General features: G+C 44.3%; 2 protein-coding genes across 2 annotated transcripts in view; both read right to left on the reverse strand.

The window, feature by feature from the left end:
* Positions 1–4,100: 4,100 nt before the first annotated feature.
* On the reverse strand, positions 4,101–5,918 carry LOC123058272 (uncharacterized). Its single transcript, XM_044481051.1, has 6 exons — positions 5,885–5,918; positions 5,681–5,815; positions 5,262–5,308; positions 4,879–5,046; positions 4,472–4,796; positions 4,101–4,327 (listed from the first exon to the last, which is right to left on the reverse strand). The coding sequence occupies exons 1-6, from the start codon at positions 5,916–5,918 to the stop codon at positions 4,101–4,103; spliced, it is 936 nt and encodes a 311-aa protein (XP_044336986.1).
* Positions 5,919–71,498: 65,580 nt separating this feature from the next.
* LOC123061062 (SUN domain-containing protein 1) overlaps positions 71,499–72,089 on the reverse strand; it is a 3,932-nt gene continuing 3,341 nt past the window's right edge. Inside the window, exon 2 of the mRNA XM_044483973.1 lies at positions 71,499–72,007. Coding sequence (XP_044339908.1) covers positions 71,702–72,007 — 306 coding nt within the window. The 3' untranslated portion in view covers positions 71,499–71,701. The remainder of the gene's footprint in view (positions 72,008–72,089) is intronic.

Here is a 72,089-nt window from a genome sequence, read left to right on the forward strand (position 1 = left end):
AGGACATGAAGGATTTCAATCTATGTCAAGAACAATAAAATCTACGGGCACATAATTCCTATTTGCAACAATAAGAACATCATTAATTCTTCCCATAGGTTTCTTAATAGTGGAATCCGCAAGGTGCAAGTTTAGAGAGCAATCATCAAAATCACGGAAACCTAACAAATCACACAAAGTCTTTGGAATCGTGGAAACACTAGCACCCAAATCACATAAAACATAAAACTCATGATCTTCAATTTTAATTTTAATAGTTGGTTCCCACTCATCATAAAGTTTTCTAGGGATAGAAACTTCCAATTCAAGTTTTTCTTCATAAGATTGCATCAAGGCATCAATGATATGTTCAGTGAACGCTTTATTTTGACTATAAGCATGAGGAGAATTTAGCACGGATTGTAACAAGGAAATACAGTCAATCAAAGAGCAATTTTCATAATTAAATTCCTTGAAATCCAAAATAGTGGGCTTAGCAACATCTAGGGTTTTAATTTCTTCAATCCCACTTTCATCAATTTTAGCATCAAGATCTAAAAGCACCGAATTCTTGGAACGCCTTCTAGGTAAAGGTGGATCGTATTCGGTCCTATCATTATTAAGATTCATATTGCAAAACAAAGATTTAATAGGGGACACATCAATAACTTTTAGATCTTCATCTTTATTTTCATAGGAACTAGAGGAACACGCTCTTATAAAGACGTCTTTCTTAGCACGCATTCTAGCGGTTCTTTCTTTGCACTCATCAATGGAAATTCTCATGGCTTTGAGAGAGTCATTGATATCATGCTTAGGTGGAATAGATCTAAGTTTCAAAGAATCAACATCAAGAGAAATTCTATCAACGTTCCTAGCCAACTCATCAATCTTAAGCAATTTTTCTTGAATCAAAGCATTGAAAGTCTTTTGCAAAGTAATAAATTCTTTAATATTAGATTCAAAATCAGAGGGCATCTTATTATAATTTCCATAAGAATTGTTGTAGGATACAATTATTAGAGGGATTACTAGGATAAGGCCTAGGATTAAAATTTTCTCTATACGCGTTGTTACCAAAATTGTTCCTACCAACGAATATCACATCCATAGATTCATTATTATTCTCAATCAAAGTAGACAAGGGAATATCGTTAGGATCAGAAGAAACGCTTTTACTAGCAAATAATTTCATAAGTTCATCCATCTTTCCACTCAAAACATTAATTTCTTCTATCGCATGCACCTTTTTATTAGTAGATCTTTCAGTATGCCATTGAGAATAATTAACCATAATATTATCTAGGAGTTTAGTAGCTTCTCCTAAAGTGATTTCCATAAAAGTGCCTCCCGCGGCCGAATCTAAAAGATTTCTAGAAGCAAAATTCAATCCGGCATAAAAAATTTGTATAATCATCCACAAATTCAAACCATGAGTAGGGCAATTACGTATCATTAATTTCATCCTCTCCCAAGCTTGTGCAACATGCTCATGATCAAGTTTCTTAAAATTCATAATATCATTTCTAAGGGAGATGATCTTAGTGGGAGGAAAATACTTAGAGATAAAATCATCTTTGCACTTATTCCGTGAATCAATACTATTTTTAGGCAAAGACGAGAACCAAGCTTTAGCACGATCTCTAAGCGAAAAAGGAAATAGCTTCAATTTAACAATATCATTATCCACATCTTTCTTCTTTTGCATATCACATAAATCGATGAAGCTATTTAGATGGGTAGCGGCATCTTCACTAGGAAGGCCGGAAAACGGATCTTTCATGACAAGATTCAACAATGCAGCATTAATTTCACAAGATTTAGCATCGGTAAGAGGAGGAATCGGAGTGCTAATAAAATCATTGTTGTTGGTATTGGTAAAGTCACACAATTTAGTGTTATCTTGAGCCATCGCGACAAGCAAGCAATCCAACACACAAGCAAACAAAGAGCAAGTGGGCAAAAAGAGGCAAACGGAAAAGAGAGGGGGATAGAGAGAGAGAGGGCGAATAAAATGGCAAGGGTGAAGTGGGGGAGAGGGAAACGGCACATAATGTAATGTGGGAGATAAGGATTGTGATGGGTACTTGGTATATTGACTTTTGCATAGACTCCCTGGCAACGGCGCCAGAAATCCTTTTTGCTACCTCTTGAGCACTGCGTTGGTTTTTCCCCAAAGAGGAAGGGATGATGCAGCAAAGTAGCGTAAGTATTTCCCTCTGTTTTTGAGAACCAATGTATCAATCCAGTAGGAGGCTACGTGCGAGTCCCTCGTACCTGCACAAAACAAATAAATCCTCGCAACCAATGCGATAAGGGGTTGCCAATCCCTACACGGACACTTATGGGAGTGAGATCTGATAGATATGATCAGATAATATTTTTGGTATTTTTATGATAAAGATGCAAAGTAAAATAAAAGCAAAGTAAATAACTAAGTATTGGAAGATTAATATGATGAAGATAGACCCGGGGGCCATAGGTTTCACTAGTGGCTTCTCTCAAGAGCATAAGTATTCTACGGTGGGTGAACAAATTACTGTTAAGCAATTGACAGAATTGAGCATAGTTATGAGAATATCTAGGCATGATCATGTGTATAGGCATCACGTCCGAGACAAGTAGACCGACTCCTGCCTGCATCTACTACTATTACTCCACTCATCGACCGATATCTAGCATGCATCTAGAGTATTAAGTTAATGAAAACAGAGTAACGCCTTAAGGAAGATGACATGATGTAGAGGGATAAACTCATGCAATATGATGAAAACCCCATCTTGTTATCCTCGATGGCAACAATAAAATACGTGCCTTGCTGCCCCTACTGTCACTGGGAAAGGACACCGCACGATTGAATCCAAAGCTAAGCACTTCTCCCATTGCAAGAAAGATCAATCTAGTAGGCCAAACCAAACTGATAATTTGAAGAGACTTGCAAAGATAACCAATCATACATAAAAGAATTCAGAGAAGATTCAAATATTGTTCATAGATAGACTTGATCATAAACCCACAATTCATCGGTCTCAACAAACACACCGCAAAAAGAAGATTACATCGAATAGATCTCCACAAGAGAGGGGGAGAACATTGTATTGAGATCCAAAAAGAGAGAAGAAGCCATCTAGCTAATAACTATGGACTCGTAGGTCTGAGGTAAACTACTCACACTTCATCGGAGGGGCTATGGTGATGATGTAGAAGCCCTCCGTGATCGATGCCCCCTCCGGTGGAGCTCTGGAACAGGCCCCAAGATGGAATCTCGTGGATACAGAAAGTTGCGGCGGTGGAATTAGGGTTTTGGCTCCGTATCTGATCGTTTGGGGGTACCTAGGTATATATAGGAGGAAGGAGTACGTCGGTGGAGCAACAGGCGGCCCAAGAGGGTGGAGGGCGCGCTTGGGGGGTAGGCGCGCCCCCCTACCTCGTGGCCTCCTATTTTGTGTCTTGACATAGGGTCCAAGTCTCCTGGATCATGTTCGGTGAGAAAATCACGTTCCCGAAGGTTTCATTCGGTTTGAACTACGTTTGATATTCCTTTTCTTCGAAACCCTGAAATAGGCAAAAAAAAAGCAATTCTGGGTTGGGCCTCCGGTTAATAGGTTAGTCCCAAAAATAATATAAAAGTGGATAATAAAGCCCAATAATGTCCAAAACAGTAGATAATATAGCATGGAGCAATCAAAAATTATAGATACGTTGGAGACGTATCACCGGCCTGATCCCGCAGCTGGGGGAAGGGAACAATGTTCTGCATAGAAGCGGTCGAGATCGGCGAGGCCACAGTCGGTGCGTCCCAATCGGGGGTCACCACGGTATGGGTCGATGCCGCGTCCCAACCGCCCGACGTCTGTTTCGAATATATTAGTGCATGTCAACAAAAAATTTGTTCTATTTCGAAAAAAGCATATAAGCTGTTACTTCTTACCCAAAGGATCTTTATATCCAACATACCCAAAATATCCATTCGACTGTTCGAAATTACTTTCACTGCTGATCTGATGTCAAGGTAATTGTTGCATCGCCACCAAAACCCACCATCTCTTAAGCTAAGGTAGACCGAGCTAACCCCTATATTAGCATATTACTAAGATAAATAGAAGGCACTTGAGAATCATTTAGGACGTGAGCTTGTCAATCTGAATGTGGAGGGACACCAGCTTAGCCCCGGCCAGCAGCTTGGGCGGAACTGTGAAGAAGGCCAGCTCCTGCACGGCGACGTCGCCGGGATCCCTGCTTCTTGTCACCTCCATTTCCACCTTGACGGCGTCGGTCCTGCCTTTGGGCTCCCCCGGCGGGCCGTTCGCCCACAACTTGGCCACGTAGTGCGGCAGTGGGGACGCCCCTGCTATGATGCAGACGACTGACACGGTGATAGGCGCGCCGATGTCGAGCACGCCGCCGACCAAGAAAAACACGCGACCGTCCTCCTCCGCGAACAGCAAGAGCCGTGGCTCCGACAGTGGCACTTGCAGCTAGAGCGCCTTGCCATACTGCATCCTGTGCACGGGCATGGGATGCACGGTGTTGATGTGGTGGGAGAACACCGGCGGCGGGCCTTCGTAGCCGCAGACGGGCACGGGGCATTTGGAGGGCGCGAGCGGACACACGCTCTGGTGATCGGCGAGCTTGTGGTAAGTGACGTAGAGCCCACAGCCTTCATGCGGGCACTCCACCCTCACCAAGGAGAGGACGGCGTCCACCACCATGTTCCGCACGTCGACGCCACCGTCGCGCTCGCACTTCTGGCACTGCCGCTGGTTCCCGGGGCGCTCGACGCGGCAGTCCGCGCAAGCCAGGTGCCCTCCCTTGCACTGCACAAATCAATCGAACAACACATCAATCAAGAAACCTGCACCTTGCTCGATCAGCCGAACGGACGAGGTGTATTCAAACCTCATACACTGGAGGCTTCAAGGGGCAGAGGCACAAGGGGTAGTGGAGCAAGGTGAGGTCCATCGAGACCATAGAGAGCTCAATCGTCGGGTCCTGTTCCGTCTGCATGATCTCGCCCTCCTCGTGCACAACCATCTCTCGCTTTATTAGGACTGGGGCATTACAAAGCTTTACCGTCACATATTCATACTACTTCAAGGTGCATTAAATCAACAGATGCAAGTATCAAAAGGAGAGTCACGGCATGCATGCATGCGTTGTAATTAATGCATCGGTAAACACAAATTTTGAAATATATTGAGTGCAGTGCTTTGATGTGTTGCGTCAACTTGTACAAGACCGAGAAGTTTGATTACTACAAGGCCCTCTCGCCTTAACCGCACCTGTCTTTGGTTGCATGACAGGTGGGCCACCGACCTGTTGGGCCCACCTGTCATGGACGCAAATGCAGGAGCAGTAAGTCAATGAAGCTGTGTCCCTCGCTCGCCCATGAGCGTGGTGGCTGGCAGGACTAGGAGAAGCTTTCGTTCGCTACAAGCTCTCCCTCCCGTACGTGGTGGACATGCAGCAGTTCAATCGATGTCAGATGGCTAGAAGCATACTGTAGTACTCCTCCACTGCAGTAGTACTCCATCATTGGCCCTGTTTGAATCCACAGGTTAGAGTTAGTTTGGGTTAGTTTGGACTCAACTAACCCAAAAATATCCAAACAGGAGGGTTAGTTTGGGTTAGATGCATCTAACTCATCCAAAAAATCTAACCCACCCAAGAGGTGCTTATTTGGGTTAGTTCTTCTCAGGACCACTAAAAAACACCTTTTCTCTTGTTCTTCCCGAGGCAGATCCCTCCTCACTTCCTCGAAGCTTCTTGTCCTTTCCCTCCCTCCCTCTCGCACCGCCCGTGAAGGCGCCTCGCCGTATCCGTGCTCCATCTAACCCTGCTATCTGAACACCTTTTTGGTTAGAGTTAGTTCTGGGTTAGTTCTGGGTTAGAATCTAACTCTAACCTCTAACTGAGTTAGAGTATCCAAACAGGGCCATTGTTCAACTTCCCGAAGAGGCGAAGAGCCAAGCGCAGCCCGGACGCTCGTGTGGCAGTTTCATGTGTAGAGTAGTCTAGGATAGCGTGTACCGTGCCTGCAAGCTTAAGGGCCTGTTTGGTTCCAAATAAGTCACCAACTTGTAAGTCAAAAAGTGAAAAAAGTGACTTATTTTGCCAAACAGACCCAACTTATAAGTCACCCCAACTTATAAGTCACCCCCTTTTGCGTGGGTCCCATCACCTTTACATAAAAAAACAAGGTGAGAAGGTGTGGTCAGGTGACTTATAAGTCAGATGACAACCAAACAGGCGTGACTTATAAGTCACCTAACTTATAAGTCAGGTGACTTATTGGAACCAAACAGGCCCTAAAATCATTGGGGTCGGCTCCATGCTATATTTTTGGTTAAAATAATCTTCTGGCCCTACCTATCATCCTGGCGATTCTAGTTTGCACGCTCATCTGGTCAAGACAGGAATATATATTTTAATTTGTGGTGGGGCAAATGTTAGAGGTTGCAGCAAATGGAGTATTGTACACTGCGGGTCTTTCAGCCAAGTTTAGAGGCAACCATGTGGGGCCACTGCTATGATGTGTCGTGTCAACTTGTACAATGAGGAGAAGCTTGATTTTACTACTACTACACGCCTTCTCCCTCACCCATGCGCGCGGTGGCTCACAGACAAGGACATGCTTTTGCTTATCCCTCCCGCTCGCGGTGGACGGACATGCAGCAGTGGATTCGAACATGCAGTAGTGGATTCGATACTGTAGAAGCAGTAGTAGTAACATCATTGTTCGTCTTCTCAAAGAGACGAAGAGCCAAGTGCAACCAGAATGTGGCAGTTGCGAACCTTGGAGCACGCATATAGCCAGGCTCTTGCATGAGACAAAATTGCTATGTGAGCCCACTATTGTAGTACTACTAGCTAGTATAGCCATGTAAACCAGAAAGGGGTATTTGCCTTTCTATAGATTTCAACAAGTGACTAGACTACACCGAGACGGAGTACATATGGAGCAAAATGAGTGAATCTACACCGTAAATAAATACATAGTTCTCTTGTTTTCCTCTTGGCCTTGGTCGTAGTGTGCTACCTCTTGAGCATTGTGTTGGTTTTCCCTTGAAGAGGAAAGGGTGATGCAGTAAAGTAGCGTAAGTATTTCCCTCAGTTTTTGAGAACCAAGGTATCGATCCAGTAGGAGATCACGCTCGAGTCCCACGCACCTACACAAACAAATAAGAACCTCGCAACCAACGCGATACAGGGGTTGTCGATCCCTTCATGGTCACTTACGAGAGTGAGATATGATAGATATGATAAGATAATATTTTTGGTATTTTTATGATAAAGAGAAATAAAGATGCAAAGTAAAATAAACGGCAATAGAAACAACTAAGTATTGGAAGATTAATATGATGGAAGATAGACCCAGGGGCCATAGATTTCACTAATGGCTTATCTCAAGAGCATAAGTATTACAGCGGGTAAACGAATTATTGTCGAGCAATTGATAGAATTGAGCATAGTTATGAGAATATCTAGGTATGATCATGTATATAGGCATCACATCCGAGACAAGTAGACCAAAACGATTCTGCATCTACTACTATTACTCCACACATCGACCGCTATCCGGCATGCATCTAGAGTATTAAGTTCATAAGAACAGAGTAATGCTTTAAGGAAGATGACATGATGTAGAGGGATAAACTCATGCAATATGATATAAACCCCATATTTTTATCCTCGATGGCAACAATACAATACGTATCGGTTCCCTTTCTGTCACTGGGATCGAACACCGCAAGATTGAACCCAAAGCTAAGCACTTCTCCCATTGCAAGAAAGATCAATCCAGTAGGCCAAACCAAACTGATAATTCGAAGAGACTTGCAAAGATAAACCAATCATACATAAAAGAATTCAGAGGAGAATCAAATATTGTTCATAGATAAACTGGATCATAAACCCACAATTCATCGGATCTCGACAAACACACCACAAAAGAAGATTACATCGAATAGATCTCCAAGAAGATCGATGAGAACTTTGTATTGAGACCCAAAGAGAGAGTAGAAGCCATCTAGCTAATAACTATGGACCCGAAGGTCTGAAGTAAACTACTCACACATCACCGGAGAGGCCATGGAGTTGATGTAGAGGCCCTCCGTGATCGATGCCCCCTCCGGTGGAGCTCCGGAAAAGGCCCCAAGATGGGATCTCTCGGGTATAGAAGGTTGCGGCGGTGGAATTAGGTTTTCGTGGTGCTCCTGGATGTTTGGGGGGGTACGTGGATATATATAGGAGGAAGAAGTACGTCAGTGGAGCAACGAGGGGCCCACGATGGTGGAGGGCGCGCCCAGGGGGTAGGCGTGCCCCCTGCCTCGTGGCTTCCTCCGTTGTTTCTTGACACCCACTCCAAGTCTCCTGGATCACGTTTGTTGAGAAAATCACATTCCGGAAGGTTTCATTCCGTTTGGACTCCATTTGATATTCCTTTTCTTCGAAACCCTTAAATAGGCAAAAAAATAGCAATTTGGGCTGGGCCTCCGGTTAGTAGGTTAGTCCCAAAAATGATATAAAAGTGTAAAATAAAGCCCATTAACATCCAAAATAGATAATATAATAGCATGGAGCAATCAAAAATTATAGATACGTTGGAGACCTATCAAGCATCCCCAAGCTTAATTCCTGCTCGTCCTCGAGTAGGTAAATGATAAAAGAAGAATTTTTGATGTGGAATGCTTTCTAACATATTTCTCAATGTAATTTTTCTTTATTGTGGCAATAATGTTTAGATCCATAAGATTCAAGATAAAAGTTTAATATTGACATAAAAATAATAATACTTCAAGCATACTAACTAAGCAATTATGTCTTCTCAAAATAACATGGCCAAAGAAAGTTATCCCTACAAAATCATATAGTCTGGCTATGCTCTATCTTCACCACACAAAATATTTAAATCATGCAGAACCCCGATGACAAGCCAAGCAATTGTTTCATACTTTGATGTTCTCAAACTTATTCAATCTTCACGCAATACATGAGCGTGAGCCATGGATATAGCACTATATGGTGGAATGGGATGGTGGTTGTGGAGAAGACAAAAAGGAGAAGATAGTCTCACATCAACTAGGCGTATCAACGGGCTATGGAGGTGCCCATCAATAGATATCAATGTGAGTGAGTAGGGATTGCCATGCAACGGATGCACTAGAGCTATAAGTGTATGAAAGCTCAACAAAATAAACTAAGTGGGTGTGCATCCAACTTGCTTGCTCATGAAGACCTAGGGCATTTTGAGGAAGCCCATCATTGGAATATACAAGCCAAGTTCTATAATGAAAATTTCCCACTAGTATATGAAAGTGATATCATAGGAGACTCTCTATCATGAAGATCATGGTGCTACTTTGAAGCACAAGTGTGGAAAAAGGATAGTAGCATTGTCCCTTCTCTCTTTTTCTCTCAATTTTTTTGGACCTTCTCCTTTTTATGGCCTTTCTCTTTTTTTTGTCCGGAGTCTCATTCCGACTTGTGGGGGAATCATAGTCTCCATCATCCTTTCCTCACTTGGGACAATGCTCTAATAATGATGATCATCACACTTTATTTACTTACAACTCAAGAATTACAACTCGATACTTAGAAAAAAATATGACTCTATGTGAATGCCTCCGGCGGTGTACCGGGATGTGCAATGATGCATGAGTGACATGTATGAAAATTATGAACGGTGGCTTTGCCACAAATACGATGTCAACTACATGATCATGCAAGCAATATGACAATGGTGAAGCGTGTCATAATAACAGGACGATGGAAAGATGCATGCAATATATCTCGGAATGGCTATGGAAATGCCATAATAGGTAGGTATGGTGGCTGTTTTGAGGAAGGTATATGGTGGGTTTATGGTACCGGTGAAAGTTGTGCGATACTAGAGAGATTAGCAATGGTGGAAGGGTGAGAGTGCGTATAATCCATGGACTCAACATTAGTCATAAAGAACTCACATACTTATTGCAAAAATCTATTAGTTATCGAAAGAAAGTATTACGCGTATGCTCCTAGGGGGATAGATTGGTAGGAAAATACCATCGTTCGTCCCCGACCGCCACTTATAAGGAAGACAATCAATAAATAAATCATGCTCCGACTTCATCACATAACGGTTCACCATACGTGCATGCTACAGGAATCACAAACTTTAACACAAGTATTTCTCAAATTCACAACTACTCAACTAGCATGACTCTGATATCACCATCTCCATATCTCAAAACAATTATCAAGTATCAAACTTCTCATAGTATTCAATGCACTTGTATGAAAGTTTTTATTATTGCCATGTTGTTCTAGAGGAATCTCAAAATAATATAAGTGAAGCATGAGAGAACAATAGTTTCTATAAAACAAGACCACCGCCGTGCTCTAAAAGGTATAAGTGAAGCACTAGAGCAAAAATTATATGGCTCAAAAGATATAAGTGAAGCACATAGAGTATTCTAATAAATTTCAAATCATGTGAGTCTCTCTCAAAAGGTGTGTACAGCAAGGATGAATTTGGTAAACTAAAAATCAAAGACTCAAATCATACAAGACGCTCCAAGCAAAACACATATCATGTGGTGAATAAAAATATAGCTCTAAGTAAAGTTGCCGATAGACGAAGACGGAAGAGGGGATGCCTTCCGGGGCATCCCCAAGCTTAGGCTTTTTGTAGTCCTTGAATTTTACCTTGGGGTGCCATGGGCATCCCCAATCTTAGGCTCTTGCTACTCCTTGTTCCATAATCCATCAAATTTTTACCCAAAACTTGAAAACTTCACAACACAAAACTCAAAAAGAAAATCTCGAGAGGTCCGTTAGCAAAATAAAACAAAACACCACTTCAAGGTACTGTAATGAACTCATTATTGATTTATATTTGTGTTAAACCTACTGTATTCCAACTTCTCTATGGTTTATAAACTCTTTTACTAGCCATAGATTCATCAAAATAAGCAAACAACACAAGAAAAGCAGAATCTGTCAAAAACAGAACAGTCTGTAGTAATCTGTAGCTAACGCAACTGGTGGAACCCCAAAAATTCTAAAATAAATTTCTGGACGTGAGGAATTTATCTATTAATCATATGCAAAAATAATTAACTAAATAGCACCTTCCAAATAAAAATGGCAGCAATTCTCGTGAGCGCTAAAGTTTCTGTTTTTTACAGCAAGATCAAAAAGACTTTCCCCAAGTCTTCCCAACGGTTCTACTTGGCACAAACACTAATTAAACACAAAAAACACAACCAAAACAGAGGCTAGATAAATTATTTATTACTAAACAGGAGCAAAAAGCAAGGAATAAAAATAAAATTGGGTTGCCTCCCAACAAGCGCTACCGTTTAACGCACCTAGCTAGGCATAAAAGCGAAGATAGATCTAGGTGTTGCTATCTTTGGTAGGTAATTCTTCAATAAGACACCTATAACCCTTAGGAGTTTCTTTCTTTTTATTAATTATCAAACTCCTAGGTACGAAATCACGAAAACCATTTGTAGCAAAAGGTTCCTTAAGGATAGTGAGAAAGTTGGGGTGAACACTTATGGATTTGAGGTCCCCATTTTCCTTACTAGAAGTTTCACCCTTATTTTTAGGAACATACATCAATTTGGCAATTTTAGCATTAGGAGGAGTGTTTTTCAAGGAAGAAAAGGCAGACCCAAGGTTGGTAATAATATCCTCAATTTTATCAATTCTAGTGGAATCTTGATCTATCTTTTCATTAACCATAAGTCCCTTTTCTTTAAAACTTTTAAGAGCAACTCCTACCTTAGATCCGTACTGGGTAATTTGGTTATGGATCTTTCTATCCAAATTTTAAATTAACTATACGGTGGCAACTTTATTTTCAATAATTTCAAGCCATTGCATCACATGTTCCAAAGTTAAAATAGTTCCATTAACCAAAAGAGGTGGTGGGCCAAACAGATCTATCATAGCATTATAAGAATGAAAAGTATGGCTACCCAAGAAATTCCCTCCGGTAATGGTGTCAAGAATATATCTATTCCAAGGAGTGATGCCTACATAAAAATTACGAAGAAGAACATAAGTAGATTGCTTCCTAGTAGATCTATTTTGCGCATTGCAAATTCTGTACCAAGCATCTTTTAGATTTTATCCCTCCCTTTGTTTAAAATTAAGAACTTCATTCTCGGGAGACAAAGGAGTAGATAAAGGACTATCCATAATGACAAAGCAAGCGGCCCAACACACAAGCAAACAAGAAATGGGCAAAGAGGCAAATAGAAAAGGAGAAGGGGAACGGAAAGAGAGGGAGAGAGGAAAAGAGGGCGAATAAAACGGCAAGGGTGAAGTGGGGGAGAGGAAAACGAGAGGCAAATGGCAAATAATGTAATGCGAGGGATAAGAGTTTGTGATGGGTACTTGGTATGTCTTGACTTGTGCTTGACTTGACTTGGCGTGAATCTCCCCGGCAATGGCGCCAGAAATCCTTCTTGCTACCTCTTGAGCACTGCGTTGGTTTTCCCTTGAAGAGGAAAGGGTGATGCAGTAAAGTAGCGTAAGTATTTCCCTCAATTTTTGAGAACCAAGGTATCAATCCAGTAGGAGATCACGCTCGAGTCCCATGCACCTACACAAACAAATAAGAACCTTGCAACCAACGCGATAAAGGGGTTGTCAATACCTTCACGGTCACTTACGAGAGTGAGATCTGATAGATATGATAAGATAATATTTTTGGTATTTTTATGATAAAGAGAAATAAAGATGCAAAGTAAAATAAACGGCAATAGAAACAACTAAGTATTGGAAGATTAAAATGATGGAAGATAGACCCGGGGGCCATAGGTTTCACTAGTGGCTTCTCTCAAGAGCATAAGTATTACGGCGGGTAAACGAATTACTGTCGAACAATTGATATAATTGAACATAGTTATGAGAATATCTAGGTATGATCATGTATATAGGCATCACGTCCGAGACAAGTAGACCAAAACGATTCTGCATCTACTACTATTACTCCACACATCGACCGCTATCCAGCATGCATCTAGAGTATTAAGTTCATAAGAACAGAGTAATGCTTTAAGGAAGATGACATGATGTAGAGGGATAAACTCATGCAATATGGTATAAACCCCATATTTTTATCCTCGATGGCAACAATACAATACGTATCGGTTCCCTTTCTATCACTGGGATCGAACACCGCAAGATTGAACCCAAAGCTAAGCACTTCTCCCATTGCAAGAAAGATCAATCTAGTAGGCCAAACCAAACTGATAATTCAAAGAGACTTCCAAAGATAAACCAATCATACATAAAAGAATTCAGAGGAGAATCAAATATTATTCATAGATAAACTGGATCATAAACCCACAATTCATCAGATCTCGACAAACACACCGCAAAAGAACATTACATCAAATAGATCTCCAAGAAGATCGAGGAGAAATTTGTATTGAGATCCAAAGAGAGAGAGAATAAGCCATCTAGCTAATAACTATGGACCCGAAGGTCTTAAGTAAACTACTCACACATCACCGGAGAGGCCATGGAGTTGATGTAGAGGCCCTCCATGGTCGATGCCCCCTCCGGTGGAGCTCCGAAAAAGGCCCCAAGATGGGATCTCTCAGGTACAGAAGGTTGCGGCAGTGGAATTAGGTTTTTGTGGTGCTCCTGGATGTTTGGGGGTACGTGGATATATATAGGAGGAAGAAGTACGTCGGTGGAGCAACAAGAGGCCTGCGAGGGTGGAGGGCATTCCCCCTGCCTCGTGGCTTCCTCCGTTGTTTATTGACGCCCACTCCAAGTCTCCTGGATCATGTTTGTTGAGAAAATCACATTCCAGAAGGTTTCATTCCATTTGGACTCCGTTTGATATTCCTTTTCTTCGAAACCCTAAAATAGGCAAAAAAACAACAATTTGGGCTGGGCCTCTGATTAGTAGGTTAGTCCCAAAAATGATATAAAAGTGTAAAATAAAGCCCATTAACATCAAAAATAGATAATATAATAGCATGGAGCAATAAAAAATTATAGATACATTGGAGACGTATCATGGTGCACAGTATTGAGTATACTAGTACTACCATCTTGAAATTTACGAAGTCACCATAGGCACCTCGCCGTCGACGGGGATGTCTCCTGACACGCAATAGACGCGAGCGCCAGTCGCCTCGCCACCATAGGTGCTTGAATGCCAAGGAGGGAGAGGGTAGCGGTTCCCGAGACATTGAACGGTCAATGATGCATCCTCAAATTACTCTACATGCAGAGGGAATTAATTGGAGAAGCAGAATAGAGCCAGCATGATGTGAATGCAACAGAGTTTGGATTCTCATATAAAGGCGCCCCACCACTCCAATCCATCTACTCCTTAGTCTCTGCACAACACCGCTCACTCCAATCCAAGACCAAGTGACCAGGAGCCAGAAGCACCTATGGAGGCGATGGTCGCAAGCGGCAGTCGGCTGTGCTAAATCATCCAAGGCGTCGGCCTGCGGCCCCGCACCACGCAGCGTTTCCAGACGGTGCTGGCGACCGCCGGCATCGTAGCCCTCGCCGACACCGGCTCTGCCTCTCGCATGGACGACATGATGGTCAACTCCATCCGCAAGTTCGCCGCCGTCAAGAAGCGTGTAGCGAAAGCTCCTACTAGTCCTGACAGCCACCATGCTCATGCACGAGGGAGGGACACAACTTCATTGACTTACTGCTCCTGCATTTGTGTCTATGACAGGTGGGCCCAACAGGTGGTTGGCCCACCTATCATGCAGCCAAAGGCAGGTGCAGTTAAGGAACCGGAGCTCAGTCCGCAAGGGAGAGGGCGTTGTAGTAATCAAACTTCTCGGTCTTGTACGAGTTGATGCGACACATCAAAGCACTGCACTCGATATAAGTCCTTTTACACATTTCAAATGGACTACTACATATGGATGTATGTAGACATATTTTGGTTCGTATGTAGTCACTTGTTGCAATCTCTAAAAAGACTTATATTTGGAAACGGAGGGAGTACAACGCATGCATGCATGCCATGACTTCCCCTTTGATACTTGCATGTGTTGATTTGATGCACCTTGCCAAATTTTGATTATAAATTTAACTAACCAAATTTTCATGCATGTCACAAAAAATTAGGGCTGTTTGGATTGTGACAATGTTTGTCTTATGTTGCCACATTATTTTTCCCACACTTGCCACACTTGCCTAACTTGAGTTGCTCAAATTGTTAGACACACTTTGGCTTGCCTAAGGGAATCTTGCCACACTTTTTATGTCTATGACATGTGGGGTTCACTGCTAATAAAAAAATTCTTGTCTTAGGTGTGGCTAATAAAAAAGACTTATATTTAGGAACGGAGGGAGTAGAAAATATAAATAATAATGCATGCTGGGGCAACCCATGTTTCCGATAATTTTAGCCGTGGGCTTGTTCATAATTTTTACAAGGGGGTGGTTGTTCATTTAATGGAGGGACTTGTACCAGACTTGAACGATACAAAGTGCGACCTGGCACACCATAACACCACTTGGAACAAGCGGGTAGCTATCTCAAAAAACAATCAACAACTAAAAACGGCGACCTAGCACGTAGTACACAATTTTAAACGATTGTTTTGATGGAGTGAAAAAGGAAAACTACCCCACTACATATATATAGGCCGGAGCCTCTACGCTTGCTTGCTAGGGTTGCTCTATTCACACACTCTCATCCTCTCTAGATCTAAACAAGATAGGGGTGGTAACACTGTCTTTCTCCCTTCAAAAAACACTGTCTTTCTATCCTCACCGCTGGTTACAGATCCGGACGTATCCCCTCCGCCAGTGAAGGGGAGGAGGGGCAGCGTTTAGGCCGTCGTCGACATCGAGGTAGGAGACCCATTGCCGGCCGCATCGTTATCGAGTGCCGGCGCGAGAGGTCCTCCGATCCCTTCGTCCTTGCCCTAGTGTGGGCGGATCCGGCCTCCCGCCGCCCACCTATCCACATCCCGATGACCTTCAGGTATATCTTCCTTTGAAACCGCCTTAGCTCTACTTCCCCAGCTCGCTACATCGCTGCATGTGCATCATTTTCTACCTCTCAGCCCCTCTCGATCGGATGGTCCAACGTCACCTATTTTTTTCTTCTATTGTTAAAGGTAAAGCTACTTCATGGAGTCAAATCTTATACTTGGTTCAAAAAAGAAATAAAGTCGGGGTGGGGGAATTTAGTATGTAGTACATCGGACTTGGTACAAAAGGAAGGAAATGGGGTGAAACTAGTACAGACTGGTCATCCAACCGGTCTCTTGGTCAAAAAGGGAAATATAGGGGTAACGTTGTACACCGTGGTATGACCAGGACTAGATTTGCTATCCACACATAGGATTAGGTGGCTAGAGTGAACAAAAATGGGACCAACCCAGACATGTTTCTTGGATGTTTGTTTCTCGGGGCAACAAACTATGAATCACCACTTTATGCCCCTGTTTAGGTACATGGTGCTGGACTGCTGGTGCACCCATTGTCCCATGCCCTTATACCAAATATTTAGCTGTTCTTAATCTAATGTCGCTGGTAAAAATGAAGCCATGCCACTGTTATAAGACATGACAAGTTTAGCCAAATGTTTTTGCCTGTAATTGTTTGAGACTCTGACTATTTCCTCTGTAGCTTTTTGTGCAAACAGGGATATCCATTTCACCTGGTTGCTGTTGTGACCTTTTGGTGCACTGCACAAAACTCTTCTTAAAATAAGTGACTTTTGTGCTGTTTAACTGGAATGTCAGAATGGAACAGTTGGTTCATTTCGGTGGAACTACACAAAGGGAGATCTGTGTTCCAATCCTCATCATCCATATTGGCACCATAACCTTCCTTTAGGTAAGAATGATATTTAATGCATGTGTTCATCTAAATTTTGCGACTGCCATGAGAAAATAATGCTATTTTTTACTAGTACACTTGTACTCCCTCACTGACAAAACCAATTCTGAAATAGAAGGCCAATCATGTACTTTGTTTCACCAACTGGTGAGGAGACTGAGAAACAGAGCAAGAAGAGGAAGAATAAGAAGAAGAGTAAACAGTGCCAAGGTGATCTTGCTGAAGCCAGAGGCATCGGTCGAGGCCATTCAAGAGCTCCGGCAATGACTACCTTACATGTGAGACGATCCTCCAGGGAGCCCTTCCACTTCTGCTAGCTCACTTAATTAATTAGGGGTACTTAAGTACCATTAATTTATTGCTGCCTAATTTTCCTGTCGGAGTTAAACAAATCTTTAGTAGCACCCTATGTTGAATCATGTACGTGTGTATGTTTGTCTATGAGGTGAATCATGTGGTGGAGCAGGGGGGAATGCTAACTTTACCCATTAAGATAATGAGGGTGCTTCTATTTGTTAGTGTATGTTTCATCAACTAGTCCCACTATTACAGTAATCTCACCCTCTCAATATATGTGCCAACAGGGATGCTCGATTTTGGTGGAACTGCACAAAAACATTGGGTGTTTCATTGCCTCGACAACTTCCTTCCTTTCTTGTTAGTCGCTAATCTCGGCTTGCATTCTTCCTTTGCTGTCACTCGCTTGGCTTATCTCGGCTTCCAAACAAAGGAAATAGTAATTGATATGCTACCTCACACAGGTTGGTACTGGTCTTTATCCTGGTTATTGTTCTTGTCATATGTATTGGTAATTTGGTATTGTGCTACTGTTTGCCGATTTCATAAAGGAGTAACTTGGAGCGTAAACTCGCTGGAAAATCATTACATCGGGTGATTTCAGTAGAACTACACAAAAAGATCAGATGGACAGGTACTTATGCTGCTGCTATGTACTCCAAAGTTCACTCAGACAAGCATCGATGTTGACAAGAAGAAGTTCCTATATTCATTCGAGTATCAACCAGCGTCAACCAATTGTCAAACTTAGGAGAGTGAACGCCAAAAATATTGCTTGGTGCATAGCCCAGAAAAACACAGTCCAGTCTTTGGTCCCAACTTGTGCCTTTTGGTTATCTGCACATATGGTAGCGAACTGTATGGCATGGAGTCTGAGGATTCCAGAAAAGTTGGTTGACGCATATATTCATCTGGCACTTAATCAATCTGCACGCCAGGGATGCTCCATTTCAATTGAACTGCACAAAAAACTTGGGTGGTTCATTTTCTCAACCGCCTCCTTTCTCGTCTACAATGTAGAATTTTGGCGAGATACAAGACCAAGATGAGCCAGTAAACTAGTTGGATGAAAGTAGTGGCCAAGTTGCCCAAACCTCCCTCGGCACGAGGCCACTATTTGAGGATAAACCTACAAGCAAAGTTCAGATTGTCTGTGCTGCCTCTTATGTACTTGAAAGTTTACTCGTAGAAGCATTAATTTTAGCAAGAAGTACCTCCGACTGAACACCATTTACCAGTTTGCAATGTAGAATTTTGGCGAGCTACAGGACCAAGATGATCCAGTAAACTAGTTGGATGAAAGTAGTGGCCAAGTTGCTCAAACCTCCCTCGGCACGAGGCCACTATTTGAGGATAAACCTACAAGCAAAGTTCAGATTGTATGTGCTGCCTCTTTTGTACTCGAAAGTTTACTCGTACAAGCATTAATTTTAGCAAGAAGTACCTCCGATTGAACACCATCTACCAGTTTGTACCCTAGGTAATTAAAGTTCGTCCATGGATCATATTGGCTGTGATCTTAATCATTTGGATGCATAAACATAATGAACATGTGTATATCTGAATCTTTTTGTGAATTATCTATGATATTGTTGTGTGATCTATCAATCATTTGGATCCATAGACATGCTGAACTTGTGTATATATGAATCTTTTGAGTTGTTGATAGTGAATGTTGGCTATGAATATGAACATGTCCTGTGAACCTGAGTTTGATACGAATGTTTACCTTTTCTGTTGTGCTTGTGTGTGAACTTGTTATTATGCCTACTGTGGGGTATGTGACGTGTGGGCATCAACGACACACCTTCTTCCCGAGAAGAATTGCACCTACTTTGTTAGGGTAGCAACGGCGCATCAGCTCTTTTTAATCTTTTTGCTCTGTCTTGCCCCCTCCCCCGCTAAACCCCTGCCGTAATGTTTTCGGCCTCAAAACAAACATAGTACTGCATTGTTTTTGGGGCTTGATGAAAAATCAAGTGCTGGTTTCTGTAGGTTGGCCCGCCCAGAAAATGGGCTGCTAGTCCACCACGGAGTGGGAGGCAAAAAATACAAGTTGTATGGTTCAGAGGCAAGTAAAAAACGCCATCGAGAGCCATCCACTCAAGAAAAAAAAATCTCCTGATGTGCTTCTTCAGTCGTGTCGCCGCCCCCCTCTATAATCCAGTTCGCTCGGGGATCTGGTATCATTTTTTTCTAGCGGGCGAACAAGTATCAACTAGGCCTAGGTTTTGTATTTTAACATGCATAGCCCACGACATATGGGTGACAGTGGTTTCAACTTATTTTTTGAGGTCCATACCGGCCTATGGGCTTTTTCTTAAAGATCGGCAGCCCAATGTATTTTTTAACCACATTATATATATTTATATTATTACTATTATCGTATATTTTATAGAGACTTATATATACATTATGAAAACATCCCACGCATTATTAACTTATAGAAGTAAATGTTTAACAGAAGTTAGCAAGGAAAATCCTGGTTGTTTTTGACTCACAGGCAAGGAAAATCCTTATGATTGCATGCAAAAGCTTGCGAAGATTTTAAGGACCAATGTAATAATAACGCGCTCATTTTTATTTTGAGCAATAACTCGTTAATTTGTTAATTATGTATATAAAAATGTGCCTCTCCAGTTTATTTTTGATATTAATTTATCCTTCTAACATAACATTATATATATAACGAGCCCAGCTAATTCGTGTATTTGAAGGAAGTGCAAATGGGCTGGGATTTCTTAGATAATATAAATGGGCCGCATTGACGCGAAATTATTTGTTCACCCAGCCCAGCAAATGGACTGTACATTCTAGAAAACATGGGTTAAATATATGCCACATTTTTACAGGCTGACATGTGGGCCAATAGGTCGAAGCCTACATAGGGCGTTGTCAACTTGGTCGGCATGCACCTTCAATCTCTCGTCTTCTTCCTCCAGCGTCGCCGGGACCGCCTGGTCCGGCCTTCGGCGGCTAGTGGCTCTACTTAGCACGCAACGCTGTGAAGCGCTACCCCACCGCCGGTGAGGCTATCCCTCCACCCCTCTACACCTCCTGTTATTCTCCACCGACTGCAGCCCCATGCTGCACCAGAACCAGTTATAACCCTTCTCCTCCACTCAATCTGCGACTCCACTATCGCGTCTTCCCATCTCCGAGTCGTTCCCGTCCGGGGCCTCGCCGTCGTCCACCACCTCGCTGCGCTCTGTGCGGCATGGTCAACAAACGAGAGTCATCAGAAGAGGACTGTACATGGAGAGCCTAACGGCTGGGACCCACGAGGTCCATGGTTGTACGCAAGGAAAGTTCCTCCTTATTAAGCTGGAAAAAAATATTTCCTCCACCTAGCAGCTGGGACCCACCGGTTGTATCTTCGCACGGAAGGAAGTGCCTCCTTGTTATGCGAAAAAATTATTCCTCCCATTGACAGCTGGGACCTGTCAGATTTGGTGGCTGACTTGTGGGCCTACTAAGCGGACGTGTACGCAGGGCTTTGTTAACTTAATCAACAAATGATTCTAGCAGCTGGACAGTTGGATGTTAATCCAACAGCTGTGCTCCTTCTTCAACCTCTGTTCTTGCTCCTGTCTCTCGTGGGCGGTACCGCGGCTGTGTTGCCGCGCACCCGAACCGGTCAAATTTCCCACTCCTCTCCATCTGCGACTCCACTGTCCTGTCTTCCCCATCTCCAGGTCGTTCCAGTCTGGGGCCTCGCCCTCGTCCACCGGCCTTCGGTGCGCTCGACACAGTGTGGTCAACGAGGTCAACAACCGAGATCCATCAGAACATGACTGTACGTGAGAGGCTGACAGTGGGGACGCACCACGCCCATGGACGCATGCATGCAACGGAACACGGCATGGTCAACGTGGTCAAGGAACGACTTCCATCGGAAGTGTACTGTACATGGAGAGGCTGACAGCTGGGTCCACAGCCGCAGCAAGGAAGTGCCTCCTTATTACACGGAAAATAATGATTCCTCCACCTAACAGCAGGGACCCACCGGACGGGCCACCGTATTTTGCAAAAAAAAAGTTTCCCCCCTGACTGCTGGGACCCACCGGACGGGTCACCGTATTACACGAAAAAAATGTTCCCCCCGCTGTCAACTCGGACCCACCGGAAGTGCCTTCTTATTACGCACAAAAAAACGAATACTCCCCCTACTAGTTGGGACCCACCTTGGTGGGTGGCTAACTTGTAGGCCTACTAAGTTTACGGGGACGGAGTGCTTTGTCAACTTAGTCAATATGAACAATTCTAGCTCCAGTGACCGTACGATCTCTATCCAACGGTGTAGTGCTTCTTCAACCTCTGGTCTTCTTGCTCCAGCCGCCCAAAGCAGTGCCGGTCGTGCCGCATGATCCTACCTCCCGTGGCCGGCTGTGCTGCCGCGGAGACCTCACCGCCCCTACTATTCCCACCGCTGGCCAGGCCCTGCGACGACGGCAGCCTCACACTACAGCCGAAGTAGTGAACCCTCGTACTCCTCTCCACGCGGGCTTCCACTGGCGCGTCTTCCCCGGCTCCGTGTCATCCCCTTCCTAGGCTTCGCTGTCGTCTACCACCCTGGTGCTCTCGGCGCGGCGTGGTCAACGTGGTCAAGGAACGACTTCCATCGGAAGAGTACTGTACATGGAGAGGCTGACAGTTGGGTCCACGGCCGCAGTAAGGAAGTTCCTCCTTATTGCGCGCAAAATAATTATTCCTCCACCTGACAGTGGGGACCCACCGGACGGGCCACCGTATTTCGTGAAAAAACATTTCCCCCTGACTGCTGGGACCCACAAACTACATCTTCGCACGCAAGGAAATGCATCCGGGCAAAAAACGATTCACCCCTAACTGCGGGGACCCACTAGCTACATCTTCGCACGCAAGGAAGTGCGTCCCGGCAAAAAAACGATTTGCCCCCCTGATTGCTGGGACCCACTAGCTACATCTTCGCACGCAAGGAAGTGCCTGACAGTCGGGACCCACCTGGTCGAAGCGTACGTAGCATTGTCATTCTGGTCGCGAACGTGTACGTACATACTAGTCGATGTAGAGGCGCGCATGTAGCATGTACATGTACGTACAGCATCCAGGGTGCAAGAAAGTAAATATGGCCACGTACGTACATACGGGCGGGGTCTCGAACGCCTACTCGCACGTATGTACGGCCAGGGCTCCTGTACATGGTTGGGTCAAAACGGAGAAACAGCATCATCGTCATGTTCATGGGGAGCCAACCGGCTGGGTCGGAACGGAATGTGTCGTCGTGTTCATCGGGAGGGCTTGGACGAAACAGCCGATGGAAACGAGGCCTGGCGTACCGCAGAACGGAGGAAACAGCCTTGTGTTCGACCGGCCATGTTCGAAATGGGATCCTTCTCATCGGGAGGGGTCTGGCGTACCACAAAACGGAGGAAACGGACCTCCTACGGTCGAAACGGGGGTCCTATTGATCGGGAGGGGTGTGGGGTACTGCAAAACGGAGGAAACGGACTTGTGCTAGAGTGCTACGGTCGAAACGGGGGTCCTGTTCATCGGGAGGGGTGTGGCGTACGGGATACTGTTCATCTCCACCGTCGACCCCCTCCAGCCTCCACGGGGCTACTGTTCATCCACCGTCGACCTCCTCCAGCCTGCACCTGCGACTGTTCATCCACGGGCTCCTGTTCATCCAGCCTCCACCGCGTGCTACTCCATCGACTATTGTTCAACCAGCCCTCTCCACGGGCTCCTGTTCAACCACCCCTCCACGAGATATTGTTCATCCAGCCCTCCACCATCTACTGTTCATCCTAGCCTCCACGGGGTGCTCCTGTTCATCCTGTCCTCCACGGGGTCCTGTTCATCCAGCCCCAACCGGCTCAATCGATCGAGGTCCTATTCATCCAGAGGCAACACCACGGGGTCCTGTTCATCCACCCCCATCGGGAACTATTCATCCAAATCCCCCAGCAACGCTCACTGTTCATCCAGAGGCAGCATCGATCGGTTTCAGTTAGCAGCAGTAGCGAAGGAATCGCTCGATCAGGTTCAGTTAACAGCCATCGATCGATCGCTCGGGTTCAGTAACGCGTAGCATGCAATGCAATCGCTCGGGTTTTAGTTAGAGCCCAACGCCTCGCACCCATGCGCATGCGTGTACGAGAGAAACGCACATCGCTCGGCCCCGACCACCCACCGTAACCGGGAACACCCCGATATTTTCCTCGCCCTCGCTTCTACCACGGTTTTTTTCGTCATCGACGGCCCAAAGAATGTCATGCAGCTGTGTCTCCGGCCCGCCCAGGATGAAAAGCCCATTTTCTGTCATGATTTTTGTCATAGAATTACGACCCCACCACATCTATGATGATACCAAGTTTTGTCATAATTATCGTCATAGAAGTATCATAAGTATGACAGGAAAAAAATCGTTCGACCCAAAATGTCACGGATGTGTCATTTTTTTGTAGTGTGTGTTCTAGGGTGCCCCCTGCCCCCGTATATAAAGGAGGAAGGGGGAGGCCGGCCGGCCCTATAGGGGCGGGCCCCAAGTAGGATTCCTACTAGGAATAGGAATCCTATTCCTAGTAGGTTTCCAACAAGGAAGAGCGGGAGAAAGAAAGGGGGCGCCCCACCCCCCCTTCCCTAGTCCAATTCAGACCCAAGGGGGAGGGGCGCGCGGCCTGCCTGAGGGAGTCCTGGATTAGGGGGTGTCCGGATAGCCGGACTATAACCTTTGGCCAGACTGTTGGACTATAAAGATACAAGATTGAAGACTTCGTCCCGTGTCCGGATGGGACTCTACTTGGCGTGGAAGGCAAGCTAGGCAATACGGATATGGATATCTCCTCCTTTTTAACCGACCTTGTGTAACCCTAGCCCTCTCCGGTGTCTATATAAACCGGAGGGTTTTAGTCCGTAGGACAACAACTACAACATACAATCATACCATAGGCTAGCTTCTAGGGTTTAGCCTCTTTGATCTCGTGGTAGATCTACTCTTGTACTACCCATATTATCAATATTAATCAAGCAGGATGTAGGGTTTTACCTCCATCAAGAGGGCCCGAACCTGGGTAAAACATCGTGTCCCCTGCCTCCTGTTACCATCCAGCCTAGACGCACAGTTCGGGACCCCCTACCCGAGATCCGCCGGTTTTGACACCGACATTGGTGCTTTCATTGAGAGTTCCTCTGTGTCATCACTTTTAGGCCCGATGGATCCTCCAATCATCAACAACGATGCTGTCCAGGGTGAGACCTTTCTCCCCAGACAGATCTTCATGTTCGGCGGCTTTGCACTGCGGGCTAATTCGCTTGGCCATCTGGAGCAGATTGAAAGCTATGCCTCTGGCCATCAGGTCAGATTTGGAAGTTTGAACTACATGGCTGACATCCGCGGAGACTTGATCTTCGACGGATTCGAGCCACAGCCGAGCGCGCCGCACTGTCACGATGGGTATGACCTAGCTCTGCCACCAAACAGTGCCCTGGAGGCCGCACCCGCATCAGCTCCGACCTTTAGCTCGGAGCCAACTGCGCCGATCGAGGATGGGTGGCTAGACACCGCTTCGGGGGTTGCGGTCTCAACGGCGATCGAGCCGAACACCAGCCTCATCCTCTGCAAAGCCCGCGACTCCAAGGTGCCGGACTCTTTTCCGGACTCCGAACCTTCCGCGCCCCTACCAATCGAATCCGATTGGGCGCCGATCATGGAATTCACCGCTGCGGATATCTTTCAGCACTCGCCCTTCGGCGACATTCTGAATTCACTAAGATCTCTCTCTTTGTCAGAAGAGCCCTGGCTGGACTATGGCCAACAGGATTGGGATGCGGATGACAAAGAAATTCGACGCCCACCCACCACCCACTTCGTAGCCACTGTCGATGATTTAACCGACATGCTCGACTTCGACTCCGAAGACATCGACGGTATGGACGACGATGTAGGAGACGAACATGAACCAGCACCTATAGGGCACTAGAAAACCACCTCATCATACGATATATACATGGTGGATACACCCAAAGAAGGCAATGGCGACGAGATAACGGAGGATGACCCCTCCAAGAAGCAACCCAAGCGCCGACGTCAGCGGTGCCGCTCTAAGTCCCGCCAAAGCAAAAGTGGTGATACCAGCACAAGAGATAATAACACTCCGGATAGTGCCGAAGACAACAATAATCCCCTCCAGCAAGATTTAGAGCAGGAGGATGGAGGAGCCAGCCCTCCTAAGAGAGCGGCAGACGGAGAGGAGGAGGATGATAATTACATGCCCCCTCCAAAGACGAGGCAAGCCTCAGCGACGACGAATTCGCTGTGCCAGAGGATCCCGTCGAACAAGAGCACTTCAAGCGCCGGCTTATGGCCACGGCAAATAGCCTGAAGAAAAAGCAGCAGAAGCTTCACGCTGATCAAGATCTAGTAGCTGACAGATGGACCGAAGTCCTCGCTGCCGAGGAATATAAACTCAAGCGCCCCTCCAAGAGTTACCCAAAGTGCAGGTTGCTACCCCGACTGGAGGAAGAAGCATATGATGCGGCTGGTCGGCCACGTCGTGGCCGTGATAGAGAGGCATTCCAGCCAAAAGCTCAGCCCACACCCCGACGCCATTCAAATAAAAAAGCATGGGGAAACACGCCACACCTACGAGACATATTGGAGGATAAAGCAAAACATGCAAGATCGATCTACGGATCACAAGGGCGCGCCACTATGCAAGACGATAAACGTCACGCCGGATACAGTAAAAGTAAATCCGGCCGGGCCAAACACAGCGGGCAAGACCCATTCGAGCTGCGTCGCGATATAGCCCAATACAGAGGCGCCGCACACCCTTTATGCTTCACAGACGAAGTAATGGATCATCAAATCCCAGAAGGTTTCAAACCTGTAAATATTGAATCATACGACGGCACTACAGATCGTGCGGTATGGATCGAGGATTTCCTCCTCTACATCCACATGGCCCGCGGTGATGACTTACACGCCATCAAATACCTCCCACTAAAGCTCAAAGGACCAGCGTGGCATTGGCTTAACAGCTTGCCAGCAGATTCCATTAGCTGTTGGGAAGATCTGGAAGCCGCATTCCTCGACAACTTTCAGGGCACTTACGTGCGACCGCCAGATGCCGATGACTTGAGCCACATAATTCAGCAGCTAGAAGACTCGGCCAGACAATTCTGGACTCGGTTCCTTACAAAGAAAAATCAAATTGTCGACTGTCCGGACGCAGAGGCCTTAGCGGCTTTCAAACACAACATCCGGATTGAGTGGCTAGCCCGGCACCTTGGTTAGGAAAATCTGAAATCTATGGCAGCCCTCACGACGCTCATGACCCGCTTTTGCACGGGAGAAGACAGCTGGCTAGCTTGCAGTAATAACATATCAAAGAACCATGGTACCTCAGATACCAAGGACGGCAATAGCAGGTCACATCGCAACAAACATAAGCGCCGCATCAATAGCGATAATACTGAGGATACGGCAGTCAACGCCGGATTCAAAGGCTCTAAACTCGGTCAGCGGAAAAAGCCATTTAAACAAAGTACGTTGGGCCCGTCCAGTTTGGACCGCATACTCGATCGCTCGTGTCAAATACACGGCACCCCCGACAAGCCAGCCAACCACACCAATAGGGATTGTTGGGTATTCAAGCAGGTCGGCAAGTTAATTGCCAAAAACAAAGATAAAGGCCACATAGCGACGATGAGGAGGAGACCCGGCAGCCGAACACCGGAGGACAGAAGAGGTTCCCCCAACAAGTGCGGACGGTGAACATGATATATGCAACGCACATCCCCAAACAGGAACGGAAGCGTGCGCTCAGGGACGTATATGCGCTGGAGCCAGTCGCCCCAAAGTTCAACCCATGGTCCTCCTGTCCAATCACCTTCGATCGCAGGGACCACCCTACTAGTATCCGTCATGGCGGATTCGCAGCACTGGTCCTAGACCCAATCATTGATGGATTTAACATCCTCATGGATGGCGGCAGCAGTCTGAACCTGCTTTATCAGGACACAGTGCGCAAAATGGGTATAGACCCCTCAAGGATCAAACCCACAAAAACGACCTTTAAAGGCGTCATTCCAGGTGTAGAGGCCCATTGCACAGGCTCAATTACACTGGAACTGGTCTTCGGATCCCCGGATAACTTCCGAAGCGAACAGTTAATCTTCGATATAGTCCCGTTCCGCAGTGGTTATCATGCACTGCTCGGGTGAACCGCATTTGCTAGATTCAATGCGGTACCGCATTATGCATACCTCAAGCTCAAGATGCCAGGACCTCGCGGAGTTATTACCGTCAATGGAAACATGGAGCGCTCTCTCTGAACAGAGGAGCACACCGCGGCCCTCGCAGCAGAAGCACAAAGCAGCCTCTCAAGGCAATCAACCAGTTCGGCGTTTCAAAACCCAGACACCGTCAAGCGCGCTCGGAGCAATCGGCAAACAGACCGTCTGGCGCGATCTGAGCTCGCGTAGCAATGTGGCCCCCACCCCAGTCCCAGCCAAACGGCAAAATCCATGCCACGCGTACATAATTACGCATTGAAAATACCATGGGCGTAGGTGGGGAGGGGGGGCACAACTGCGGCACGCCCCAGGACGCGGCTTAAACCGCACTAGGGGCTCCCAGCTTTGTTATTTTTCTCTTTTTCAGGACTTTAATCTCTGGAAACCCTGTCCGGCAGCACTATTGCCGAGCACATGATGCAGCGACCAAGGAGGCAGAAAGCTACGTCACACCACGGAATTCCCAGGTGGATTACAGTAACGAGCGAAATATTTGATTTAGTACTATTCCTCAGCCCGCCCTTGGAAGGGACACAGTCCTACTCTTTGCTTATCGCACTATTCTTATCATTCCGCTTTAACGCACGTTTTTGAATAAACAATGCATAACACTGCGCCTATTATTGCATTCTTGTTTTACATATATGTGTTCATTAACGACACCTTGCAACCATACACTTTGGTACGGCCAATACACCAGGGGCTTACGTACCCCACAATATGGTGTGAAAAGTCTGAACACTTTCACAAGTGCGGCACCCCGAACTTATAGCATTATATGCATCAGCTACGAATCATGTCTTTGGTCAAATGTTGGGTTTGCCCAGCTCCTATGTTTTGGTACCTTACGTTCCGCTCTATCGGCTAAGGTAGCGCTAGGAGAACTACTGCGATTGTGCCCCGGTTCTGCCGGGCTTAGCACCTCACTAGAGAAAGCTAAAACTGACTGTCATGATAAGGCAAGAGACTAGTCGCTGTTCGGCAAGGTTTTCGAGTCCCTAAAGACTTATGCCGCTTAGGGCGAGGGGCCGGCCCTGTCCGGCTTAAAGGCGTGTATCGCGCCCCAAATTCGGCCTTCCGAATACCAGGGGCTTCGCTGAAATTTAAAATTATAGAATTCTATGGCTAAGTGAGAGTGATAAAGCATTATTAGTCCGATTGCCTTGTTCGTTGTGCTGAGCGCCTCCCTCGAAGGACCCAAACATGGGAACAAGAGTGCTCAGGTTTATCCCGAACACCCCAGCACTAGTGGCATGGGGGCAGAAGCCGAGGACTGGCCATCTCTCAGATTGGATAAACGGCCAAACAGAAGGTAACATTTTAAATTCAAACAAGCGTTGAATAGCACATATGAAACGAGTTTTCATAAATACAGGATCACACGAGCGAGTTTTACTCAAATATTACATCTTTTGTACACTCATCTGCTATGAGACGGGCACCCGGCAGAACACCCTCGTAGTACATCTCGGGGTGACGGTGCTCCTTGCCCTCCGGCGGCCCTTCCTTGATCAGCTTCACGGCGTCTAGCTTGACCCACTGCAATTTCACACGGGCGAAAGCCCGGCGTGCACCTTCAATGTAGACGGATCGCTTGACGACCTCCAGCCGCGGGCAAGCATCCACAAGCTGCCTCACCAGGCCGAAGAAGCTGTTCGGAAGGGCGTCGCCAGGCCACAGCCGGACTACAAAGCCCTTCATGGCCTGTTCGGCCGCCTTATGTAGCTCGACCATCTACTTCAGCTGGTCACTCATTGGCATCGGGTGTTCGGCCTCAGTATACTGAGACCAGAACAGCTTCTCCGTTGAGCTTCCATCCTCGGCCTGGTAAAATTGTGCGGCATCGGACACGCTACGGGGCAAATCTGCGAATGCTCCTGGAGAGCTCCGGATCCGGGTAAGTAATCGGTAATTTACTCGTACATGCTTGCTTTGCATATAGAAAGCCTTACCCGCTGCTATCTTCTTCATTGCGTCGATCTCCTGGAGGGCCTTTTGGGCTTCGGCCTTGGCACTTTGCGCTCTCGAGGGCCGCAGCAAGCTCAGACTCTCGCGTCTTTGAGTCAAGCTACAACGCCTCGTGCTTCGCCACAAGAGCCTGGAGCTCTTGCTGCACCTCGCCCACCCGAGCCTCGTGCTTCTCTCACTCGGTGCGCTCCTTGGCCGCTTTATCTTCGGCCTCGGGCAGCGCTTGCTTTAGGGTCGCCACTTCGGTCACGGCCCCTGGCAAATTCATGATAATCCTGTCATTTTGCAATCGCATTTCTTTTTATACATTTACATAGACTAGGTGCTACTTACCTTTATTCTCCTCGAGCTGCCTCTTGGTAAGGCCGAGCTCGTCCTGGGACCCTTTAAAGTCCTGCTTCAGTACGGCGACCTCCGCAGTCAGTGCGGCGGACACCAGCAGCAAAGCCTACATATGCATATTGACATACTTCTATTAGACTCCTGCGATATTGTTTGATCCTCTATTCGGCTTTTCTTTGTGAACACCGAATAGAGCATCAGGGGCTACTATCTATGTGGTAATATTTTTCCTATACTTTAAACACTTACCTCAAAGCCTGTTAGAAGGCTGGCACAGGCTTCAGTCAATCCGCTCTTAGCGGACTGAACCTTCTGGATCACCGCACTCATAATAGTGCGGTGCTCCTCGTCGATGGAAGCGGTGCGAAGCGCTTCCAGCAGATTGTCCGGCGCCTCTGGATGGACAGAGGTCACCGGTGCAGGCGTCTTGCCCCTCTTAGAAGGAGGCCGCCTACCCGAGCCCGGAACCACTGGAGGTTCCGGCGCGGTGTTCGGCTGAGGGCCGAACTCGAAGCTCTCAGGGGCCCCGTCCCCTCGGCTCCCGGAGTCCGGAAGGTCGCCTTGAGGTGCCTCCGGGGCTGTCTCCCCTCCACCCGGTGCCTCTTGAGACAGCACCTCGGCGTCGTCAGCAGGATGAGGGGAGGTGGCGGTCGGGACTAGATCGCTATCCATGTCCGACGAGCCCAGGGAGCCGTCCGATGATACATCGATACTGGTTCGTGGCGGCCTGCATAATCATATTTTGGCGTTAGGGAAAGCAGTGCGGCAAAGGAAGACTATGAGTTACTCTGGTATCTGAATACTTACGACTTCCCCAGGGGCTTGGCCCTGGGCATCCACTCGTCTTCGCTATCGGCGGCGGTGGTGGAGTAGTCCGTAGGGAGGGTCCGCCCTTTCTTGGACCCTCCGGCCTCCCCAGTTGGGGCGGCCTTCCTTTTCTTGTCTCCCCCGTCTGGAGGGGGAGCGTCCTCCTCGTCTTCGGGGGAGGATTGCGTCGTAGAGTCCTCGGACGGTAATTCCAATGACGCCTGGCGTCGGGAACTCTTTCGGGTTCCCTTGGCCTTCTTGGTCTTCTCCGGCACCGTATAAGGAGCTGGAGTCAGCATCTTCGTCAGAAGAGCGTTTGCTGGGCCTTCGGGCAAAGGAGCCGGACAGTCGATCTGTCCGGCCGTCTCCTGCCAATCCTGTCAATGGTGCGGGAGTTTAGATCCCGCATGGAGCCAAGATATGAAAAACATCTATCATGTAAGAGGTAAAGGCAGCTTACCGCGCTGGCTTGGCGCTTCGCGTTGAATCCGCGATCCTCAGTAGTAGGAGGGGGGACCTCAGCGCTCTTGAACAGCACCCTCCAAGCATCTTGGTGAGTGGTGTCAAAGAGCCTGTTCAGAGTTCGGTGTTGCGCCGGGTCAAACTCCCACAAGTTGAAGGCCCGTTGTTGGCACGGCAGGATCCGGTGGATGAGCATAACTTGGACTACGTTGAAAAGTTTGAGCTTCTTGTTCACCATGCTTTGAATGCATGTTTGGAGTCCGGTCAGCTCTCCCGGATTACCCAGGACTGGCCCTTCTCTTGCCAGGAGGTGAGCCGTGTGGGGAAGCCAGATCGGAACTCGGGGGCCGCTGCCCATGTAGGGTCAGGCGGCTCGGTGATATAGAACCACCCCGATTGCCACCCCTTTATTGTCTCCACAAAGGAGCCCTCGAGCCATGTGACGTTGGGCATCTTGCCCACCATGGCGCCTCCGCACCTGGCAGCCGCCCACTACCTTCGGCTTGACATTGAAAGTCTTCAGCCATAAGCCGAAGTGGGGCTTGATGCGGAGGAAGGCCTCGCACACGACGATAAACGCCGAGATGTTGAGGATGAAGTCCGGGGCTAGATCGTGGAAATCCAGGCCATAGTAGAACATGAGCCCCCGGACAAATGGGTGGAGAGGAAATCCCAGTCCGCGGAGGAAATGGGTGAGGAACACCACCCTCTCATGGGGCCTGGGGGTGGGGATGAGCTGCCCCTCATCTGGGAGCCAGTGCGCGATGTCGTCGGGCAGGTATCCGGCTGTCCTCATCTTCTTGATGTCTCCCTCCATGACGGAGGAGACCATCCACTTGCCTCCCGCTCCAGACATGGCTGGAGAAGGTTGAGGTCGGGAATGCGGACTTGGGCACTGGAGCTTGAGTGCACGAAAACGGATAAGCAAAGGAGGAGGAAGGCGTGTATGAAAAGGTGAATCCTTATCCCTTTATATGGGCGGCCGAAACTAAGCGTCCCCACTAGCCTGGTAAAACTCGCTTGTCCCCCAAGCGCCGTAATTGATGGCGCGGTTGGGTTACCCACACCCGTATTGATGAGAATCCGATAATCAGGGGACACGATCTCTGCTTTGACAAGACGTGTCAAAAAACTGCCTCGCGTTATGTGCGGGGTTGGTTAAAGGAAACGGTTCGAATAATCACCAGGCCGTGACGTAATGTCATGTTGCCAAAACGTGTCAGCAGATTAAAGATTTGTGGAAATATTATTCTCTCTACGATGGTATGTGGAACTTGTTTTGCAGGGTCGGACACTATCCTTATATTTTAAATTCTTCCGTGGTGTATTCGGAGGAGGAACCCGCCTTGCAATGCTGAATACAACACTGCGCGTCGGACTCGTCATCATTGAAAGCCTGGTTCATGGGCTACTGAGGGAGTCCTGGATTAGGGGGTGTCCGGATAACCGGACTATAACCTTTGGCCAGACTGTTGGACTATAAAGATACAAGATTGAAGACTTCGTCCCGTGTCCGGATGGGACTCTACTTGGCATGGAAGGCAAGCTAGGCAATACGGATATGGGTATCTCCTCCTTTGTAACCGACCTTGTGTAACCCTAGCCCTCTCCGGTGTCTATATGAACCGAAGGGTTTTAGTCCGTAGGACAACAACTACAACATACAATCATACCATAGGCTAGCTTCTAGGGTTTAGCCTCTTTGATCTCGTGGTAGATCTACTCTTGTACTACCCATATTATCAATATTAATCAAGCAGGACGTAGGGTTTTACCTCCATCAAGAGGGCTCGAACCTGGGTAAAACATCGTGTCCCCTGCCTCCTGTTACCATCCGGCCTAGACGCACAGTTCGGGACCCCCTACCCGAGATCCGCCGGTTTTGACACCGACATTGCCCTAGCCACTCCTCTCTCTCTCTCTCTCTCTCCACTAAGGCCCATGAGGCCCATTAGTTCCCCCGGGGGGTTCCGATAACCCTCCGGCACTCCGGTTTTATCCGAAACTTCTCCAGAACATTTCCGATGTCCCAATATAGTCGTCCAATATATCAATATTTATGTCTCGACTATTTCAAGACTCCTCGTCATGTCCGTGATCACATCCGGGACTCTGAACTACCTTCGGTACATCAAAACACATAAATTCATAATACTGATCGTCATCGAACGTTAAGCGTGCGGACCCTACAGGTTCGAGAACTATGTAAACATGACCAAGACTCACTTCTGGTCAATAACCAATAGCGGAACCTGGATGCTCATATTGGTTCCTACATATTCTACGAAGATCTTTATCAGTCAAACCGCATAACAACATATGTTGTTCCCTTTGTCATCGGTATGTTACTTGCCCGAGATTCGATTGTTGGTATCTCAATACCTAGTTCAATCTCGTTACTGGCAAGTCTCTTTACTCGTTTCGTACTGCAACATCCCGTAACTAACTCATTAATCACATTGCTTGCAAGGCTTATAGTGATGTGCATTACCGAGAGGGACCAAAGATACCTCTCCGATATACAGAGTGACAAATCCTAATCTCGATCTATGCCAACTCAACAACCACCATTGGAGACACCTGTAGAGCATATTTGTAGTCACCCAGTTACGTTGTGGCATTTGATAGCACACTAAGTGTTCCTCCGGTATTCGGGAGTTGCATAATCTCATAGTCATAGGAACATGTATAAGTTATGAAGAAAGCAATAGCAACAAACTAAACGATCATCGTGCTAAGCTAACAATGGGTCAAGTCAATCACATCATTCTCTAATGATATGATCCCATTAATCAAATGACAACTCATGTCTATGGTTAGGAAACTTAACCATCTTTGATTAACGAGCTAGTCAACTAGAAGCATACTAGTGACACTCAGTTTGTCTATGTATTCACACATGTACTAAGTTTCCGGTTAATACAATTCTAGCATGAATAATAAGCAGTTAGCATGATATAAGGAAATATAAATAACAACTTTATTATTGCCTCTAGGGCATCTTTCCTTCAAAGGTGTCAGAGCTCAAAGCTTAAATTGAGAGATAAAATATTTTGAGAGGCATGCTTTTCCGGTCAAAGAAAATGACTAAGTAGTTCCCAATACTTTTCATGCTAGATACATCATTGGAGGTTCCCAAACATAAAATAAAGTTTATTCCTTTTTCCACCATTCTTTCATAATCCATGGCTAGCCGTATCCACGGGTGCCTTCCGTACCAACACTTTCCCAGGAATTTAATATTTGACAACATAAAGTAATTTTTTTTCATTTTGGGACTAGGCATCCCTATTACCGCCACACTCTCATGCAATGACAAATGAATAAACACTCATCTTGAGAATAACACATATAGCATGGAAAAATATTGGCCACCCCCTGCCGCTTCATGAGCGGTACGGGCGCACAAGAAGGCAATTCATTTTGAAAATTGGAGTTGGCACATACAAATTTACTTGGAACGGCATGGAAATACCGCATATAGGTAGATATGGTGGACTCATATGGCACAACTTAGTTTATGGATTTTGGATTCAGAAGTAGTATTCCCACTTAGTGCAAGGAAAGGCTAGCAAATAGATTGAGAAGCAACCAATCAAGAAACGAAAATTATCATAAACGAGCATTAAGCATAACTAACACTGAATAATGCACCACAAGTAGGATGTAATTTCATTGCATAACTATTGCTTTCCATGCTTGCATAGGGAATCAAAAAACTTAACCCCAATATTCTTACTAAAGCATAATTACTCACCAACATGACTCACATATTACTATCATCATATCTCAAAACTATTACAAGGAATCAAGTTTATAATGTCCAATGATCTTCATGAAAGTTTTTGTTATGTCCCCCTTGGATATCTATCACTTTGGGACTAATTTCATATATTAACATTGCTTATAAAAAGCTCTTAAACAAATTTAAGTGAAGAACATGAGCATAGATAATTTTTTATCATCTCTCAAAATAATATAAGTGAAGCATGACAGAATTTCTCCAAACAATTACTAACTCTCAAATTACTATAAGTGAAGCATGAGAGTATTTCTTCAAAAATTAAAGTGCCACCGTGCTCAAAAGATATAAGTGAAGCACTAGAGCAATTCCATAGCTCAAAAAATTAAGTGAAGCGCATAGAGCAATTCTAACAAATCATAGCATCGTTATGGCTCTCTCAAATAGATGTGTACATCAAGGATGATTGTGAAAAACAAAAGGCAAAAAAGCAAAGACTCATATACTGCAGGACGCTCCAAGCAAAACTCATGATATGTGATGAATAAAAATATAGCTAATTGCCGATGGTTGTTAGAAGAAAGAGAGCGTGCCTTCTGGGGCATCCCCAAGCTTACTTGCTTGGTTCTCCTTGAATATTACATTGGGGTGCCATTGGCATCCCCAAGCTTAGGCTCTTTTCACTCCTTATTCCTTAATCCATCGTGATCTCGCCCAAAACTTGAAAACTTCAATCACACAAAACTCAACAAAACCTTCGTGATATCCATTAATATAATAAAGCAAATCACCACCTTAAGTACTATTGCAAACCCATTCATATTTCATTATTGAATTATACCTACTGTATTCTAAATTTACCATGGCTTATACCTCCCGATACAATCCATAGATTCATAAAAATAAGCACACAATGCAATGAAAACAGAATCTGTCAAAAATAGAACAGTCTAAAGTAATATGGCCTTTGTCCATACTTCCATAACTCCAAAAATTCTGAAAAAAATAGGAAAACATAGGCAATTTGTATATCAATCTTGTGAAAACAAATCAGAATATTTTTGTCACTTCTGTGATTTTTGAAAATTCTGTTACTGGATGCAAAGTTTTCTGTTTTTCAACAAGATCAAATCAACTATCACCCAACATGATCCTAAAGGCTTTCTTGGCACAAACACTAATTAAAACATAAAAATACAATCATAACATTAGCATAATTGTGTGAACACACAAAAAGAGAAAGAAAAAGAGAAAAAAAATATTTTATTCATTCGGTTGCCTCCCAACAAGCGCTATCATTTTTATGCCCCTAGCTAGGCATAATGCATAGATTCAAGTATTGTCATCTTTAGTTTTTGCCACCTTTGTGAGGGCATTTTCAAACCCGGGAGGCTCTTTATGCTTCCCCAAATTATAAGGAAAAGAGACCATCTTGAGATCTAAAATATCCAACCGCTTATTACAAAGAGTAATCAAAGTATTCATTCAATAGAGGTTTCCACTAATATGTGTGAGGGGTTAATTATATTTTTGCAACTCAACCAAATTTTTATATAAATAGCCCAATTTTTCTAGTATTTTGATCCCTTCTTGACTAAAAGTAAACCCCTTTTTTGGTGGTGGGACTCCTAATATTCCCTCTATTATTTCATAGGAAACATTTACATCAATTTCAACAAAATTCCCTTTAACGACAAAATCCAATAGGTGCCTATGATGCAAGGTTAAACCTATATAAAAATTACAGCGCAAGATCTTTGCATCTCCTTTTGTATTTCAGATGCGGTAAGATTCCATCAACATATACCAAGCATCTTTCAAATTTTCTCCTTGTTTCTGTTTGAAGTATAAAACTTCAAAATCTGGTGACAAAGGAGGGGTAGTCATGTTGACGAGATGACTAAAGCAAAAAAGGCAATAGAAATAGGAGGCAAATGAAAAGGCAAATATTTTTATGATTTTTGCAAAAAAAACGTTTTAGAAGTGGGGGAGATGAAAACGAGAGGCAGATGGCAAATAATGTAAATTGCAAGGAGATGAGATTTGTGATTAGGTACCTGATAGATGTTGATGATGTCTCCCCAACAACAGTGCTAGAAATTATTCATGATTGCTTGTATCTTCGTTGATATTTCCCCGAAGAGGAGAGGATGATGCAGCACAACAACGGTAAGTATTTCCCTCAGTTATGAAACCGGGGTTATCAATCCAGTAGGAGAACCAAGCAACACTGTGTAAACAGTATATGTACATAAATAACAAATACTTGCAACCCAACCCGTAAGACGGGTTGTCAATCCCTCCTCGATATTGAGACAGATTAAATTGTATGAGGTTGGATAAATAGATCTGACAAAGCATGAAATAAAATAAATAAATATTAAGTGCATCAAGGTATTTTTGGTTTTTGGAATAATAGGTCTGAAAACAATATGATAAAAGATAGACCCGGGGGCCGTAGATTTCACTAGTGGCTTCTCTCAAGAAAATAGCATATGGTGGGTAAATAAATTACTATTGGGTAATTGATAGAAGATTAAATAATTATGACGATATCCAGCAATGATCATGTATATAGGCATCACGTCCAATATTAGTAGACCAAAACGATTCTGCATCTACTACTATTACTCCACACATCGATCGCTATCCAGCATGCATCTAGTGTATTAAGTTCATGGAGAAACGGAGTAATGCAATAAGAATGATGAGATGGTGTAGACGAGATCTATTCATGTAGGAATAGACCCCATATTTTTATCCTTAATGGCAATGATACATGTGTGTCACTTCTCCTTCTGTCACTGAGATTGAGCACCGCAAGATCGAACCCATCACAAAGCACCTCTTCCCATCGCAAGAAAAATCAATCTAGTTGGCCAAACCAAACCAAAGTTTCGGAGAAGAAATACGAGGCTATAATAATCATGCATATAAGAGATCAAAGAAGACACAAATAATATTCATAGATAGAACTGATCATAAACTTGTAATTCATCGGATCCCAACAAACACATCACAAAAAGTCATTACATCAAATAGATCTCCAAGAACCTCGAGGAGAACATTGTATTGAGAATCAAAAAGAGATAAGAAGCCATCTAGCTACTGCCTACGGACCCGTAGGTCTGTGGCAAACTACTCACACATCATTGGAGGAGCACCAATGAGGATGATGAACCCCTTCGTCATCGTGTTCCCCTCCGGCAAGGTACCAGAATAGGGCCCTAGATTGGATCTCGCGATTTTAGAACTTGTGGCAGCTGGAATTGTGTTTCGTCGACTCCCCCGGGGTTTATGGAATATTTTGGTATTTATAGAGCTGAGACACGATGGAAAGGACCTCCATGGGCACCACTACCCATCAGGGCACGCCAGGGGCCTCTGACGCGCCCAGGTGGGTAGTGGGCCCCATGGGCCTCCCCTCTGGCACTTCCTTGGCTCCCAAGTTGTCTTCTGGGTAGAAAAAATCTCCAAAAAATTTCGTTGCGTTTGGACTCCGTTTGATATGGATATTCTGCGAGTAAAAAGACAAGCAAAAACAGCAACTAGCACTGGGCACTATGTCAATAGGTTAGTCCCAAAAATGATATAAAGTTGCTATAAAATGAATATAAAACATCCAAGAATGATAATATAACAGCATGGAACAATAAAAAATTATAGATACGTTGGAGACGTATTAAAGTGCATCATGTCCACATGAGTACAAACGGATCGTGAGGTGTAAGATGGGTGAAAGTCAGACGATGCAACCAGAAACACTTGATTGTCTTGAAGTTCTAGCAGAATTATTCTGAACTCGGAGCATGGAGCATCGAAATATGAACAAGAGTTATATGGAGATATGATCAGCAAAAGTTTGCCTACCGATAAAATTCACGTCATCAGTGATGTCCACATCAATGGTTGTGAATAAGATCAGGGTCTTGAATCACTCACTTTCAACTATGAGAGATAATGCTTTGAGTGGGAGTGCACGTTATATTAAAATTTGTTTAAACACTAGTTCAAATTAACTATGAAAAATGTATAAGTGGGTTTTGTGTTTATCATTGTAGATCAATGCCTCACAATATGTTCAACTTAGCCCCTATGTTAGATAAAGAAAAGTTGGCTGCAAATGGTAGAAATTATGCATATTATATTGGATCCAGAATCTAAGATTTATTCTAAGGAGTGCTAGGAAAGTGTATCTTTTGGATCAACATCTAAGTGATTCTCTGGCGAAAGATGCATCGCAGGAAGATGTAGCTGCTTTCGCTACTTGTAGTGATGACAATGAGTCAGTATAGTGCCTCATGTTGACTTGCATGGATCCCGAACTACAGAAACATTTTGAATGGTCTAGCACTAAATTTATAATTGGTTCATTGGATGCTCTATACAAGAAACATGCATGGACTGAATGTTTTTAAATAACTAAGGCCTTGATTAAGTGCAAGATGGCAGAAGGTTCCTCAATACATGAGTGAGCATATAGTAAATCTGGTTGGCTATGTTGATATACTTGCAGATCTGGAATTTGGAATTTCTCCAATACTCGGTACAGATATTGTGCTTGCTTCAATCCTGCCATCTTATAGTGGTTTTATCATGAATTATAAAATGAACGGGATGGAGAAAAGCGCAAACGGTTTTTTTGCTATGCTCAAAATTGTAGAAGCTAGAATGCAAAAGAACAAACAAGTGTTGATAGGAAATAAGACCGGCGGTTTCAAGAAGAAGGGCAAGTCCAAGAAATCTGCACGCGCCGGTAAGACCGTGTCACAGAAGAGGAACAAGGGCGGAGCTACTAAGAAGACTGAATGTTTCTACTGCAAAGAGAAATGACATTTGAAGCGCAACTGCAAGAATACTTGCCAGGTAAGAAGAAGAACAGTTCTTCTGGTAAAGATATAACAGTTATACAAAGTTAATGTTTTTCTACATGTTAAATTATTGTAAGTGATGAGTATTTGATACGAATTGGTTGCTCGCATTTGCAAAACGATGTAGGGACTGCAGAAAGCTCACAAGTTGATAAGGAATGAAGTTGTGATGCAAGTCTGGAATGGTGATAGGATCGCTACTCAAGCCATCGGAGTCATGTCTTTAGTTTATCTTCAAGATTTATCTTAGAACTGACTAGTAGTTTTTTCATTCTGAAATTGTGTAAAATATTATCTTTTGGATTATGCAACACATATTCTTATAAGTTTTAAACAATGGTTTTTCAAGTTGTTACAAGAATATGTTTTGGATTTACCTCTATTGTCGGTGGTTTATTCATTGTGGATCTTGAAGAAAAATCTATAACATTAAAGCTAAACATCTTAAGAAGATTGATAATGCCACTTAAATGTGGCACTGCCGTATTTGTCATATAAGAAAGAAATGTATGCAAAACTTCATAAAATTTGGAGTGATAAAGTCTTATGATTATTGAATCATCTAACACATACAAGAATTATTTGATGGATAAAATGACTAATACACCGCTCAAAATTATTTTGAACGAGTGGGTAAATTATTGGAATAATACATAGTGATGCATACGGTCCAATGATCATACTAGGGCGCTGTGAATCCTTATACTTCATAAATTTCACTGGCGATTCATGTAGATATCATTTACTTGATGAAACATAAAAATTCTATATTTTTGAAAGGTTCAAAGGAATTCTGAATGAAGTTAAGGATCATTATGTGAAAGCACAAGTGCTCCCTAGGTGGTTTTGGTAAATAATGACAACATATCTCTTGTTGGACTAACACTTTTACCTAGTATGTTTCAGATAAGTTCAACAATGAAGTGGCATGGACTAAAGGATGTGGAACCCCTTCAAGATGCTAAGGACAAAGGATTGGCTCAAGCTTCAAGATCAAGACTCTACATTTACTATTTTAGTGATCCAAGATCACATTGAGTCTATAGGAAAGCCAATACTATTAATAAGGGATGAGGTGTTGCTTAATGGCTTGCTTACTCAAAGTGCTTAGTGATATGCACCAAAGCCCTCAACCACTTTCTCACTTCCAGATATGTCCCACACCAAATATCCAACTCGGCCCCACCGATTCTTTCTATCCGGAGCCACCGAGTTAAGTTGACATAGCCACTGCTAGAAACCCTAATCAGTTCGATCTCACCGATGGGATCTCGGTCTCACCGAGATGGGCTTGCAAACTCTCTATTACCTATTGCAATATTTTCGGTCCCACCGAGTTTGCCTGGCCAACTCTCTGTTTCACTTATTACCCAAATCGGTCCCACCGAGTTTGAGTAATCGGTCAAACCGAGTTTTGGATTTACCCTAACCCTAGCACATCGATCCCACCGAGTTGATCCAGTCGGTCCCACCGAAAACCCTAACGGTCACTACGTTTGCTAAATCGGTCTGACCGAGTTTTTCAATTCGGTCTCACCGAGATTGGTAAATTGTGTGTAACGGTTAGTTTTTGTGTGGAGGCTATATATACCCCTCCACCCACTCTTCACTCGTGGAGAGAGCCATCAGAACATACCTACACTTCCAATACACATTTTCTGAGAAAGAGCCACCTATTCATGTGTTGAGGCCAAGATATTCCATTCCCACCATATGAATCTTGATCTCTAGCCTTCCCAAGTTGCTTTCCACTCAAATCTTCTTTCCACCAAATCCATATCCTGTGAGAGAGAGTTGAGTGTTGGGGAGACTATCATTTGAAGCACAAGAGCAAGGAGTTCATCATCAACACGCCATTTGTTACTTCTTGGAGAGTGGTGTCTCCTAGATTGGCTAGGTGTCACTTGGGAGCCTCCGACAAAGATTGTGGAGTTGAACCAAGGAGTTTGTAAGGGCAAGGATATCGCCTACTTTGTGAAGATCTACGGCTAGTGAGGCAAGTCCTTCATGGGCGATGGCCATGATGGGATAGACAAGGTTGCTTCTTCGTGGATCCTTTGTGGGTGGAGCCCTCCGTGGACTCGCGCAACCATTACCCTTCGTGGGTTGAAGTCTCCATCAACGTGGATGTACGATAGCACCACCTATCGGAACCACGACAAAAACATCAGTGTCTCCAATTGCGTTTGAATTCTCCAAACCCTTCCCCTTACATTCTTGTAAGTTGCATGCTTTACTTTCCGCTGCTCATATACTCTTTGCATGCTTGCTTGATATGTATTGTGTTTGTTAAACTTGTGCCAAAACTCCACTTCAACTTAAAGAAGTTAAAAACTGCAACTTTTGGTACTTAGTGTCTAATCACCCACCCTCTAGACACCTCTTCTCGATCCTTTCAATTGGTATCACAGCTTTGTTCTCCATTGCCTTGGTTTAAACACCATTGGAGGAAGATGGATGAGTCTACTTTGGGGAGTCTTAGACGTAGAGTGCCTATTCTTGATGGAGAATATTTTCATGATTGGAAAAATGAAATGCTTGAGATTTTCAATGAATATCACTTGAACAAGTATATTGCTAGCCCTTGTGCACCTCATGTTGATCCGATGCATCCTACCCTTGATGAGTCAATTGACATGATTCGCAATCTTAGAACTGTTAATCTTATCACTAGAGGCTTGCCTAGAAACTTGATTGGATGTTTGCCTACTCTTAAGTGTGCCTACACCATATGGAAATTTCTTGAGGAACTCTTTCCATATTATTCCTTGAAAGATCTAGATGAAATCCTCCATAAGTCTATTGCCTTGATTAAGATGAGTTCCAATGATCCCAAATTTGGTGACTGTTTATTTGAGCTTACTAATCTTATGAGTGCCAAAGGAGATGTTGGAATCATTAGCAATATCATTTCCAGAGCTATTAGAATTCATAAAGATAACTATAGAAATGATCATTTATCTAATGAGTTACCCTCTCTAGGAATTGATCAATCACAAGATGATGTTGAACATGGATACTCTGATGAGGATGAGGATGATAGTGACTATGATCTCAATGATGCGATGAGACACTTTGGTCTTATGGCAAATCTTCGCGGCTACATGGCTGGAGGAAAGGAATGGGTCCTTGATAGTGGATGTACTGATCATATGACCGGAGATAAAGACATGTTCCGTGAGCTTGCTGAAAACGACGGCCCTCGAAAGTATGTCACTTTAAAGGGTAAGGTGGTTGGCCTTGGTAAGGTGGCCATCACACATGATAGCTCCATACAAAATGTCATGCTCGTTGAATCTCTTGGCTACAACTTACTTTCAGTATCTAGACTTGCTGATTTCGGTTTCAATGTCCTGTTTACTGAAGTAGACTGCCAAGTGTTTCGTAGAGATAATCATAAAATGGTCTTTACCGGTATACGTAGAGGAGATCTTTACATTGTTGATTTCACTAAAAAGGCTGAACCTAAAACTTGCTTAATTGCTAAATCTTCTAAAGGCTGGTTGTGGCATAGAAGGCTAGGCCATGTGGGCATGCGAAACCTTGACAAACTCATTAAAGGAAATCATATCCTTGGCGTTAACGATGTCATATTTGACAAGGATAGACTTTATAGTGCTTGTCAAGTAGGGAAACAAGTTGGAGGAAGTCATCGCGCTAAGAACATCATGATCACAAGAAGACCACTCGAGCTACTTCACATGGATCTCTTTGGTCCAAATGCCTACAAGAGTCTCGGTGGTAACTCATTTGGTCTAGTCATAGTTGATGATTTTTCAAGATTTACGTGGGTGTTCTTTCTTGATGACAAATCGCAGGTCCAAAAGATCTTCAAAAACTTTGCTAGGAAGGCCCAAAATCAATTTGACATGAAGATCAAGAAGGTTCGGAGCGACAACGGAACGGAGTTCAGGAACGCAAATGTAGATACCTTTCTTGACGAAGAAGGGATCGCACATGAGTTCTCGGCTACGTACACACCTCAACAAAATGGAGTTGTTGAGAGGAAGAACCGGACTCCTATCGAGATGGCAAGAACGATGCTTGATGAGTAAAAGACGCCAAAACACTTTTGGGCGGAAGCGGTTGAGACAGCTTGTCATGCAACAAATCGTTTGTATCTTCACAAGCTGCTCGGCAAGACGGCATACGAGCTCCTCACTGGTAACAAACCCCAAGTTGGATACTTTCAAGTATTCGGCTCAAAGTGCCACATTCTTGATAAGCATCGTCGTTCTAAATTTGCTCCTAAGTCTCATGAAGGTTTCCTACTTGGTTATGGCTCAAACTCTCACACATACCGTGTCTACAACAATTTCACCCGAAAGGTTGAAGAAACGGTAGATGTGATGTTTGATGAATCTAACGGCTCGCAAGTAGAGAAATTGCCAATTGATGTAGGAGACAAAGATCCCTCGGAAGCAATCCAAGACTTGTCTATAGGAAAGATTCGTCCAATGGAGATAAAGGAGAGTACCTCGTCCATCCAATTGGAAGCTTCTACCTCACGACAAGGTGAACCAAGAGTTGATACGGAAGCATCCACGAGTGTGTAACACCCCGGATGTAACTTTCCCAATTTGTACTCCAACTCTTGCCGTTTCCGGCGTTAAGTTAATTTATTTCCTCGGATTCGGGTTTTTGTCTCCGTGTGTTGTTATCTTTGTCATGCATCTCATATCATGTCATCATGTGCATTGCATTTGCATACGTGTTCATCTCATGCATTCGGGCATTTTCCCCGTTGTTCGTTTTGCATTCAGGCGCTTCGTTCTCCTCCGGTGGTCATTTCTAGATTTCTTTCATGTGTGGGGATTAAACATTTCCGGATTGGACTAAGACTTGCCAAGCGGCCTTGGTTGACTACCGGTAGACCGCCTGTCAAGTTTCGTATCATTTGGACTTCGTTTGATACTCCAGCGGTTAACCGAGGGACCGAAAAGGCCTCGTGTGTGTTGCAGCCCAACACCCCTCCAATTTGGCCCAAAACCCACCTAAACCTGCTCCATCATCTAGAGCGTTCGATCACGATTGTGTGGCCGAAAACCGCACCTCATTTGGACTCTCCTAGCTCCCTCTATGCCTATTTAAAGACCCCCCCCCCCGAATCCCGGGTCTCCTCCTCCCCCAAACCCTAGATCTCACCATCGCGCGCCGCCGGACAAAAATCCCACCGACGGACACGCCCGGGCCGACCCCACCGCCGCCACGTGTCGCCTCCTCACTCGCCGCCGCCTCGCCCCACTTCGCCGGCCCGGGAGGCCCAGGGAGGGCCCCCGCGGCCCGAAGCCGCCGCCGCCGCACCGCGCCCGGCCCTGCCGCCTCGTTCGCCCCACCGCCGCCATCTCCTTCCGGCCGGCGACCGGGGACGCCGCGCACCACCGCCCGCCGGCCGCCCGAAGCTCCTCGCCAGCCCCGCCGCCTCGCCGCCCGGGCCCGCGCCCGTCTCCTCCGCCCACGCCGCCCGAGGCCGGCGCCGCCTCTCCATCTTCATCCTCCTCCGGCCGGACTCCGGCGAGCTCTCTTGCCCGCCGGTGAACAGTACCTCGCCGGCCGTCCTCGATCTGCGTGCAGATCTCAGATCTGGAATTTTCGGTTGACTTTTTCTCTCCTAACCCTAGCTCAAGTGCCCCTGTTCATAGCCCCGTAACTTTGCATCCGTAGCTCCGATTCATGCATATAGCATATCAAAATGATCATCTCAGAGAGTACATCATTCCATTCCATTGCCTCATTTTCATTTGAGTTTATCTTGATGCCCGAAATGTTGTTAGAAGAGGGCTACTTGAGATAATTGTCAGATCTGCTACTCCATTTAGCTTTTTGTCATTTTTGCCATGATTAATGTGTGCATGATATGCCCTGGTGCTCTACATATGTTTTGTTAAGGGTTTTGTCATCTTTCCAGAGGTGCAACCCATGTATTTTTGTGATGTGTGTGGTGTCTTGTGCAAGCTTGCAAAGTGGTGCACTTAGTAATTCTGATTTCAGGGACTTAGCATTTCCACTAAGTCCTTGAGCTGTTTATCTCACGATGCCATTTGTTCATGTTGTTTCCTAGAGATCCATGCCTCTTTTGAGGATGATCAGTAAGGTTGTTTTGTTAATATTATAGTGCTCTATCCATCCATGTCTTTGTTTGCAATTATGGAGCACCCTAGCTTGAGTCAATCGAGCTCTACTTTTGCTACTTTGTGAATCTGGGCAGATTGTCAACTTGTTTGCAATTTTGCCGATGATGTTGTAGTTGATCCGTGCATGCCATGCTATTGTTCTTGACATGTCTAGCTTGCATTTTGTGTGTTCTTGATAGGTGTATGCTTAGCTTATCATGACTTGCTCTGTAGTGAGTGCATCGAGCTCGTAAACATGCCTACTTGAGTTATGTTTCAACATGTGCCAGTTTTCACCAAGTCTGAAAACTGATTATGTTTTGCTATGTTCACATGATTGCAATTGTATTTTCTGATCCCTTTTGGCTCAAGGTCACTAAGGGACTTTTGTTAAGCTCTTTGAGTATCTCCATGCCATGTTTTACTTTGCCATGTTCAGTTCCTATAGCATGTAGTTTTGTTGCTCCAAAGAGTGCTAACTGATCTGAAATTCCAGACAAGTGTTAATTTCACTAAGTCTGAGAACTGTTTGCCATATGCATTTTTGCCATGCTTGTTTGAACCTGTTAATGGACGAATTGGCCATAGCTCAGAGTTAGACTTTTGTTAAGCATCTTGTATGCATCCCTGCCATGTATATTGTTGTCATGTTTGGGTGCTGTAACATGTTCATTTCATTGCATTTAGATGGCCACTTGCTGTAAATCGCAGAACGTGGTCATATTTGAATCGCTTGCCATTTCCAAACCGTAACTCCGTTTCCGGCGTTCTTTATATCGTTTTCAAGCGATTTCATCTCATCTTTCCAGTGGCACACTTGGATTTCCAAGTTGAGGCCAGGTTCTTGCATTTCCTATCATATCTTGCATTTTGCATCCCGCATCGCATCCCGCATAGCATATCATCATTGCATCATATTGCTTGATCCTTGCACGTGGTTGATTGTGTCCTTGTTGCTTGTTTGTCTTGTTTGGGTAGAGCCGGGAGACGAGTTCGCTAACGAGTAGCCCGTTGAGTTTGCTTTCGAGGATCCAGTCAACTCTGACAACTGTGCAGGCAAGATGATCATACCCTCGAAATCACTACTATCTTTGCTATGCTAGTTTGCTCGCTCTTTTGCTATGCCAATGCTACGATGTCTACCACTTGCTTTCAAGCCTCCCAAATTGCCATGTCAAACCTCTAACCCACCATGTCCTAGCAAATCGTTGATTGGCTATGTTACCGCTTTGCTCAGCCCCTCTTATAGCGTTGCTAGCTGCAGGTGAAGATTGGAGGCCGTTCCTTGTTGGAACATTTATTTACTTGTTGGGATATCATCATATTATCTTGTTATCTTAATGCATCTATATACTTGGTAAAGGGTGGAAGGCTCGGCCTCTCGCCTAGTGTTTTGTTCCACTCTTGCCGCCCTAGTTTCCGTCATATCGGTGTTATGTTCCCGGATTTTGTGTTCCTTATGCGGTTGGGTTATAATGGGAACCCCTTGATAGTTCGCCTTGATTAAAGCTTTTCCAGTAATGCCCAACCTTGGTTTTACCATTTGCCACCTAGCCTTTTCTTTCCCTTGGGTTCTGCAGACTCAAGGGTCATCTTATTTTAAACCCCCCCGGGCCAGTGCTCCTCTGAGTGTTGGTCCAAACTGTCAGCCACCGGTGGCTACCAGGGGCAACTCTGGGCTGGCCTACCAGAAGTTTAGACAATCTGAGTGTGCCCTGAGAAAGAGATATGTGCAGCTCCTATCGAGATTTGTCGGCACATTCGGGCGGTGTTGCTGGTCTTGTTTTAACCTGTCGAAGTGTCTTGAAGAACCGAGATACCGAGTCTGATCAGAACGTCTTGGGAGGAGGTCTATTCCTTCGTTGACCATGAGAGCTTGTCATGGGCTAAGTTGGGACTCCCCTGCAGGGATTTGAACTTTCAAAAGCCGTGCCCGCGGTTATGGGCAGATGGGAATTTGTTAATGTCCGGTTGTAGATAACTTGAACCTTAATTTAATTAAAATAAATCAACTGAGTGTGTTACCGTGATGGCCTCTTCTCGGCGGAGTCCGGGAAGTGGACACGGTGTTGGAGTTATGTTTGTGCAGGTTGTTCCCTAGTTTCTCGCTCGCGCTTTGCCTCCTCTTCTCTCTCTCTTTTGCGAATAGGATAGCCACCATACTTGCTAGTCGCTTGCTGCAGCTCCACATATATTTACCTTGCCTTACCTTTAAGCTTAAATAGTCTTGATCGCGAGGGTGCGAGATTGCTGAGTCCCTGTGGCTCACAGATTACTATTACACCAGATGCAGGGCCTGATGATTCCGCTCCAGGAGACGCGCTTGAGCTCAAGTGGGAGTTCGACGAGGACTCTCAATGTTACTATGTTTCCTTTCCTAAGGATCAGTAGTGGTGCCCAGTTGGGGTGATTGGGACCGTGTCGCATTTGGGTTCTCTTTTATTTTGGCGTCGTAGTCGGGCCTTGAGTGTTTGGTTGATGTAATGTTATTTATGTACTTCATTGACGTGGCGAGTGTAATCCAACTATGTTATCTCCCCTTTATGATTTATATTACATGGGATGTTGTGAAGATTGCCTAACTTGCGACATATGCCTTCAATGCGATTATGCCTCTAAGTCGTGCCTCGACACGTGGGAGATATAGTCGCATCGAGGGTGTTACAGAGTGGGACACACCAAGATGAAGAAAACGAGGAAGTGCACCAAGACGAACGTCAACAACCTCCTTCTCCACCATGACAAGAGAACGACAATGCTAACAATGAAGAAGGCCAAGAAGAGGAACAAGATGAAGAAGATGTTCAACAAAGACCCAAGCAAAAGCTTTCATGAGTTCGGGCAAGAATTGCTAAAGATCATCCCATGGAGCAAATCTACAATGATATCCAAACCGGGAGAATCACTCGCTCAAAAACCCGTTTAGCTAACTTTTGTGAACACTATTCATTCATCGCTCGCATTGAACCTATGAAGGTTGAAGAAGCATTGGAAGATTCAGATTGGATAAACGCTATGCATGAAGAGCTACACAACTTTGAGAGAAATCAAGTGTGGACATTGGTTGAAAAGCCCGACAACAACCACAACATCATTGGTACCAATGGGTATTTCGCAACAAGCAAGATGAAGATGGACAAGTGGTTCGCAACAAAGCACGTCTTGTCACCCAAGGCTACACACAAGTCGAAGGTATGGACTATGGTGAGACATATGCTCCCGTTGCTAGACTTGAGTCCATTTGCATCTTACTTGCTTATGCTAATCACCATGATATCACCTTGTACCAAATGGACATTAAAAGTGCTTTTCTGAATGGTGAAATAGAGGAGGAAGTTTATGTTAAGCAACCTCCCAGATTTGTCAATCCTAAGAAACCTAATCATGTCTACAAACTTCACAAAGCCCTTTATGGTCTTAAACAAGCTCCTAGAGCATGGTATAAATGCTTGACCAAGTTCCTTATTGAAAAAGGCTTTGAAATTGGAAAAATAGATTCTACTCTTTTTACTAAAAGGGTTAATGGAGAACTATTTGTATGCCAAATTTATGTCGATGATATTATATTTGGATCAACTAACCCTCATTTTAGTGAAAAGTTTGGGAAGCTAATGCCGGAGAAGTTTGAGATGTCTATGATGAGTGAACTCAAATTCTTTCTTGGTTTGCAAATCAAGCAAACTAAGGAAGGCACCTTTGTCTCTCAAACGAAGTACACCAAGGACTTATTCAAGAAGTTCAATATGCAAGAATGCAAAGGTATGACTACACCTATGCCTACTAGTGGACATCTTGATTTGACCTAAGATGGTGAACCGGTTGATCAAAAAGTTTACCGCTCTATGATTGGTTCGTTGTTATATCTATGTGCTTCACGTCCCAATATCATGCTAAGTGTGTGCATGTGTGCATGATATCAAGCTGCTCCTAAGGAATGTCATCTTAAGGCCATGAAGAGGATAGTGAGATACTTAATACATACACCAAATTTTGGCATTTGGTATCCAAAGAGGGCTTCCTTTGATCTTGTTGGCTACTCCAACTCGGACTATGCCGGTGACAAGGTTGATAGAAAGTCCACTTCGGGTACTTGTCAATTCCTTGGTAGATCTCTTGTGTCTTGGTCTTCCAAGAAACAAAACTTGGTATCCTTATCCACCGCCGAAGCGGAATACATTGCCGCTGGTTCATGTTGTGCTCAATTACTCTGGATGACCCAAACTCTTAAAGATTATGGGATATATGTGAAACATGTTCCATTACTTTGTGACAATGAAAGTGCTATCAAGATTGCTCACAATCCCGTGCAACACTCTCGAACTAAGCATATTGAAGTTCGTCATCATTTCATTCGAGATCACATTGTTAAGGATGACATAAACCTTAAGCATGTTCGCACTGATAAGCACTTAGCGGATATATTCACTAAACCACTTGATGAGAAAGTGTTTTGCAGGTTAAGAGGTGAATTGAACATCATTGATGCTTCAAACTTGGAGTAGGAACTCCATTGGATACATGCAAGACTTGAGCTTACGACTAATCACTTGATATTTCTCCTATGATGATTATCTTATGTCTTGAAAATTTTTGTCGTGCATGTTATCTAACCCTTGTAGGTACTTGGATGAATCTAATTCTATTAGATTGCAACTCACTCACATCTTGAGCAATCTCTACATCACCAAGTGTCTACACAATGGTGGTTGATGACAAGGAAGCACGAACCTCTCAAACATATCCTTTGACAAATTCTATGTTGAGTTTCATGATTGTCATGTTGGATACACAAGTGCTCTTCCTTGCGAAAACTAACCCATGTAGGTAGATGAACTCAAAATCCAAAGGGTGCTCCCAACACTTGATGGACTACATCAACCTTGAGCAACCCACACAAGTTCAACTACATAATCAAGATCAACACCGCCACCCAAGGTATGTTATTCCATCTTAGAGAAGCTTTACTCCAAGTCATGAGTCAAAGCAACTCGACAAGATGTGAATACATCAAGATATTTAAACGAAAATTGGTAACCCCATTTTGAGCTTAAACGATGAGTACGACCTATGATCAAGTGATCTCACTTGACTCCTAAGTCAATGTACTCTAACATAGGTGACTTTGTCACCGCCCAACTCTAGATGAAGTTCTCTTGTGTTCTTTTCTGTGTTGCATTTCATCATATTGTTCCCTTCAAAACTTCATTAGATTTTCTTTTCTTTGCTTTTTATTCTGCATTTTCTGCATCCAATTCATTGCAAATCTTTGTGAGATCTTATTTGTTTAGTGAGCTGAGGTGACAAGTGTTTTTCTCTGTGATGAACTCGGTCCCACCGGTTTCATGTTTCCGGTCTAACCGAAGATTTTCGGAGCAACCAAAGCATAAAACTCGGTGACACCGATTTCACTACAGGAAAAACATTTGGCCATTTATTCCTGCTTTATTCTTGATCCAGCTCCACTCAATGAATCGTGTCCTCTGCAAGTGTCACATTTACCTTAATGCTTTATACTGTGATTCAAGGACCGAACCCATTCACAACAAATTCCAGAAGACCCTTCTTGGAAATTGATGTTAAAGGGGAGAGAGAGATCACATCAAAGCTTAATAATATCTCTAGGGGGAGAGATCTCTAGGGGGAGGGAATACTCCAGGAAAGAGTAATCTTCGAGGATCCCGGATGCTTGATGTTCAAGAGGAGAGATGCCACATGTCTTCTTGGGGGAAAGACATGTTCATATGTGCTTATTTGCATTAGCTCTGTTTTTCTGTTCCTATCTTCTCCCAGTATCCCATGCTAGATTCAGGGGGAGCAAGACATCCAAGGGAAAGAAATTCATTAAATTCTTTGCATATCTTTCTCTTTGGGGACATGTCAATATCTATCGTGGTACTCTGTACTCACTCTACATGTCATCCCAGTCTTGGTACTCTTGTGGTGTCTTTTGTTTGCTCTAGCTAGTGGGTGCATCTGTGTTATCTAACCTTGTTTACGTAGGCTCATTCCATCCTAGCCAACTCAAGACCACAAGGTAAGTATATGCATCATAGTCATGTGTATGAGAAAGTCTTGCTGATGTACATACTGTTTGCAAGAAGGACTCATGGGCATGAAGGTACATTTCTCATATTTTCATCATTTGCTCTGATGCATATAGTCAAGATACATGTAACACTCTACTACTCTATCATGGTTATGCTCTCACATGCTTCTATATTCCATATTCACATGATTGCATACATGTAGGGGGAGCCTATGCTTGTTACATGTCTTTCCAAAGCTTTACTTGCTATTCTCTGTATCTTTATCTAAAGCTTTGATGTATGTTGCCATCAATTACGAAAAAGGGGGAGATTGAAAGCACAAGTGCTCCCTAGGTGGTTTTGGTAATTAATGACAACATATCTCTTGTTGGACTAACACTTTTACCTAGTATGTTTCAGATAAGTTCAACAATGAAGTGGCATGGACTAAAGGATGTGGAACCCCTTCAAGATGCTAAGGACAAAGGATTGGCTCAAGCTTCAAGATCAAGACTCTACATTTACTATTTTAGTGATCCAAGATCACATTGAGTCTATAGGAAAGCCAATACTATTAAGAAGGGATGAGGTGTTGCTTAATGGTTTGCTTGCTCAAAGTGCTTAGTGATATGCTCCAAAGCCCTCAACCACTTTATCACTTCTAGATATGTCCCACACCAAATATCCAACTCGGCCCCACCAATTCTTTCTATCTAGAGCCATCGAGTTCAGTTGACATAGCCACTGCCAGAAACCCTAATCAGTTCGGTCTCACCGATGGGATCTCGGTCTCACCAAGATGGGCTTGCAAACTCTCTGTTACCTATTGCAATATTTTCGGTCCCACCGAGATATGCAATCGGCCCCACCGAGTTTGCCTGGCCAACTCTCTGTTTCACTTATTACCCAAATCGGTCCCACCGAGTTTGAGTAATCGTTCAAACCAAGTTTTGGATTTACCCTAACCCTAGCACATCGGCCCCACCAAGTTGATCCAGTTGGTCCCACTGAAAACCCTAACGGTCACTAGGTTTGCTAAATCGGTCCGACCGAGTTTTTCAATTCGGTCTCACCGAGATTGGTAAATTGTGTGTAACAGTTAGTTTTCGTGTGGAGGCTATATATACCCCTCCACCCACTCTTCATTTGTGGAGAGAGCCATCATAACATACCTACACTTCCAATACACATTTTTTGAGAAAGAGCCACCTACTCATGTGTTGAGGCCAAGATATTCCATTCCCACCATATGAATCTTGATCTCTAGCCTTCCCAAGTTGCTTTCCACTCAAATCTTCTTTCCACCAAATCCATATCCTGTGAGAGAGAGTTGAGTGTTGGGGAGACTATCATTTGAAGCACAAGAGCAAGGAGTTCATCATCAACACACCATTTGTTACTTCTTGGAGAGTGGTGTCTCCTAGATTGCCTAGGTGTCACTTGGGAGCCTCTGACGAAGATTGTGGAGTTGAACCAAGGAGTTTGTAAGGGCAAGGAGATCGCCTACTTCGTGAAGATCTACCACTAGTGAGGCAAGTCCTTCATGGGTGATGGCCATGATGGGATAGACAAGGTTGCTTCTTCGTGGACCCTTCGTGGGTGGAGCCCTCCATGGACTCGCGCAACCGTTACCCTTCGTGGGTTGAAGTCTCCATCAACGTGGATGTATGATAGCACCACCTATCGGAACCACGACAAAAACATCCGTGTCTCCAATTGCGTTTGAATTCTCCAAACCCTTCCCCTTACATTCTTGCAAGTTGCATGCTTTACTTTCTGCTGCTCATATACTCTTTGCATGCTTTCTTGATATGTATTGTGTTTGTTAAACTTGTGCCAAAACTCCACTTCAACTTAAAGAAGTTAAAAACTGCAACTTTTGGTACTTAGTGTCTAATCACCCCCCATCTAGACACCTCTTCTCGATCCTTTCATTATGACAAAAGGTAAAAGTATTTCTAAGCCATGAGTTTAGCAATCATTTAAGTGATCCTGAAATTGTTTCACAAGTTACTGATCTACTTTTATCATTTTGGGGACTTGTAATGACACATATATACTAAACAGAGCACTGTTAAATTCTATTGATTTTAGATCATATGAGTTATGGAATGGAAATAAACCCAATATGTCATGTATCAAAGTTTGGGGTTTCAAATATTATGTAAAATGTTTACAACCAAATAACCTTGACCCTAAAAGCAGACAAATGTTACTTTGTAGATTAACCCAAAGTTGCAATGTTTGTTGCAAAGAATGGACACTTCTCAAAAGGTATTTTTTTGTTAAAGAAGTAAGTGGTAGGACAGTACATCTTGATGAGATTACTGAATCTATGGTACATTAAGTAGTGGGGCGAGACCTTAAGTATGATTTAAATCCACTGCTACAATAAATGTGACATCACATGACTCCTTGTAATGCAACACAGGATAATCTATGATACATTAGAGGAAGTAGGGGAGAGAATGAAATTAACTAATCATGAAAAATGGAAGCACGAGAATCTACTTTGTCACCCTTGTATGATGTTGAATCTGATGCAATCATTTTATATAAAAGCAACTCTTATAGTGGATATGAAGGGTGAGTTAATTGTAAAGAAGTTTGTGAATGCCTTTCATCCGATTACATCTTTAAACACTATTTTTCTTCTAGCTATGGCAGCCTCTTAGGAAGAGGAATGATAGAGTGATGGAGACGTTGGGAAACATAGTAGAAAGGGAAAAAATCCACTCTATGATCACCCAGGAACAATATGAAGATGCAGGGTTTGGATTAACAATCATTACCGACTCAGGAGTGCAGCAGAAGTAGACGAGAGATCGTACTTAGACTCCCTCGAACCATTGATGATGATCCCGCGAACCTCCCTCGAACGATCCATCAAACGGAAGACCAAAAGCACAACCTCTCTACTTGGTTGCAAGCGTATAGTCTTCACGATTCGGCAGCGCTTCACCGTCCAGAGCTAATCGTCGCTAGAAAATTAGAGGAAGGAAATTAGAACCACACTGGGCTTCTAATTACGAGGATTAGAGGAACTAGGTCTTTCTCTAATCAGTCAACTAGGACCAACTAGAACTAGAACTAGATGAACTAGAGGAGGCTCCAAAACTTGTGTGTTCAAAATGCCTTGGACCTCTAGTATATATAGGTTGACGGGAGAGGGAGGGAAACCACAAGGAAGGGAAGGAGTCCCCTCCTTGCGCCAACCAAAAGCGGGATGGAGGAGTCCTTCCCCCACCCCAATCCGGCCTCCCTCAAGGGGGAAAGGGGCGCCTCCCCTACATGGGCCCTTGTGGCCTAATTTTCTCTCCATCGTTTGTCCTTTTAATGCCCATTGATATTAAATTAAATATAAAAGACTTATAACAATTACTAGAGCATATTATATATAATTTAACATCTCCAGAAACATTTTTCACCTATATATTATTTACCGGTAATACCCGGTATTGCCTGATAAACTCTGAAACCCTTCCGATGACCCTGAAATGCTTCCGGTTCCTCTCGAAACTATTCCGAATATTAATGAAAAAGTTCCACAAATAAATCCTTGATATTCTTGTCCTACTAACACTCAATGGACCGTGATTACCTTAAGCTTGTGACCCCATAGGGTCGGTAAATCATAGACATGAACGAAACCCCTTCGTTCAATGACCTATAGCGGAACCGTGGACGTCCATATCGATCCCCATGATTACACGAATGCCATTCGAGTGAACCTTTGGTTATCATGTGATCTTCCCGTTGCTTCACAATACTTTACAAATGTAACATCCCAAATTTTCAATTTGGAATGTTATACACTAGATCATCATTGCATATCATATTTTATTGCATTCTGGTTGATCCTAGAAAATTCTACGCAACTCAAGGACCCTTGGAGAGAGTTGGGGATTTCGTTATTTTCATATTTGAGTTTTCTCAAATTTTGAAAATAGGATCATTTGATTTTATTAATTTTATCTTCAATTATTTCTATTACAAAAATATGAGAGAGGGAATAAAATGACTTTCCCAAAATAAAGAAATATTGAGGATTTAATAAAAAATCAAATAAGATTTTATTTTGGTTTTATTTGCTATTTTATTTTAATTAGGGAAAAAATGCGTGTTTTTTAAAATTGCATTTAGGCCCCAAATAAATGGTCATCCTGTGCAGCATGATTTTAGAAGCCGGGGAAAATTTATTTCGGGATTTTTGGAGTCCGTTTAGTATTCCTTTTGTTTTTTTTCTTAGCATAATTAAAAAAAGTCCGAACTGCCTTACCGGGCCGTGTCCGACCTGGACTCCCGGCCCGGCCGGCTTTATATAGCCGGGAGGCCCAGCCACCACCCCCCCCCCACCGAAACCCTAGCAGCCGCCGCCCCTAGCACGCGCCGCGCGCCGCCGCCCGCCGCCGCTGCCGGAGGTAGTTTTTTTTTCTTTCGCCGCCGTTTTTTTAGAAAACCGATCGGTTTTGTCGGTTTTTTTAGTTTAGTTTCATTTTTTTAAATAGATCAGTTTTTCCGGTTTATTTAATTAGTGAGCGTTCGCCCGTTCGTTCATTTTAACGAACGTTCATCGTTTTTCTTTTTCTCGGATTAAATCCGTGATTTTTCTGATCGCGATTCCTGATCCGATTTTCGTTTTAGTCTAACTTTTCGCTCGTTTATCGGAATCAGGCGATTCAAGCGCCTGGAGTTTCGTCTCGAAACCCTCTTTCTGTTTAACCAACTCAAACAAGTTTTTGCCACTGTAAAAATTGCCCTAGATCCAGAATAGTAAACGAAGCCTGTTTCTTTTGCCGTTTGTCTTTCGTTGCTTCGTTCGATTTGATTCTTTTTGCCAACCGGAGTTCTTAAGTTGAACTTTCTGGTTAGATCTCTTATTTGAGTTTTACCTGTGCATTAGTTGAGTACTTATTGTATGCTTGTTTGTTTGCGATAGAGTACCCGGAGTGCGCCGCTTGCTACTTCGAATCGCTACGTTTCCCGGATCATCAGCAAGACAAGTAACACTTTGATCATACTTCCAATTACCCAGTTTTTATTGCATTAGATCAATCCTCACACATTGCATGATTAGGATCTAATTAAATTGTGGGTTTGGGTAGTAGTTGAGGTAGTACCTATTACATGTTTATTATCAAACCTTTGGGAGTTACTTCTACGTTTGCTTATTATGCCATGCTATGCTAGTAGACGTGGATTGGGTGAGTGTATCCATGACAGATGTGAGATTGTTAAATTAATGGTTTATCTAAGGTGGCAACTTAAATACACATCTGGGTGGATTGAGGCACCTGGGTATTCCAGCGATTGCCTGTTTTCTTTTGGACCGCCACCCAGGCTCAAAGGGATCATGAGGTTATTCATGCTAGAAACTTCCGTGTGCAGCCACAAGCTACTATGGGCTCTAGCATAGTTGATTAAGTTGTGCGAACTCTTACAGTGGTAGACTAGCAGATGTAGGGGAAAGTAGGTGTAACGGTCTACCCGATCGTAAGGTGCTAGCGCTTCTGAAAGACTATGTCTCGGTCATCCGTTTCTCAAACACCATGTAGTGCGAGAAATCCAACGGAGGCGATCGAGTCTTGTGGGGAAAAGTGCGCAAACCTCTGCAGAGTGTATAAACTAATCATGGTTAGCCGTGTCCCCGGTTATGGACATCTTGAGTATCTAGTACCTGGATTATCATGTGAATCTCATCATGTTACTCTAAAATTAATTTTGTTGGGTTTTGTTTAATGATGATGCTTAATTGGGATTGAGAATGCTGTCAACCATTCTCAATGTTTAACAACTACCATGATAGTTAAATAAAATTTATTCCTTTGCAGTAGGGAAAAATTGGCTTTACGCAAAACTGTAACCATAGAGCTTTCCACCAGCCAAATATGCATATAGTATAGCCTATTTCATTCCATTACTCTCTATGTGTTACTTTGCCAGCATATTCCATGTGCTGACCCGTTTCGGGCTGCAACGTTAATGTTGCAGACTTTTCAGACGACGATTAAGGTGCTTTTAGGTCGTGGTTCTATACTCAGTGATGCCGTTGGAGTTGATGGACTCACTTATCTTCCAAGCCTTCCGCTGTTATCGTTATTAGATGGCCTTAAGCCATATTTATTGTAATAAGTTCTCTTTTGAGACACTCGATGTAATAAGTGTGTGATTGCTACTCTGTTATAAATCCTTCGAGTACTGTGTGGTGTCAGCATTACTGATCCAGGGATGACACCTGAGCACAGAGATTGGACCGTTTGAGGTCTGGTCGCTACAAGATGGTATCAGAGCACACGCTGACTGTAGGACACGACCACTAAGCTAAAGCCCTAGATCACTACTCACTCTCTTCTCTTTATGACTTCTCATCTTTTCTACTCTTTTAGGATGGCGGATGCAAGGAACAAGTTCACGCAACCGGATGAAGATACACCCTTTGGACGTCACTTGAAGGAAGTCACTAGATACCTGAATATAGGAGTACCAAGCTTCACCGGGACCTACAACGCCACTTTACCGGAAGAAGAGCGCTGGATGATTCAAGTTCAAGTTCCAGGAAGGACGCTCATGCCAGTCACTGAGCCCATAGAGTTTTCTTTTGATGCACCAACTTGGGATCTAGGAAAGAGCATGGCAGCTCACATCGCCATGGTATGCATTGGAGAAGTTTACCGCAATGATCTCAAGGATACTATCTACCAGATTTGTGAGCGCCGAGATGAGCTCTGGGAGATGATCAGCACCAGAAAGGATAAATCAATTGTAGCTTTTATATGGGAGTTAAACCAACACATTCGACGTCAGGAGAACCAGATGTGCGCCGACATGATAGATCTGAAGAAGGCGAGGACAAGAATCAAGGAACTAGAGGAAGAACTTGAGGCTACACGTGAAGATTATGAAGAGGAAATTGAAGTATTAGTGGAGAAGAATACCGACCTAACAATGAAGACCGGAATATTTATGGGAGGCCCTACACCAGTAGAAGAAGACGAAGAACCCAAGGAGATTCGCCCGGAAGACTACATCATCATCGACGACACCGACTCAGATCTAGATGATAGCGATGATGACTATGTTGATGAAGCTGGAGCAGATATCATGGAGTCTACAACCGAAGAATATTTCTAGTAGACCATCCCAACAGTAGTAGTATTCCACCATGTAAATATAGTAGCCCGAGCACTTTTGCGATAGTTAGATCGATTGTATGCCCTTGTTTGATTGATTGAATGAAGTGAATTGTTTGCTTTTGCCTCATGTGCATATGGGTAGTGTTTTCTCTTTAGACCCCCTCTATTCTTAAATCTCATCTTTTCTAAACCCTCAGATGCCTCCGAGACGTGACCCCGGATTTACCTTCCCACCGGAGCTCACTCAGTTGATCCAGCAGCAGAACACGTTGATGCAGTTGCTAGTCCACAACCAGAATCAGGGGAACAACAACAATAACCCACCACCACCACCACTTGTTGATCACTTAGCATGTTTTCTTAGGATGAATCTGTCGGTGTTTTCCAGTAGCACCGAGCCGATAGTAGCAGATGATTGGCTCCGCAAGACAGCTAGGGAGTTGACCACAGCAGGATGCACAGATGCGGAAAAGGTGAAGTTTGCCGCACATCAGCTTGAAGGACCCACAACATCATGGTGGGAGAATTTCACAGCCACTTTCCCTGTCGACACTGTCACGTGGGACCAGTTTCAGCAGGCTTTTCGTATTGCCCATGTTTCAGCAGGAGCTATGGCCATGAAGAAGCGAGAGTTTCGCAACTTGCGCCAAGGAGGACGGACAGTTGGCCAGTATGTGGAGGACTTTAGTAAGTTAGCACGTTATGCCCCAGATGACGTTGCTACTGATGCAGCTAAGCAGGAGAAGTTTCTGGAAGGACTGAATGATGAGTTGAGCATGCAGTTGATGGTAGCAACCTTCAACAACTACCAGGAGTTGGTAGATCGTGCTCTCATGATTGAAGGGAAGCAGCAGCAGATTGAGAATCGCAAGAGGAAGTATGGACAAGGGAAGTACAATTCAGGAGCTCAGCAGAAGCCACGTTTTACCCCTAGACCGGGAGGACATTTTCAGCATACCCATGGAGGAGGTAGCTCGCACAATCACAATGGCACCAAGAATGGTAATGGGAATGGAGGAAGCAACGGCCAGAACCGCACCAACCCATCGACCCCAGCCAAGAGAGACCTGAGCCAAGTCACTTGTTTTAAGTGCCAGAAGACCGGACATTATGCCAATGAATGTCCTGAATCCCAGAATGGAAATGGCAATTGAACCTCTGGGAAGAAGCCGAACCCTTTCAACAGGGGACAGGTGAACCACGTTAACGTGGAGGAGGTTGAAGAGCAGCCGGATGCAGTAATCGGTAAGTTTTTGGTTAAGTCATTTACTGCACTTGTTCTTTTCGATACTGGTGCATCGCATTCATACATATCAAGGGGATTTGTGGATAAGTATAACCTGCCCACCAAAGTTCTTAGAACACCTATGTTAGTAAGCTCACCAGGAGCGAAGTATATGGCTAGCCAAGGATGTTTTGAAGTGCCATTGAGTATAGGTAGGCATGTGTTTCCCTCGGATTTAATCATTTTGGAATCACAAGGATTGGATGTAATTCTGGGTATGGATTGGCTGTCGATGTATGGAGGAAACATCGATTGCGCCAGTAAGTCGATCTTGCTTACCACCCCAGAAGGGAGAAGGATCAAGTATGTATCCCGGCATGTGCCGAAGAGGACTCAAGTAAATTGTCTAACAGGAGTTGTGCAGGAGGAAGTACCGGTAGTGAAGGATTTCCCTGATGTATTTCCAGAAGAGTTGCCAGGCATGCCACCGGATAGAGATATTGAGTTTTTGATTGAGCTTTTGCCAGGCACAGGGCCAATATCAAAGAGACCATATAGGATGCCCGCAAAGGATTTGGTGGAGATTAAGAAGTAGATTAAGGAGTTACTAGATAAAGGATATATTCGCCCAAGTTCTTCGCCTTGGGGATCGCTAGTACTTCTAGTGGAGAAGAAGGATGGATCGTTAAGGATGGTTGTTGATTATCGAGGATTGAATGAAGTAACCATCAAGAACAAGTACCCACTACCAATGATCAATGATCTGTTTGCTCGATTGCAAGGAGCTAAGGTATTTTCCAAGATCGATCTGCGATCAGGATACCACCAGTTGAAGATTCGAGAACAGGATATACCTAAGACGGCTTTTACCACCAGGTATGGGCTGTATGAGTATACCGTTATGTCATTTGGTCTGACTAACGCACCTGCATATTTTATGAACATGATGAACAAGGTGTTTATGGAGTTTCTGGATAAGTTCGTCGTAGTGTTCATTGATGATATCCTGGTTTACTCGAAGAATGAAGAGGAGCATAAGGAGCATTTGCGTTTGGTTCTTGGAAAGCTCAGAGAACATCAATTATATGCCAAGTTTAGCAAATGTGAGTTTTGGTTGAAGGAAGTTGGATTTCTCGGACACGTTATATCGGAGAAGGTATAGCAGTCGATCCCACTAAGGTTGATACCGTGACAAATTGGGAAGCCCCAACAACAGTTGGAGAGATCCGGAGTTTTCTTGGACTCGCAGGATACTACCGGAGATTCATTGAGAATTTCTCAAAGATTGCGAAGCCTATGACGGAGTTGTTGAAAAAGGATACCAAGTTCATATGGACTGAGGAATGTGAGGCTAGTTTCCAGGAGTTAAAGAAACGTTTGGTTACATCACCTGTGTTGATTTTGCCAGATCAGACCAAGGATTATGAGGTGTATTGCGACGCTTCACGTCGAGGACTTGGAGCAGTGCTTATGCAGGAAGGAAGAGTTGTTTCCTATGCCTCACGACAGCTTAAGCCTCATGAGTTAAATTATGCTACGCATGATTTGGAGTTAGCAGCCGTAGTGCATGCATTGAAAACCTGGAGACATTTTCTCATTGGAAACCATTGTGAGGTGTACACGGATCACAAGAGTTTGAAGTATATTTTCACGCAGAAGGAGTTGAACCTCAGGCAAAGGAGATGGTTGGAGCTCATCAAGGATTATGATATGAAATTGCATTATCACCCCAGAAAGGCTAATGTAGTAGCTGACGCGTTGAGCCGTAAAAGCCACATCAACACACTAATGACGGGAGATTTACCAAGGGAGTTAGCCGAAAATCTTCGAGAGCTATGTTTGAAAATAGTTCCAAGAGGCTATGTAGCAGCATTGGAGATTCAGTCTACTTTGATGGATAAGATCAGAGAAGCTCAAAAGACTGACAAGGAGATTGCCTCTATAAAGGATAAAATGAGCAAAGGAAAAGCTAAGGGATTTCTTGAGGATGAGCACGATACCTTATGGTTTGAAGACCGTGTTTATGTGCCAAATGATTCGGAGATCAGGAAGTTAATTCTGCAAGAGGCCCATGATTCACCATATTCGATTCACCCAGGAAATACCAAGATGTATTTGGATTTGAAGGATACTTTCTGGTGGACCGGAATGAAGAAGGATATTGCGGAGTATGTAGCAGTTTGTGATGTATGTCAGAGAGTAAAGGCAGAGCATCAGAAGCCAGCAGGATTGCTATAGCCATTGCCGATACCCGAATGGAAGTGGGATAAGTCAGGCATGGATTTTATTACAGGATTGCCCAGAACACGTTCAGGCTATGACTCGATATGGGTTGTAGTCGATCGTTTGACAAAGGTAGCTCATTTCATTCCAGTGAAGACTACCTATACAAGTGGAAAGTTGGCAAAGATATACATGACCAGAATCGTATGTCTGCATGGAGTTCCAAGGAGCATTGTATCAGATAGAGGAACCCAATTCACCTCAAAGTTCTGGAATCAGTTACATGAAACTTTGGGTACCAGACTGGAGTTTAGTACAGCTTTCCACCCGCAGATAGATGGACAGACCGAGAGAGTCAATCAGATTTTGGAGGATATGTTGAGAGTTTGTGCGCTAGATTATGGATCTAGTTGGGACGAGAATTTGCCATATGCAGAGTTCTCTTACAACAACAGTTATCAATCCAGTTTGAAGATGGCCCCTTTCAAAGCCTTGTACGGAAGGAGGTGCAGGACCCTATTGTCTTGGGATGAAGTTGGAGACTGCCAGTTGTTTGGACCGGATCTGATAAAGGAGTCTGAATAGAAAGTGAAATTGATTCGCGATAGGCTCAAGGTAGCTCAATCCAGGCAGAAGAGTTATGCAGATTCTAAACGCAAGGAGACAGTTTACGAAGTCAAAGACCGAGTTTATCTTCGAGTATCTCCACTTCGAGGAGTTAAGAGCTTTGGAGTTAAGGGAAAGTTAGTGCCACGTTTTGTAGGCCCATACAAAGTTTTGGAGCGTATGGGAGAAGTAGCCTATAAGTTGGAATTTCCCGAAGGATTGTCAGGAGTTCACGACGTGTTCCACGTATCCCAGTTGAAGAAGTGCCACGCAGAGATGGCTGATATACCGCTGAGAGATACAGTGCCACTGGAAGCAATTCAGTTGGACAGTGATTTGACCTATGAGGAGAAACCAGTCAAGATTTTAGAGTATGCCAGTCGAGTCACCCGCAACAAGGTTATCAAGTTTTGCAAAGTTCAGTGGAGCCACCACACGGAGGATGAAGCCACCTAGGAGCGAGAGGAAGAATTGCTGAAGGACCACCCTCACCTATTTTCTAGCCAACCTGAATCTCAAGGGCGAGATTCATCTTAAGGGGGGTAGGTTTGTTACATCCCAAATTTTCAATTTGGAATGTTATACACTAGATCATCATTGCATATCATATTTTATTGCATTCTGGTTGATCCTAGAAAATTCTACGCAACTCAAGGACCCTTGGAGAGAGTTGGGGATTTCGTTATTTTCATATTTGAGTTTTCTCAAATTTTGAAAATAGGATCATTTGATTTTATTTATTTTATCTTCAATTATTTCTATTACAAAAATATGAGAGAGGTAATAAAATGACTATCCCAAAATAAAGAAATATTGAGGATTTAATAAAAAATCAAATAAGATTTTATTTTGGTTTTATTTGCTATTTTATTTGAATTACGGAAAAATGCGTGTTTTTCGAAATTGCATTTAGGCCCCAAATAAATGTTCATCCTGTGCGGCTTGATTCTAGAAGCCGGGGAAAATTTATTTCGGGATTTTTGGAGTCCGTCTAGTATTCCTTTTGTTTTTTTCTGAGCGTAATTTAAAAAAGTCCGAACCGCCTTACCGGGTCGTGTCCGACCTGGACTCCCGGCCCGGCCGGCTTTATATAGCCGGGAGGCCCAGCCGCCATCCCCCCCCCATCGAAACCCTAGCCGCCGCCGCCCCTAGCCCGCACCGCGCGCCGCCGCCCCGCCACTCGCCTCGCCGCCGCCGCCGCCGCCACCGCCGGACCACCGCCGCCGGATCCGTCGCCGGAGGTAGTTTTTTTTTCTTTTGCCGCTGGTGTTTTTTAGAAAACCGATCGGTTTTCTGTCGATTTTGTCGGTTTTTTTAAGTTTAGTTTCGGGTTTTTTTAAATAGATCGGTTTTCCTAGTTTATTTAATTAGCGAGCGTTCGCCCGTTCGTTCATTTTAACGAACGTTCGTCGTTTTTCTTTTTCTCGGATTAAATCCGCGATTTTTCTGATCGCGATTCCTGATCCGATTTTTGTTTTAGTCTAATTTTTCGCTCGTTTATCGGAATCAGGCGATTCAAGCGCCTGGAGTTTTGTCTCAAAACCCTCTTTCCGTTTAACCAACTCAAAAAAGTTTTTCCCACTGTAAAAATTGCCCTAGATCCAGAATAGTAAACGAAGCTTATTTCTTTTGCCGTTTGTCTTTCGTTGCTTCGTTCGTTTTGATTCTTTTTGCCAACCGGAGTTCTTAAGTTGAACTTTCTGGTTAAATCTTTTATTCGAGTTTTACCTGTGCATTAGTTGAGTTCTTATTGTGTGCTTGTTTGTTTGCGATAGAGTACCCGGAGTGCGCCGCTTGCTACTTCGAATCGCTAGGTTTTGCGGATCATCAGCAAGGCAAGTAACACTTTGATCATACTTCCAATTACCCAGTTTTTATTGCATTAGATCAATCCTCACACATTGCATGATTAGGATCTAATTAAATTGTGGGTTTGGGAAGTAGTTGAGGTAGTACCTATTACCTGTTATTATCAAACCTTTGGGAGTTACTTCTACGTTTGCTTATTGTGCCATGCTATGCTAGTAGACGTGGATTGGGTGAGTGTATCCATGACAGATGCGAGATTGTTAAATTAATGGTTCATCTAAGGTGGCAACTTAAATACACATCTGGGTGGATTGAGGCACCTGGGTATTCCAGCGATTGCCTATTTTTCTTTATGGACCGCCACCCAGGCTCAAAGGGATCATGAGATTATTCATGCTAGAAACTTCCGTGTGCAGCCACAAGCTACTATGGGCTCTAGCATAGTTGATTAAGTTGTGCGAACTCTTACAGTGGTAGACTAGCAGATGTAGGGGAAAGTAGGTGTAATGGTCTACCCGATCGTAAGGTGCTAGCGCTTCTGAAAGACTATGTCTCGGTCATCCGTTTCTCAAACACCATGTAGTGCGAGAAATCCAACGGAGGCGATCGAGTCTTGTGGGGAAAAGTGCGCAAACCTCTGTAGAGTGTATAAACTAATCATGGTTAGCCGTGTCCCCGGTTATGGACATCTTGAGTATCTAGTACTTGGATTATCATGTGAATCTCATCATGTTACTCTAAAATTTAATTTTGTTGGGTTTTGTTTAAGGATGATGCTTAATTGGGATTGAGAATGCTGTCAACCATTCTCAATGTTTAACAACTACCATGATAGTTAAATAAAATTTATTCCTTTGCAGTAGGGAAAAATTGGCTTTACGCAAAACTGTAACCATAGAGCTTTCCACCAGCCAAATATGCATATAGAATAGCCTATTTCATTCCATTACTCTCTATGTGTTACTTTGCCAGCATATTCCATGTGCTGACCCGTTTCGGGCTGCAATGTTAATGTTGCAGACTTTTCAGACGACGACTAAGGTGCTTTTAGGTCGTGGTTCTATACTCAGTGATGCCGTTGGAGTTTATGGACTCACTTATCTTCCAAGCCTTCCGCTGTTATCGTTATTAGATGGCCTTAAGCCATATTTATTGTAATAAGTTCTCTTTTGAGACTCTCGATGTAATAAGTGTGTGATTGCTACTCTGTTATAAATCCTTCAAGTACGGTGTGGTGTCAGCATTACTGATACAGGGATGACACCTGAGCACAGAGATTGGACCGTTTGAGGTCTGGTCGCTACAACAAAAGTCGAGATGCGTCGGTATCCTCCCGAGTCATGCGGATGCTCACTGTACCGTTGATCTCGTTGCCGGTTTTGTTCTTCTTTCTCGTTGAAATGCTCTGGCATCCACGTGACATAGTCACCTGCGTCTGGCCAGACTATGATGGATATCGTCACACAAAGAGGGCCCTAAGAATATCTCTCCATCGTCGGAGGAGCAAATCCCACTCTCGAGCTATCTAGTCCCTTGTCAAACTTTCTGATGAACCTGTAAGCTTTTGTTATGATCACCTAGTTACAGATGACGTTTGACCAACCCGAAAGTCCAGTGTATAGTAGGAAGTGACTACGATACTCTCATGATTTGAGGAACTAAAAATTAGATGTTAACACTCCATGTTATAACAATTGATTTCAGATGATACTATCTCAAAGTATAACAAACAAGTTTGGGTTGATTCAATATGATCGTTCTTCTACCGTCATACTCTCAATGTTTTTTTAGGACTACCGTTACACTTAAATATATCCTAAGATCCAAAAACATGATCACCAACAACGCTTGAGCCAGTCTTAGAGGCAAGGCCAGGAATCTATTCTTTACCATTTCTTATTCCACATGTGCATATCATTTTTCCATTGAATCGCATATTCCAAAACCATAGCAGTTATAACATGAAATATAAACTCTTAACTATGAACATGAAAATATAATAATACAATATTATTGCCTCTAGGGCTATTTCTAACAGCCGAGTGTAGTGGTGTGCAAGATTAAGGACACCCACCGTATCAATGCATTGTGGAGATAACTTAATCATCAGCAGACGCTTTACCTAGCCATTTTATCTTATGGTGCTCCATGTTTTGAACCTTTTGTCTTCCTTTGCTTGATGTTGGCATGGAACTTAGAGCATATCCAACGGATGATGTAAGGGTTGGTAGCCTAAAATGGTTTTAGAGCAGGACAGAGAAGGTTTTTGCACACCAGAAAAAGGTTTTACTCTAACATATGTCCTAAAACTAGTTCCCTAAAATTTGGAAAGCAGTTGAAATACAAGAACCGATTGTGTGGAGGAAGTGATCCGGATCTGAAGGTCACCGGGTGCCGAGCTCGATTTTGGCATGAGAAGGTCGTCGGAGGCCAAGGAGGTGTTGAGGGCATGGAAGGGGCTGGAGGGGAGCCGGGGGATGCTGCCAAATTTGTCGGCAGCATGCCGAACGAGCGCCGTGAGCTCGGCAAGGAGCAACAGCTACTAATCGACGTCGATGGGCCGCGGTGGTGTTGTGGCAACCATATCAGGCGGCGACATGGCGTGAAATGGCCGAAATTTAGCTACGGTGTCCCGAGATTTGGTGGCGATCATGGGGGTCGCAACGGACGTCTCGAGCGGCAGGGTGGCGGCGGGGCTGAGGGCGACTAGCGGAGTCACAGTGACTGGCGGAGTCGCAACGACGGCGAGAACCGGCCGAAATCCGCGTGCGATAGCGTTGGTTAGCGGCGGAGAAGTTTCACCACAACAATTGAGTTTCCGCTACAGAGATTTTTAGTTTTAGGGAAGTCGCTAAAGGTGCTGCAAATTTGCAACACGTGTAGCAAAATTTTAGGGCAATTGCAATTTTGTTTAGACACCATATAGAGATAGTGTGTCTGTTGAAGCAGTTTTTTTTTCCTTTTTTTTGCCCAAAGTGTCTCAAGTGACAGTATTTTGGGCACGATGACTCTTTTGGGGCATTTGGTCGAGATGCTCTTATGTGACTTTGTTCTAAAACTATGTTATTAGGGCATGTGCATTGGTATCTAGTCAACTGTCTGTAATGCATGTCACGTGAGATCTTTGTCGTGGTGGAGGAAAGAGATTAAACAAAAAGAGACAGACCCTCTGCAGAATTAAAGACCGTCTATTTCCGTAAAAGTGTGCATCTAAGGGCATGTACAATGGTGCTATTTTAAGAGTGCCACGTAGGATCAATGATGAGGTGGAGGAAAGAGAACTCATAAGAAAAGGCTTGTATTCTCTTATTTAAGAGAAGACAAAAGATGATCTCTTAGCACAATATGTCTCACTACGTTTTTAGGAATTGCTAATTATTGAAGATAAGACTAAAAGATGATCCATTATAAACTCTCTCTTTTGTCATCTTTAAATTACATGCAAAACTTAAGATAAGATTATTTTATCAACCATTGTACATGCCGTAACAACGTGCTTTTTCCTTGTACGAGGGTCGTCTATAACCAACCGTTTCTCTGTCTGAAAAAATCAATTTTCTGTTTCCTAACCCCTCGCATGGGCCTGCTGGCACGGGCCTGCCACCGCTCATATCGGTTTAGACTGTGCGTTGTACAGCATTTCGATAGTACAACCTATATCTGATATGACACAGTATTACAGACAGCCCTTGTCTAAACAATTGTACATGTCCTTAATGTAAAGCCGGACTTCTTGCGAGCACTTTGCCACAAAGCTCCATTGAGTTTCAAAATAATCAATAGGTGTGTCTGTAATTAAAAGGAAAAAGATTAACATTAGATGGTGATCTAAAATGGCAACATAATTTACAATCCAGAAGATCATAAGTATTTTATTGCAGGCCTCAAATAAAACTATTTTTTTATGAAAATGTTCTTGTCTATGACGTACTACTCTCCCATCTACACATGAAAAAGTTTACGATTTATTTCAACCTTTTTTTTAGAATCACGATTTATTCCAACTTGTAAGCTCTCCTTTTCCAAATCCATAAGGTAAAAAACTCATCTGAGTTCCGGGCCTAAAGCAAGAACCAAGGGGAACCAGATCCTCTACCGTGCCCGAAAACACGTCAGAGGTGCCGTGCCTTCGCTTTCCAGGAACGGCCGAACTAATGGGCTTGTAGCCTACGAGCAGAACGGCCGAACTACAAATAAACATCTGTGTGCATGCATGGATTCATAGGGTGAGTATATGCTCATGTATGTGAGCGACTATTCAAGGACGGGTTTCTCGTGCCTCCCGCCGGTGTCTCTCTGAAAATGGAATAGGTTTCTCCCCATCTAGTTCCCGTCCTGATGGTGTTTCTAGCATCATCGGAGGGTGTGTGAAGATTTGTCTCCGACTGATCTCGCGGGATCCCATCTTCGTTCGTCTGTGTTCATGTGTCTATAGGTTGGATCCTTCTGATCTATACTTCTCTTCAACAGTGGCGGCTGTTGTTCTAGTGCGTTGGTCTGATGGAGCCTTAGCACAACAACTTCCCAACTGTCTACAACAGCAAGATTTGCCTGGATCCGAAGAGGGAGGGGCGAAGACGGCGGCGCGCCTTCGGCTCGCTCTAGTGCTTGTAGTCATTGGTAGGTTTCTACAGACTTGGATGTATTTTTTACTTCTTGTTTTCTTTGTACTACCTTGACAGTTGATGAATAAATTAAAAAAAATCTCGTAAATAATATTCTTTATATGAAAAATGATGAATAGTGGCCGTTCGGTGGTTTCAGAATCTCGATGTAATTTTTGAGTTGATTTTGTACTTCCGATGAACTTTTATAATACATCTGATTTTTTTGGAAAAAATAGTTGGGTGTTTTCTGCATAAAAAATCTTGCTTTTCTATTCAACGAACGTGTGATGCTCCCGTACTCAAGGTTGGATGTTTTTTTAGACAAACGTTGTCAAGCTGTTTTTTTTAGCGGTACGTTGTCAAGCTGCTGGAAATAAACAGAAAAAACAATCAAAATACCATGCCATTAGTTGGGCCGCTCTGCTCGTAGGCTACAGGCCTAGTGCGCCCGTTTTGCTGGAAAGCAAGAAGTAACGGAAATAGTACGAAGATATGGGAGGAGAACTGGCTGCCCAAGGAAGAAATGATGAGGCCTTACGGCTGCATCTCAGCAAACCCACCCGAGATGGTCTCAGAACTCATAGACGCTACCACGGCTACATGGGACAAGCATAGACTCAATGCTACCTTTTTCCCGTTCGATGCAAAGGTGATATCGGGCATCCCGCTGTGTACCATAAACCTACCAGACTTTTGGAGTTGGGCTCACGAGAGAAGTGGACAATTCTCAGTTAAATCAGCATATAACATGTTAGTCACAATCAAGCAAAGAAGGGAGGCTTGGCTGTATGAATCCGCAGGGTCTTCTGATAATCGCCTGGAAGAGGGATCGTGGAAGACATTGTGGAAAATCGAGGTGCCTTCTAAAGTGCGCATGTTCTTATGAAGGTTGTCGAAACAGTCGCTACCCAGAGAGGATGTGAGGGCGCATCGCAATATGACAACATCGAGTAGCTGTGGTCTATGCGGACAACCAGATTCATGGCGTCACTCTCTCTTGGAATGCACGGTATCTAGGTGTACTTGGGCACTAGTGGACGAAGAGCTAGCTTGCACCATGGCGACAACAAACAGGGACGAGAGCGAAGAGCTGGCTCTTCAATCTGCTTGACTCGCTAACCCATGATAATTTCCTCCTCTTGGCAGTCACACTCTAGGCGATCTGGTTTTCCAGGAGAAAAGCAATACACGAGGCGATCTTCCAGACTCCTCACGCAATTCATGCATTTATCACTAGCTTCATAGCCGATTTGGAGTCAGTTCGGGTGGTGAAACCCCCAACCAGCACCAATGCAAGGACTATGCAACCACTTCCTAGACCTAGTACCCCACCGGTTAGCTATGCGAAGATTCATGTTGATGCTGATGTACGTTCTAATAGGGGGGGAGCGGCTGCTGCTGTGTGCCGCGATGACCAGGGCGCATTCCTGGGCAGTTCAGCTTTGGTCATCGAAGGAGTGTGCGATCCAGCCACGCTTGAGTCCATTGCATGTCGCGAGGCCTTTGCCCTCGCGGAAGATCTTAATATTCACCGCTTCATTGTCTCGTCCGATTGGAAGCAAGTCATTGGTGACATCGCAAAAGGAGTTCAAGGTTCCTACGGAGCCATCATTAGTGAAATCAAAGCTAGGGCTGCACACTTTTCTTGTAATTTTATTCACGAAAGTCGTAGAGTCAATATAGAAGCTCATAAGTTAGCAAAGTTTTCTACTTCGTTATCTTTGGGTCGTCATGTGTGGCTTGGCCAGCCCCATGACCAACGTTGTATCCCACTCATTATGGATTTTGAGTAATAAAATGGCTTTCCCCTCAAAAAAAAAAAACATCTGACGTGCCTTCGGGCACGGTAGAGGATCTGGTTCCGAACCAAGGAGTGCTGTGCCCTGACAACTAAGATGTCACAAAAAAAGGAACTAAGATGCCAAAAAATCCAACCAAGATTTAAGAATATTGAAAGTGATCTCTCTAATTTGCACCAAAATCCCAAGTCTGGATTCGGTAGTGGAACCCGACCTTCTGTTTGGTCGTATGGAAAAGAAAGTATAAATTGGATCAAAGAAAAGGGAAAAAGATAGGCAACTCTCACAGGAGTCGAACAGGGTAGAAGCAATTTTCTTTTGCGTGAACTTGCCCTTTCAAGCTTACCAAGTTCAATCAACAGCCAACACTGATGCACCAAAGAGTTACTGGCCATTCGTGCATGGCAAAAACTGAACATCTGGACTAGATCACTAGAAAATGTGCAGCAAACAATCATTTAACTTTTTACAGAGTGTGCATGACATAATCCTAGACTGAAACTAGCAAACGCCCAGAGAAATGGCCCTAAAGCAAAACAGATACAAAAGAGATGGAAGGATTCTCCATCTCATCAGGGCAGTGGACTAGCGATTACTGGCGTGACAGGCTCATGCCCATGCACCCGGATGCGGTAAATGCACGTCAGCGCGGAGCTTCCATGGTTTGAAGTGAAGTCCAGCCTAACCATGTTGACAACACCGACATCTGGGGCAGTTATATCGAATGTCTGGATATTGTTCTTGGCTAGGTCGTACGTGAACTCGGTCAAGGCGTACATCTCTGCAGCATGGTTTGGAGGGGTCTCGGTATGTGTTCCTTGGTACCATCCGGATAGCCGGCAGTCCTTTGGAGCAGTGGACATGTCATACGCCACATCCTGCATGCCATGCAACATTGTAAGTATAATAGCTTTGAACAGAGTGAAAAAATTCCTTTTTTGCAGGGGAGAGTGAAAATCT

This window comes from Triticum aestivum, chromosome 3A (assembly GCF_018294505.1).
Source record: "Triticum aestivum cultivar Chinese Spring chromosome 3A, IWGSC CS RefSeq v2.1, whole genome shotgun sequence".
Taxonomy (NCBI): domain Eukaryota; kingdom Viridiplantae; phylum Streptophyta; class Magnoliopsida; order Poales; family Poaceae; genus Triticum; species Triticum aestivum.

Excerpts from the sequence above, each read along its gene's own strand:
- LOC123058272 (XM_044481051.1), bottom strand. The coding sequence starts at position 5,918 with ATGGCCCTGTTTGGATACTCTAACTCAGTTAGAG. Across the intron at positions 5,047-5,261 it reads TGTCATGCAACCAAAGACAG|CTTTGTAATGCCCCAGTCCT; the intron begins GTGCGGTTAAGG and ends GTGACGGTAAAG. Across the intron at positions 4,797-4,878 it reads TGAAGCCTCCAGTGTATGAG|TGCAAGGGAGGGCACCTGGC; the intron begins GTTTGAATACAC and ends TGATTTGTGCAG.